The 72,089-nt window shown below is 34.8% G+C and overlaps 1 protein-coding gene, 1 long non-coding RNA gene, 2 other non-coding genes and 1 pseudogene across 5 annotated transcripts; 2 read left to right on the forward strand and 3 right to left on the reverse strand.

Moving 5' to 3' along the window:
• Positions 1–15,937: 15,937 nt before the first annotated feature.
• On the reverse strand, positions 15,938–17,733 carry LOC130965951 (uncharacterized). Its single transcript, XM_057890708.1, has 3 exons — positions 17,668–17,733; positions 16,890–16,985; positions 15,938–16,345 (listed from the first exon to the last, which is right to left on the reverse strand). Exons 1-3 carry the CDS (start codon positions 17,731–17,733, stop codon positions 15,938–15,940), a joined length of 570 nt encoding a protein of 189 aa, XP_057746691.1.
• Positions 17,734–19,633: 1,900 nt separating this feature from the next.
• On the reverse strand, positions 19,634–33,087 carry LOC130965952 (ubiquitin receptor RAD23c-like; annotated as a pseudogene).
• Positions 25,127–25,234, forward strand: LOC130971198 (small nucleolar RNA R71). The gene has a single exon (XR_009082431.1). It is a non-coding gene; the product is annotated as a small nucleolar RNA R71 (small nucleolar RNA).
• Positions 33,088–35,546: 2,459 nt separating the features above from the next.
• On the forward strand, positions 35,547–36,135 carry LOC130970164 (uncharacterized). Of its 2 annotated transcripts, none has more exons than XR_009082021.1 (2): positions 35,547–35,806; positions 35,911–36,135. It is a non-coding gene; the product is annotated as an uncharacterized LOC130970164 (long non-coding RNA). The 2 variants fall into 2 exon arrangements; XR_009082020.1 differs by having other exon boundaries at positions 35,914–36,135.
• Positions 36,136–45,910: 9,775 nt separating this feature from the next.
• LOC130971079 (small nucleolar RNA R71) lies at positions 45,911–46,014 on the reverse strand. The gene has a single exon (XR_009082313.1). It is a non-coding gene; the product is annotated as a small nucleolar RNA R71 (small nucleolar RNA).
• Between the last annotated feature and the right edge of the window lie 26,075 nt (positions 46,015–72,089).

Genomic DNA, 72,089 nt, shown 5'->3' on the forward strand with positions numbered 1-72,089 from the left:
TATTTCTGTGATTATGTTTGTCTTGTAGATGTGTATGTTTGATGTTTGAGTGAAGTACGATTGTTGATAAGAAATGAGTTTGAAAAGATATTTACTTGGTTATTATGGAAAGTGATTTTTTTTGGTTTGGAGTTAAAGAGGTTTGATTTCTAGTTAGTCTGATTTTATAAATGATTTAATACTTGAGCTGGTTTGATTTTAAGAAGAGTTTTGTTATTGGAATTGGTCTGATTTGAAAATAATTTGATATTGGAACTGGTTGAATTATGAAAAGTGATTGAGATATGGAAATGGTTGAGAAAGGATTTGAGGAATGTCTGTATGGGATCCGAAAAGGATGGCAGAGTCCAAGTTTTAGAGGAGATGTTGCCGAAATTTTTATAAAATTGGAAGTTTTATTCGAAATAATTAATTGAAAATACTTATTTTTAAATATTATATGTTTTAAGATTGACTTATTTATCAAAGAAAGAATTATGTTTTGAAGTGGAATTGTTAATGAACAGAATGGAAAGAAGGATGATGAGGATTTTCTTTGAAATATGATTTTTGAATGAATTTGGAAATGAGATTTAGATTGATGAATGATGATGATGTTGAGAATGATGAGAATGTTGAGATATGGATTGAGAATGTTGAAATATGATCTCTGAATTATTCATTTGTCTTATGAATTTGAAATATCTGAGATACGAGGTTCACTGGATTAAGTGTCGTGGCTTGCCACCACGTGTACCAAGTTGAAAACTCGATATTCTGTTGACCCTACGATGTAAGTGTGACCGGGCACTATATAAATTCCCGGGAATGTTACCCCCATTGAGCAATATTGATTATTTGAGAAAAATCTATGCATAGACTCTTGGGGATGCACGTCGGGGGACAGTCTAAGGACAATTCAGACTTGTCGGGTTGGCTGGATAACCGATAGATGAGCCTCATCAGCCATAGGACATGCATGCATCATATGCATCTGTATGCTTTGCTTGGGTTTAAACTTGTTTTGGTTTGTCTAATTGCTAAACTGTTCTTAATTGCTACTTGAACTATTTGTTGTAACTGCTACATACTTGTGCTTTCCTTGTTTGTTTTGCATGTGTTTGTCCTAGCGTGCTACATTTAAGAATGAACTTTGGTGCTGAATCAATGATTGTGTTGTTTGATTGCGTAGTTAGTTTTTGATTGAGATTTTCTTATAAGAAAGACAAGGTTTCGGATTTCTGAAAGATTAAACATTGTTTCTTTGAAAAGGTTTTGAACGATTTCCTATTGGTTTTTAAAAGATTCTTAAGGCATTGATAATCACTGAGCTTGAAAACAGTTTTCTTATTAATTATCTTCTTATGACAACTTTGAAACTCCGTGGTGAGACCGTGTGGTTAGGTTCTCACCCCCTACAACTTTACCTTTTCAGGAACCGGATGAAGAAGCATTAAGAAGAGTTATACTGCGTTTGGTTTATAAGTTGTTGTATTAATTAGATTGTTTTCTTCCCTCGTCTTTGATATTACAAGTTTGTAAGAGGGATAGGAATTGTATGTTTTATATGTATGCTATATTATGAGTTATTATGTAAGGAGTCTTGTATATAAATCTATGCCTGTTTGTATTTTTCTTAAGATAAAGTGTTGATTTCCGGTTTTCAAAGAAATCAGCGATACAGTGGCGAGTCACAGACTCCTATTTTAGTATTTAGTATGTAAAGTAGTCGTAATACTTTCTGCTATCAGAGTGGCGCAGCCGGAAGCGTGACCTTTGATAGTGAGGTTGTTACAAATTTGGTGCATCTACAATGATGACATATTGGACGACACGTAGACAAATATTATTGCGACACGTGGCACAACCATCTATGTCAGCATGCCACGTGTCACTGGTCACCACAACCTCATACCATTACACGTGGCCAAATCATGAAGTGACACGTGTCACTTACAGTCCACATCATCAAGCCATGTCATCACGTCGTTAATGAAAAATGGGTTAGGGACTAATATGGTGCACTTTTTTCAATCTCAGGGACGTAATTGGTGCAATTGGAATCTCAGGGACGATTTTAGTGCACGACACCAATCTCAAGGACCATTTTAGGGTTTAACTCCAGATTCTACATATTCAATCTCGGCAAATTATTTTCATCAGTTATCTTTACAAAAATGATTCTAATGTATATGCATCTAATATCTAGAATTGAATAACTTATATATTATTTAAATTGTTTATTTTTTTTTGTTTCCTACGGCATCCTCCAACTCCCTTTAGGTGAATGACTAATCTGTTGCAGATCTGAGCTCCATTTAAAGGTCTGCCACTAGCCAATGAGTTGCTGCATGTACAAGGCTGAATTCAAACTTCTGATATTTATTTCAGCGGACGAGTGAGCTGACTACTCAACCAACCCAAGTTGGTTATTTAAATTGTTTAATTATAACATTAGAATTTGATTAGTTTAGCTTTAAAAAATTTTGAAAGTTGATCTTACTTTGTTAGTTAAGTCTATTTAATTTAGATATATATTTTTTACTTTTAATTTTATTTTTTTTGCCGTTTATGAGTTTATTTTATCAGTAAGTAATTAAGTGATAAGATGCTCCTAATATGATAGTATGTCATATAATTTTAATATACTTTCAATCCATTAATAATTAAAAATTGAATCATTTAAAATAATAATAGTATTTCTTTGTCAATAGTACCAAACATGTATAAAAAAATGCTTTAAATATATGTTTTACATAATAATTTAAGTATATTAATATATTATTATAAAAAGATCATATTTATATGTTATTAAAATTAAAATATGTGTATTAATATTTTAAATCAATTAATGATAGGAATATATATGATTATAAAAAAAGAATATTCTAATTTAATACTAATTATACTAAACATAAATGATACAAATTATACTAAAATTGTACATAACTATTTTTTCTTAAATTAGAGAATTTAATTATTATATTATTAATTAATAATTTATAATTTATATTTTAATTTTAAAATATTATTATTAAATATATATACTCTAGTTAAAGGGTAAACATGTTAATCTATTAAATATAATTTTTAAATTAAATTTTGAGAATAAAATAATATTTTAAAATTTTCATCAATCCATGATTAATTTGTTTTAAGTAGTTACTTTGAGATTTTATTTCTTGATGTATTAGATATGATTTTATTTTGATGCTCTTTATTATATTATTAATTCATAATTGGGTAAAGCATTAAAAATGCACTTGAATTATCTTGGCAGTGACAAAAAGGTTTCCAAATTTTGTTATCGACAAAAATGCTCTCAAATAATTTTAAAACATGCCAAAAAATATCAAATCATGATTAAAACTTGATCTGTTAATAGAAAAGCATGACGTGACTCACTTACAAAAATTAGAGTCTTACTTTTCATATAAAAAATTCTCTTTGCCACATAATTCTTTTGTATTAATATAGAACATTTTAATTCATAGAAGTGATTTTTGTTACGTTTTTAAATAATTTAAAAATATTTTCGTTGATAATAAAATTTGGAATATTTTTGTCAGCAAACAATAATTCGAGTGCTTTTTTATAATTTACCCATAATAATTTATTTCCTAATCTTAAAAGCACTTTACTTATGGAAGAAATGTATGTGTATATTAGTATTTGATTATGAAAAGTTGTAATGATATTTTAAATCAATTAATGATATAAATATATATAATTATATTAATAGAAAAATATAATATTCTAATTTATTATTAATTATATTAAATATAAATTATACTACCAATATAAATAATTATTTGTTATTAAATTAGAGAATCAAATTATTATATTATTAATTAATAACTTTTTTTTTATCTTAAAAGTATTATAATTAAATGTGTAGACCTAGATTAAGGAGTAAATATGTTAATCTCTTAAACATAATTTTTATATTAAAATTTGATAATAAAATAATATTTTCTATTTTTTGTTGTTAAAAATCCTGTAATTAGTCTGTTTTAAATAGTTGTTTTGAAATTTTATTTTTTAATATATTGGATATGATTTTATTTTGAGGTTTTTTATTTTTTTCTACATACGTATGAATAATGTTCTGGGAGTATACAACTATTAGAAAAAAAATATTTTAATAATATTAAATATTTTTAAAATTTATTTTATATTAAATTACATAAAAAAATAATTTTTTATTATGACTATAAATAATGAAAGAATATATATATAACAGCATAATCATTGAATAGAATGTATATTAGTTGAATTATTATAATTAATAATATATATATATATATATATATATATATATATATATATATATATAAAGAAACAATTATGTTATTAGTGTAACTAAATGCATATTTAATATATATAATTTTGAGATAAATAATATTCTAATTAATGTCAATTAAACTAATTAGTAGGTTTATTATTGTTACGAATGGATGCAAAAAGAATTAACTAAATATTTTTATATTTTCACAATTTGTATGTTACTTTTAAACCATTAATACATAATAATTAAGCATTTAAAATTTTTAAAGTATAATATTTGGAACCTAATCAATTCGTATTTACCTGTGCGATACTAAATATAATTGTAATCTAATCAATTGAATCCTAAAATTTTCTGTCCAAAAAAAAATCCTGAAAATTATAATTATAATCTCTTAAATATAATTTTTTATTTAAATTTTGAGAGTAAAAGAATGTTTTAAATAATACTAAATATATAATCATATATTATATAAATTTATTATATAATAAAATTAAAAGAACATGTATATTAATATATTAGTGTACGAGAGCGCTAGGATTTATATTTGATTAAAGTTATGATGCATATATTAATATTTTAAGTTAATGAAAGAAAATATATGATTATATTATTAAAAAATAATATTATAGTTTAAATAATTAAATCATTGCATCGTTAATTGGATAATGTATTATTTTGAGGTCATATATTTATATAGAAACACTGTTAAATTTGATGGCAAAAATATTAAAAATTGACGGTAAAATGGACGGCGTGACTCACTTTTAAATGTATTAATTTTTTAAAAATCTAATAAAATTAACGGTTTGTCAAACCGTCGATAAATTTTAAATAAATTCAACAACTTTTTCATCGATAAAATGAGTTTAAAATGTTTACCTATTTAGTAAAAGCGATAAATTTGTCGTTGATAATATTATATAAAATTGACATACCATCTGCCGATATTTGATTCATTAAAATTGACATAGCTGCTGTCGATTTAATTCTTAAAATATCTACAAGTTCTCCATCTATTTTTTATTTTTTTTTGTCTATTTTAAATTTAAAAAGCAACAACGATGCTGTCAATTTTAATAGCCATATTTTTTTTATTATTTTTTTATTTAAAAAATAATAGACAATTAATACAAATAAACTTTTAAATGTAGAAATAAAATTTATACTAAATATTAGATAACGAGGCAAATAAACTTTTAAATACAAAAATAAAATTTATACTAAATATTAGATAATGAGTTTACAAACTTATCAAAATAATAATAAATAATCCTCTAACTTTTAGATTTAAGACAAGATAAATAACTACACTCAAACTTATATTCGTCTAAATATGAGATACACATAGGCATAGAAATATGCACATTACTATAAGTTTGTTGATACTTTATACGGGGTTAGTAGCATCATTACCACAAATTAACAAATTGAGAAAACAAAATGTACATTCAAGCAATAACCAATACCACTGGATTGAACTGTTGTAGACCAATATCAACAAGTGCCTTCTTACTCAAGACACTCAATTCTTTGAACTAAAGCTCGAAATTAACAAAAAGCCGGTGATGACAGCGAATGGATGAGTCATCGACACAAAATTGTAGGATACCATCTCAATATTTCGACGCTAAGAGTTTTATTGAGCCAAAGTTACTCCTTCCTCAATTAGTTAAACCTCTTTCAACATCTTTAGTCAGGGTTATTAAAGAACTAGGTTCAATTCTAATGCAGACTTGGCTAATGCACCACGCCTCCTGCAGCAAAATACAAGGCCAAAGGAACCTCTTTATGGTTTTCACTATCTTGCAAGAAGAGAAAACCGTCAAAATTCTAACAAACTCTGCCAAGACACTTATTTTTATACAAATAGTACATATATGTATGTGACATAAATATTGGAATAATCATTTGTATCTTCTGCAGTTCCTTGAAGCACTAGTTGTAGCATTCTAGCCTGTTCTCAACATTTTAAGAGTAATACTCAATTACTTTCCACATAAACTACACAGATAATTAAAAAAATATCAAGTGAAAATTGATAGTACCTTTGCTTTCGATGAAAATCAACACCAAGTCACCAACTGACGGAGGTGCTGAAACAATTACACGAATTGTTGGACCAAAAACCGCTACAAGCTTCAATAACATATCCAGCGACAACTTTACATGCCTGCACTTTAACACCAAAAAAATAATATATGAATTTACAAAAGCATCCATCGGTCTATAGATAAGATTTCAATCTCCAGTCTTGATTATTCAGATCATGGCTGGCGTGTTAAAGCCCAGGCAAATATAATGTAAATTTACCTTTCTTTCTGTTTTACCATCCAATAATCTTGAGAGCACAGGAAGCAAGCAAGCAAATAAATCTATGGTGAAGACATCCATCTTCTCCACAAAGACACTAATAACGAACTTGCATCATATTGAAGTTATTTTCAGAACTATATATTCAATAAGAAAAACAGGAATCTCTGGTTAGAAGAATTAGACATAAAACAAGCAGCAAGTCAACATAAGTGCAAAAGGCACTTCAAAAAGTACTCAGATTCATCTTGCAACTTTCTCAAAGCATTAATGGCCCTTTCAACATGGTTGCGCTCCCAAAAAGTCCAGTTTTCAGTTTTTCTCATGTTTCTTTCTTTTGATGCTATGAAGCATACCAGAAAAACCAAATGTATAAGTTCCATGGCAATGAATAACACATAATCAACAAATGATACAGTAACTAGTAGAGACCTAGTAGGAAAACAAATAAAATTAAAAGAAACAACTAGTTAAAGTTACTTGTAACTTTGTCAAGTGTGAACGAAGATTACTCGAAGTTACATCATGATTTTTCATTAGACCTTCAATGATTTTCTCTTCATTTGTAGATTTTGAATTCCCTCTGCACAACTGAAACTCAACCTTCTAAGAAACATACAAGGGTAAACATGATTCACAGATTCAGTTTAACTACATATAGGTGGTTCAACTTTTTAATTGGGATAAGTACTTTTTTCATTCCTAAGGTTTGGGGTCAAAATCAAATTTGTCCCTAATATTTTTTTGTTACTAAAATCATCCTCAATCTTTACAAACACATTAAAATCATCCTCCCCCCCCTCTATAAAAATTTTCAGACACATTTACCCCTGAGGTTGTTACTAGTAGTTAAACCATTTAATGATTAAAAAAATTAAGTTTTTTTTAGTTAATTGAAGTCTAATTAAAAACCTGACCCCCAAACCAGAATCATAAAGTGTGTGCTAGGGTTCCAGTGCAGTCATGGCCTCAGAGAGCTCGAGGTCATCTCAGACCAGGGGGTCTGGGCAGAAGAGGGGGCTTCTTTGTGAGCATGAAGAGAGACCAGTGTTGTGAGTTTCAGGAATGAAAGAAAACACAGGTCAACGATTTTGGGGCTACGTCTACTATGAGGTGCGTTCATGTATTTTTGTTCTCAGCTGACCCCAAGGTTTTGTTTCTGGGCACTAACTATGGTGGGATCATGTAGGTTAAAAATGAGTGTCAGTTTTTTCGTTGGGCAGACCCAGAAGTTGAAACCGAAGATCCGCAGGTTGCAAGATTGAAGAGGAAAGTTGTAGCCCTGAAAGCAAACGTGAAGGCATCTGAGTGGAAGTTGAAGGTTGCTGCAGTGTTGGGCATGGTTGGATGGGTAGGTTGTTTATTTTTGTGGCTGCCAGTTTCGTTGAATCACAAGCAGGGTTTACCTTGTTTGCTGCCTCTGAAAATGGGTTGATAAAAGTAGGGTAGAAAATAGGGCAATTTTAGTTAGGATGTACTTAGGCTATGAAATCTACTTTATGTAATTAAAATCTACTGCTGTGACTGGATATAATTTGTGTTAATGAAATTGGTTTTTGTAGGTTAGTCTATGTGTATGTAAGTGATGGTGTGTGTCTGTAATTGCACAAGAAATTGGTAATGAAACTGGATCTGGTTACCTGGAATTATGACTGAAGAATTGTGTCAACATAAATGGTAAACTATGACCTGGTTTAATAATACATAATATGTAGTATGCAATACTTTCTCAACATCAGAATGAAACCAGAAGCAGATACATCAAAACACAACTATGTGACCTGATTCATTAACAAACCAAGAGTAATAAGTTTAAAGCATTCATTAAACCAGATGATAGTTGGACCAAGAACAAACCAACAGTAACTTTGTTCAATTTTACACAATATTAAGCATAAAGAGTATGTAATAAGTTGCAACCAAAATAAAATCTCACAAACAGAGAGTATGATCAACTTAGCTCTACATTAAGAAGCTAACAACTTAATTAGTATCTAAAAATTCTTAAAGTTTTCCCAAGCTCTTGAAGGCAGTTTTGCCATCAGCCTCAACTTTCTTGGAGAAATATATAGTGCAATGTTGTGACTAAAGGAGACTTTGTTCATAACTGGTTGGCTTGAGCTGGATGTACCCTTCTCCTTAGCAGCCGGTGGTGGTGGTGGTTGTTCATAACGCCGTTGAGAGCGCGCCATTTGGAGTTCTGTAGCTCCAGAAAATCCATTTCGAGTGCAGGGAGGTCAGATTCCAACAGCATCAGCAGTCCTTTTGTCAGCCTTTTTCAGAGTTTTGCTCAAGTCCCTCAATTTCAGCCAGAAATTACCTGAAATCATAGAAAAACACACAAACTCATAGTAAAGTCCAGAAATGTGAATTTAACATAAAAACTAGTGAAAACATCCCTAAAAGTAGCTTGAACTTACTAAAAACTACCTAAAAATAATGCCAAAAAGCGTATAAATTATCCGCTCATCACAACACCAAACTTAAATTGTTGCTTGTCCCCAAGCAACTGAAAATCAAATAGGATAAAAAGAAGAGAATATACTATAAATTTCAGAATATCAATGAATATTAATTATAATTAGATGAGCGGGACTTGTAGCTTTTTGCTTCTGAACAGTTTTGGCATCTCACTTTTTCCTTTGAAGTTCAGAATGATTTGGCTTCTCTAGGAACTTAGAATTTTGGATAGTGTTATTGACTTTCCTAGTTAAGCATGTTGATTCTTGAACACAGCTACTTATGAGTCTTGGCCGTGGCCCTAAGCACTTTGTTTTCCAGTATTACCACCGGATACATAAATGCCACAGACACATGACTGGGTGAACCTTTTCAGATTGTGACTCAGCTTTGCTAGAGTCCCCAGTTAGAGGTGTCCAAAGCTCTTAAGCACACTCTTTTCGCTTTGGATCACGACTTTAACCACTCAGTCTCAAGCTTTTCACTTTGGACCTTCATGACACAAGCACATGGTTAGGGACAGCTTGATTTAGCCGCTTAGGCCTGGATTTTATTTCCTTGGGCCCTCCTATCCATTGATGCTCAAAGCCTTGGATCCTTTTTACCCTTGCCTTTTGGTTTTAAGGGCTATTGGCTTTTTCTTCTTGCTTTTTCTTTTTCTTTCTATTTTTTTTTCAAATTTTTTTTTTCGCAAGCTTTCTTTTTCACTGCTTTTTCTTGCTTCAAGAATCAATTTCATGATTTTTCATATCCTCAATAATATTTCTCTTTGTTCATCATTCTTTCAAGAGCCAACAATTTTAACATTCATAAACAACAAGATCAAAAATATGCACTGTTCAAGCATTCATTCAGAAAACAAAAAGTATTATCACCACATCAATATAATTAAACTAAATTCAAGGATAAATTCGAAATTCATGTACTTCTTGTTCTTTTGAATTAAAACATTTTTCTTTTAAGAGAGGTGAAGGATTAATGGAATTTATTCATAGCTTTAAGACATAGTTACTACATACTAATGATCATGAAGTAGAGACACAAAACATAAATAGACATATAACATAAAAAACCGAAAAACAAAGAAATAAGAACAAGGAATGAGTCCACCTTAGTGGCGTCTTCTTCTTGAAGGACCAATGATGTTCTTTAAGCTCTTCTATGTCCCTTCCTTGCCTTTGTTGCTCCTCCCTCATTGCTTTTTGATCTTCTCTTATTTCATGGAGAATGATGGAGTGCTTTTGTCCTTATTCCTGCTCATATGAAAGAGAAAAAAACAAGAAAAGAAAGAGGAATCATCTATGTCACAGTATAGAGATTCCTTTATGTTAGTAGAAGAAGAAAGGGGAGGAGAGTGAAGAAGAATGGGTTCAGATATTTAGATGAAGAGAGGTGAAGAGAAGTGTTAGTAAATAATTAAATAAATAGAAGAGGAGAAGGGATAGTGAATTTCGAAAATAATTTTTTTTTTTAAAAAAAAGGAGTTAGTAATTTCGAAAATTGGATAAGAAATAAGATTAAATTTAAATTAAAAATAATTAAATTAATTAAAAAGAATTTTGAAAAAGGATGAGATATTTTCGAAATCGGAGAGGGAGAAGTAGTTAGTTGGTTTTGAAAAAGATAAGAAGCAAACAAAAAGTTAGTTAGTTGATTGAAAAAGATTTGAAATTTTAATTTTAAAAAGATAAGAAGATAAGAAGATAGATAAGATATTTTTTTGAAATCAAATTTTTGAAAAAGATAAAATTTTGAAAAAGATAAGATAAAAAGATAAGATTTTTAAGAAAAAGATATTTTGAAAAAGATTTAATTTTTAAAATGACTTAACTAACAAGAAACTACAAGATAAGATTCTAGAATTTAAAGATTGAACCTTTCTTATCAAGAAAGTAACAAACTTCAAATTTTTGAACCAATCACATTAATTGTTAGCTAATTTTCAAAAATTAGATATAAAAGATAAGAAAAAGATTTTTGAAAAATAATTTTTAAAATTTTCGAAAAATAGAAAAAAAATGAAAAAGATATGATTTTTGAAAAAGATTTTGAAAAGATAAGATTTTTAAAATTGAAAATTTGACTTGACTTGTAAGAAACAACTAATTTTTAAAATTTTTTGACCAAGTCAACCCAAAATTTCAAAAATTTGGAGAAAATTAAGGAAAAGATATTTTTTTGAATTTTTTGAATTTTTAATGATGAGAGAGAAAAACATAAAAATGACCCAAAACATGAAAATTTTGGATCAAAACACATGATGCATGCAAGAATAATATGAATGTCAAGATGAACACCAAGAACACTTTGAAGATCATGATGAACATCAAGAACATAATTTTGAAAAATTTTTGATGCAAAGAAAACATGCAAGACACCAAACTTAGAAATCTTTAATGCATGGACTCTAACAAACGAAAAATGCACATGAAAAACAACAAACGATACAAAACAAGAAAACATCAAGATCAAACAAGAAGACTTACCAAGAACAACTTGAAGATCATGAAGAACACCATGAATGCATGAATTTTCAAAAAATGCAAGAAAAAAATTTTAAAGCATGCAGTTGACACCAAACTTAAAAATTGACTCAAGACTCAAACAAGAAACATAAAATATTTTTTATTTTTATGATTTTCTGATTTTTTTGTATTTTCTTTTGATTTTTTCGAAAAATATATGGAAAAAGAAAATAAGAAATTCAAAATCTTTAAGAAGAATTCCAGGAATCTTTCAATGTTAGTCTAAAGCTCCAATTCAGGGGTTAGACATGGCTTAATAGCCAGTCAGCTTTAGGAGATACAAATTAGGCATGCAACAGATGATAAGTCATCCACACCATATACATACCCAATTTGTTCATTTGTTGAAGACCAATCCCAAAGGAGTTTGGATATGGCTTTACAGCCAGCTAGAATTCAACATATTACCACGAAACTCTAGAATTCATTCTTGAAAGTTTTGAAGCCATAGAATAATTTAAAAAAAAATTTCGAAAATAATTTTTTTGAAAACCGAAAACAAAGAAAATTTTTGAAAAATTTTTTTGAAAACTTTTTGAAAAGAAAATTACCTAATCTGAGCAACAAGATGAACCGTTAGTTGTCCAAACTCGAACAATCCCCGACAACGGCGCCAAAAACTTGGTGGACGAAATTGTGATCACATCAATGTAGTATTCTTTGTTGTTGTATGGAATCATTATTATGGCACTTATGTGTGGACACAACTCCGTTCAACTAACCAGCAAGTGTACTGGGTCGTCCAAGTAATACCTTACGTGAGTAAGGGTCGATCCCACAGAGATTGTTGGTATGAAGCAAGCTATGGTCATCTTGTAAATCCCAGTCAGGAGGATAAAATTATGGAATTTAGAAAATCAAATATGATTAATAAAAATAAACAGAAAATAAAATAGGATAGAGATACTTATGTAAATTAATAGTGGGAATTTCAGATAAGTGTATGGAGATGCTGTGCTCCTCTTGAATCTCTACTTTTCTATTACATTCATCCAATCCTTCTTACTCCTTTCCATGGCAAGCTGTATGTAGGGCATCACCGTTGTCAATGGCTACATCCCATCCTCTCAGTGAAAATGGTCCTATGCTCTGTTACGACACGGCTAATCATCTGTCGGTTCTCAATCAGGTTGGAATAGAATCCCTTGATTCTTTTGCGTTTGTCATCACGCCCAGCCTTCAGGAGTTTGAAGCTCGTCACAGTCATTCAATCCCAAAATCCTACTCGGAATACCATAGACAAGGTTTAGACTTTCCGGATCCTCATGAATGCCGCCATCTATCTAACTTATACCACGAAGACTCTGTTGGGGAATCTAAGAGATATGCGCCTGGCCTAAAGTAGAACGGAAGTGGTTGTCAATCACGCGCGTTCATAGGTGAGAATGATGATGAGTGTCACAGATCATCACATTCATCAAAGTTAAGTGTAACGTATATCTTGGAATAAGAATAAAAGAGAATTGAATAGAAAGTAATAGTAATTGTATTGAAACTTGAGGTACAGCAGAGCTCCACACCCTTAATCTATGGTATGCAGAAACTCCACCGTTGAAAATACATAAGTAAAAGGTTCAGGCATGGCCGAATGGCCAGCCCCTGTGATCTGAGAACTAATCGTCCCAAGATGTCTAATACACTAGTAAAAAGTTCTATTTATAATAAACTAGCTCCTAGGGTTTACATGAGTAAGTAATTGATGCATAAATCCACTTCCGGGGCCCACTTGATGTATGTTTGGGCTGAGCTTGATCTATCCACGAGCTGAGGCTTTTCTTGGAGTTGAACTCCAAGTTATGACGTGTTTTGGGCGTTCAACTCCGGATCATGACGTTTTTCTGGCGTTTAACTCCAGACAGCAGCATGTACTTGGCGTTCAACGCCAAGTTACATCGTCAATTTCCGAATAAAGTATGGACTATTATATATTGATGGAAAGCTCTAGATATCTACTTTTCAACGCCGTTGAGAGCGCGCCATTTGGAGTTCTGTAGCTCCAGAAAATCCATTTCGAGTGTAGGGAGGTCAGATTCCAACAGCATCAGCAGTCCTTTTGTCAGCCTTTTTCAGAGTTTTGCTCAAGTCCCTCAATTTCAGCTAGAAATTACCTGAAATCATAGAAAAACACACAAACTCATAGTAAAGTCCAGAAATGTGAATTTAACATAAAAACTAGTGAAAACATCCCTAAAAGTAGCTTGAACTTACTAAAAACTACCTAAAAACAATGCCAAAAAGCGTATAAATTATCCGCTCATCAGATAACTTGGACCTGGTTATGGGTGTTGTGTTGTGGCTGGTTGGGGCTGTGATGATGATTTTCCTTGCAGATTGGATATTTTCCTCCCTCTGGTAGCAGATTGCACAGCAGGTTGTGAAATTAATCTCTTCCTTCCTCCATTAGTTTTCTTTACAGCAGATTGTTTAGGTGGTTGGGCCTGCAATACAGCAAAAATGAGAATGTAGCAAAAATATTGCAATAAAACCCTAACATACATATGGCGAAATGAACTTACAGGGAGGGGTGAATTGCTGCATCTTCCTCTCTTGTGACCTGATGCACCACAGTTTGAGCACCTCTGTATCTGCCCCCTCCTAGACAAGTGAGTCTGGCTTTTAGCCTCTGATTCATCAGGTCCTCTCTTCCTTTTCTTTACTGGTCTGTGGCTAGGCTTCCGATAGGATAGTGGCATGACATCATCGAAGTTAGTGTGCTCCCACAGATCTGAGCCATTGAGAGGGTTGATTATCGAATCATAGCACTTGACATAGGCCTCTCTCTTATAGCAGTCATCCACATATGAATCCATATCAAGACCCTTGAAGTTGATGCAGCTGATAGCATGTGTGCATGGAATTCCACTTAGTTGTCATTTCCTACAAGAACACTCATGAAGAGACAAATCAACAGCATATTTGCTCAACCCATTTACAACCTCATATGTCTGTGCAGCAGACTAGTAAGGCCTCCACTCACCAGCTGACCTACCTCTTCTCTCTATCTTCTTCCTAATTCAAGGTAAAATTGTTCCATTCCACTTTTGAATTCTTTCTCTATTAACATCTCATCTACTCATCAAGCACATCTTAATTTCTTCTAGCATAGTAATAATGGGCTTTTTCCTAGACTCTAATATTACACCATTAAAGCTTTCACACATATTGTTTACAAGAGTATCACATTTGGAGTGGAAGTTAACCCTGGACCTGCTCCAAAATCTAGGAGGAATAGAATTGAGATGCCTGTGAGAATCCACCTTGACCGCTCGGACCACTACCATTTCTCTCTCGCAATCCTTCTAGTGTGTAGCCTTTGCACATCTCCACATCAATTGCTTCAAGTGCAGTCCCGAAAACCTTTTTCTAAACTTGCTGTAGAGATGGCGCTCGCATAACCTATGTTCTACACCTGGGATTACTTCATCAAAGGCAGGCAGTAAACCTAGCAAAGGAGGTAAAATTGTTCATGCATAAGTATGTTAGTCAGAATTAATTGAGACAAATAATTCAATTTAACACAATTATTATTTACCTTCTGCTGATTAGACATGAAGGTTCCCCTGCCAATTTGTCTCAGACCCGAAATCATCAATTAGCAGCTTCAGAAACCAAGTCTATGTATCTTTCGTCTCTGACTCCACATTGTCATAGGCGATAGGGAGCATTTGATCATTAGGGTCCCAACCTATAGCAGTCAATAGCTGCCCCCCTTGAGGTGTCTTGAAAAAGCATCCATCTAGCCCAATGAACTTCCTACAGTGCACAAAGCTTTTTTTGCAAGCATCTAGGCATACATAACCTCTTTGAAAGATGCAGAAGTTGTTCAAGGATGAGTGTTGCTACTCAATCTCAAAATTAGGGGACTTCTGTACCTTGAGCGTCACTGATGATCCTGGATTAGCACGTAGCAACTCCAAGCAGTAATCAGCAATCCTCTTGTACTGCTTTCTGTACTCTCCCTGTATGTCATCCAACGCAGCTTGCCTTGACCTATCTGCCATTGAGGTTGTAACTGTCAGATTCCACTTCCTTTGTGGCTTGTTCACCAATTCCTTGATCTTAACCTTTGGATTATGTTCCACCTTCTTCTTAAAAGCTCTACTCAACCACGAAGTATGCATTATCCCAACCCTATGCGACTGACCACAGGTATGCTTAAGGTTCATGGACCGAAGCTGCCAAGTTGCTTCCTCTCTCATCTTAGCAGCATATAACCAAAAAGGACAACCAGGCTGACGTACAGCCCTCACTCTAACCAAGTCAAGCTTGACATATCTGAGTCCTCTTCTTGTTTGTATTGCATACGACGTTACAGTGTCTTTAAATTCCTCTCTTGAAGCAAAAACTGTTCCCACCTCCCACTTGTAACTAGTCATGTCTTTAACATCCTTATGAATTGGATAGCTATCGCCTCATAGTTATCTTCCCTTTGTCCATCCTCATCATCTGAACCACCACCAACCTCATACTCCAAATTCACTTCATCGCTATTGAAGCCTTCCTCATCACTAAAATCACCATTTATAACCCTTTTGCCTTTATCAACCCTCTCACTATCCTTGGCACTTGTCAATTCCTCAAACCCACTCGCATCATCATATTCCTCTTCACTATTTATAAAATGAACGTCGTCTGCACTATCAACCTCAATATCAGACGGAATAAACTCCTCATCATCGCTGTCATTATCACTATTTGTCTCATCTTGTTCATTTTCAGCAGCCACATCTGTTTCTATGTTATCTCCTTCCTTAACTTGTTGCACATAATCATTTTTCACCTGTTAACCTTGTTCACCCTCATAAACCACCAACTGATTACTGGGGTTTTCCTCTGTTTGGCCTCCAACATCAATAAACCCAACTTCAGGAAATTTTTCTGCATCCTCAACCATATACACCACAAACACCTCAACATGACCCCCGCAACTTTGCTATTCTACACATCTTAAGTGCATCTTTATCTGTAGAAAATAATTTCAGAGCGTTCTCTAACCATTCACCTGCTGGATCTTTATACCACAGAGCTGAAATGTTCTCCTTTGTGTACCCAAACTTCCTTAGCTCTGCATATGCCTCAAATACAGACTAGCAATCACTCTCAACATCTTCAATGAGTGTCTTTTGTCCCTCAATATACCACAACATCCCATCATCATATCCGAATCGACCCACATGGTAGACAGTCAAAGTAAAGCTTTCCATTTTTTAAAGAGACAAAAAAATGTAAATCAAACCCTCGCAGTTTTAGGAAACTAAAAGAATCTGTTCAAACATTATTACGTTCAACCTCGACCAAAACCGTAACAAATGCTTCATACATACCTGAATAGCGATGACAATGGCAGACCAACCTCCTTCCTCACCCTTGCTAACGACGTCCAAATGCAGTTCAGATACTCTTCCGGTGACGACAAACCACTGCTAGGGCATCATTGAACATGAAACATCAACTTTGAAGTGTGTAATGACAAATGAGATAGTGAATGCCTTTCGCGGGAATAAAAACGAAGCGTTTGGGACCCTCAAGGGTAAATGTGTCTGAAAATTTTTGTAGATGAGGGGAGGATGAATTTAATGTGTTTGTAAAGATTGAGGATGATTTTAATAACAAAAAAAGATTAGGGACAAATTTGATTTTGACCCCAGACCATAGGGACGAAAAAAGTACTTATCCCTTTTTAATAAATATCATATATGAGGATAAAAATAATTTGGTGGAACTACACTTAACCAAAATTTTGTAAGAGTAAGGGCTTCATGACTAAGTTTGAACTTTCACATGCTTTCTTGACATATGGTTCATCAGTGATGCTACTGGACCTTATCTTTTGACATGTAAACATCAATAAAAAATAAAGCAAGCAAACTAACCTTTTGCTGCATCATACCTAAGATTAGAATTGTTCTGTTCCAATAGTTAGCCAACAATAGCACCCTCAACTCTCACATTGGTTGCAATTGTGTGCACATGAGTTTGGGATGTTTTTCGATACAGTGTACTTGCTTCATTTATTTATTTGATGTTAAATTAAATTGAATCTGACAACATCTATAACAATTTTGATTAGGTTAGATTGGGATATGGATCAGGATTGAGTACCTTGTCGTACTTTTGAGAGAGGGCACACACTTCCTCCGCGATCTCAGATATGATATTTTGCGCCATCGCCTTGCCGTCGATGACGGAGCGACAGCGGCGCGAGTGTGACGGAGCGACGACATGCACAAGAGCAGCAAAGCAATAAGCGGGGGGCAGCGGAGTGACGACTGACGCTACGACAGCAGAGCGACGACGTCGCGAAGGTAGTGGAACCACGATAGTTCAGTGGCAGCGGAGCGAAGATGGCGCAGTGCCAGCGGAGAGGGAAGATTGGTGAAATGGTGGATATGAAATAAAAAAGGCACAAATTGGAGTTAGCTAATTTTTGAGGTAAAATGTATGTAACAAGGGACGCGGAAAGTAAAAGCGGTTGTAATTTTTTGTTGATAAAAATCGACGGCCATATCGTTAATTTTAGTTAAATAAAAAATAAATACTTTAACCATCTATTTTATATAATAAATCTACATCATTCGTTTAATTTTAAAAAGAGATCTCCATCATCTATATTTATCGACGACAAAAGCTGTCGATATTATAGTTATTAAATACGACTTGTTTGTGCGATTTTTTTTAAATTTAACCCACTATTCTGTCGACAGTGTGACGATAAAAAGAAATGTATTAGAAGGTTGCAAAAATAATAGACAACATGATTGTCGATTTTAATATTTTATTTTTAATAATTTCTTTTTTATTTTATCGATGACAAACAGTCTAAAAATATCGAAAAAAAATCTAACCATCGATTTTTGGCATCGATAATTATTTCTTGGAGTGTTAAAAGATAATTTTAATAGGATAAATTTCGTAACATGTTTAAGATATTAGATTTATAATCAGTATAGTTTACAAACACAACTAGAAAATGGATTAATACAGACAGATTTACAGACGGATTTAGTCTTTATTACAGACAGATTTTTGGTTACCGACGAAATTACCGACGGATTTTGTCCCTCTGTAAAAGCCCCGTCGGAAATTATTTACCGACGGATTTTTTTTTCCGTCGGAAAATTATAGACGAATTTTTAGCAGTTACCGACGGATTTTTCCTCTGTAAATTTTCTATCCATTTCCCAAAGGCGACAAACTTTCCGACGGATTTTCCGTCTGTAATTACAAACGGATTTTTCGACGGATTTTTTGTCTGTAATTACAGACGGATTTTCTGACAGATTTTTCGTCTGTAATTTGAACTTTGGAAAATCATCCCATTCTGATTACAGACAGAAAATCCGTCTGTAAATCCGTCAGTAAGATAAAGTAGAATTTTTTTTAGATTTTTCCATTGCAAAATGAATACTTTATATTTGTTTTCTAAATTTACTCCATCAAACACTAAATTAAAAAAAGAAAGCCAAAAATCACATAAATAAACATAATATTCATTACATGATACCTATAAAATTGGATGTTATTTTTCAACATCATTGGCCAATATCTCATTATCTTAATAAAAAAATACCCAAAAAAAAAAGATGACCAACCCAATATTACATGAATGTCATAAATTACACTTAGCACTTAAAGATAGAATAATCTAAAATATTAATAGATAACTAAGTTTCATTAGCAGCATCAAGCTCCACATTGATAGTCCCACCGGTAACAGCTGCACCTGCGAGGAAGTAGCTGGCACTAGAAGCATCGCCTTCAACAAAAGCATTCCCAGGAGACCTGGTAGGAAACTTCCAATTATAGTCACAATAATTTAATTCTAAAATCTTTACAACTCAATAATAGAAACTTACTTGTACTTTTGACCTCCGTGGACCAAGAACCTATCCCAGTTACCACTGTGCTCCAAGTCAATAATAGAACTGATCACCAAGTTTGATGAGATAAAAGATAATTACAACATAATAATAAATGGTTAGGTGGCTTACCAGCTGAGCAACGACGACAGCAACCACCAGCAATAAACCCGGAGACTGAAATGCCAAACATTAATAACAAATATTACCTACAAAATCTGGGGATTTGCTTGCACCATCGCTCTCAGGGCTTGGAACTGAAATGCCAAACAATCTCAGAAGTCAGAACAACATCAACAATGGTGCACGAAATTGTGATCACTACAACTCGAAATAATCCCTAGTAATGGCTCCAAAGACTTGGTGCTCAATACCATGGCATAAACACAACTTCGCACAACTAACCAGCAAGTGCACTGGGTCGTCCAAGTAATACCTTACGTGAGTAAGGGTCGATCCCACGGAGATTGGTGGTATGAAGCAAGCTATGGTCACCTTGTAAATCTCAGTCAGGCAGACTCAAATGGGTATAGTGATAAACGAATAAAGCATAAAGATAAAGATAGAGATACTTATGTATATCATTGGTGAGAGCTTCAGATAAGCGAATGAAGATGCCTTCCCTTCCGTCTCTCTGCTTTCCTACTGTCTTCATCCAATCCTTCTTACTCCTTTCCATGGCAAGCTCATGTAGGGTTTCACCGTTGTCAGTGGCTACCTCCCATCCTCTCAGTGAAAACGTTGCCTATGCTCTGTCACAGCATGGATAATCATCTGTCGGTTCTCGGTCAGGCCGGAATAAAATCCATCGATTCTTTTGCGTCTGTCACTAACGCCCCGCCTGCTAGGAGTTTGAAGCACGTCACAGTCATTCAATCATTGAATCCTACTCAGAATACCACAGACAAGGTTAGACCTTCCGGATTCTCTTGAATGCCGCCATCAGTTCTCGCCTATACCACGAAGATTCCGGTTAAAGAATCCAAGAGATAAACACTAGAGCCTTGATTGCTTGTAGAACACGAGTGGTTGTCAGTCACTTTGTTCATAAGTGAGAATGATGATGAGTGTCACGGATCATCACATTCATCAAGTTGAAGAACAAGTGATATCTTGGACAAAGAACAAGCGGAATTGAATAGAAGAACAATAGTAATTGCATTAATACTCAAGGTACAGCAGAGCTCCACACCTTAATCTATGGTGTGTAGAAACTCCACCGTTGAAAATACATAAGAACAAGGTCTAGGCATGGCCGTGAGGCCAGCCCCCAATGATCTAAGAACTAAATGTCCGAAGATGATCAAAGGATCTAAAAATAATCCAAAGATGAAAATACAATAGTAAAATGTCCTACTTATAGAAAACTAGTAGCCTAAGGTGTACAGAGGTGAGTAAATGACATAAAAATCCACTTCCGGGCCCACTTGGTGTGTGCTTGGGCTGAGCAAATGAAGCATTTTTGTGTAGAGACTCCTCTTGGAGTTAAACGCCAGCTTTGGTGCCAGTTTGGGCGTTTAACTCCCATTTAGGTGCCAGTTCCGGCGTTTAACGCTGGAATTTCTGTAGGTGACTTTGAACGCCGGTTTGGGCCATCAAATCTTGGGCAAAGTATGGACTATCATATATTGCTGGAAAGCCCAGGATGTCTACTTTCCAATGCCGTTGAGAGCGCGCCAATTGGGCTTCTGTAGCTCCAGAAAATTCACTTCGAATGCAGGGAGGTCAGAATCCAACTGCATCTGCAGTCCTTTTCAGTCTCTGAATCAGATTTTTGCTCAGATCCCTCAATTTCAGCCAGAAAATACCTGAAATCACAGAAAAACACACAAACTCATAGTAAAGTCCAGAAAAGTGAATTTTAACTAAAAACTAATAAAAATATACTAAGAACTCAACTAAAATTACTAAAAACATACTAAAAACAATGCCAAAAAGCGTACAAATTATCCGCTCATCACAACACCAAACTTAAATTGTTGCTTGTCCTCAAGCAACTGAAGGTCAAATAAAATAAAAAGAAGAGAATATACTATAGACTCCAAATTATCAATGAAACTTAGCTCCAAATTAGATGAGCGGGACTAGTAGCTTTTTGCCTCTAAACAGTTTTGGCATCTCACTTTATCCTCTGAGGTTCAGAATGATTGGCTTCTTTAGGAACTCAGAATCCAGATAGTGTTATTGATTCTCTTAGTTAAGTATGATGATTCTTGAACACAGCTACTTATTGAGTCTTGGCCGTGGCCCAAAGCATTCTGTCTTCCAGTATTACCACCGGATACATACATGCCACAGACACATAATTGGGTGAACCTTCTCAGATTGTGACTCAGCTTTGCTAGAGTCCCCAATTAGAGGTGTCCAGGGTTCTTAAGCACACTCTTTTTGCCTTGGATCACAACTTTATTTCTTTATTTTTCTTTCTTTTTCTCTTTCTCTCTCTTTTTTTTTCGTTTTCTTTTCTCCCCTTTTTTTTTTGTATTCACTGCTTTTTCTTGCTTCAAGAATCATTTTTATGATTTTTCAGATCCTCAGTAACATGTCTCCTTTTTCATCATTCTTTCAAGAGCCAACAATTTTAACATTCATGAACAACAAATTCAAAAGACATATGCACTGTTCAAGCATACATTCAGAAAACAAAAAGTATTGTCACCACATCAAACTAATTAAGCTAGTTTTAAAGATGAATTTGAAATCCTGTACTTCTTGTTCTTTTGTGATAAAAACAGTTTTCTTTTTAAGAAAGGTGATGGATTCATAGGACATTCATAACTTTAAGGCATAGACACTAAGACACTAATGATCATAAGACACAAACATGGATAAACATAAAGCATAATTTTCGAAAAACAAAAAAATAAAGAACAAGGAGATTAAAGAACGGGTCCACCTTAGTGATGGCGGCTTGTTCTTCCTCTTGAAGATCCTATGGAGTGCTTGAGCTCCTCAATGTCTCTTCCTTGTCTTTGTTGCTCCTCTCTCATGATTCTTTGAGGAGGAGGATCTCTTGTTTGCTCCATTCTTTTCTTAGTGATGGGCTTGAGGTCATGCCTTCTCAGTTGAACCGGCTTCCCTCTTGAATTTCTCTTCCATTGGGCGTCCTCTTCACAGATATCTATGAGGACTTGGTCCAACCTTTTGATCAAAGTTGACCCTTCTTCATGGCCACAACTTCATAGAAGTGGTCTTGATGCACCCTTGAGATGAATCTCTCCATCTCCCATGACTCGGAGGTGGAAGCTTTTGCCTTCCCTTTCCTCTTTCTAGAGGTTTCTCCGGCCTTGGATGCCATAAATGGTTATGGAAAAACAAAAAGCAATGCTTTTACCACACCAAACTTAAAAGGTTTGCTCGTCCTCGAGCAAAAGAAGAAAGAAGAGAGTAGAAGAAGAAGAAATGAGGAAGAAGGGAATGGCTTTGTGTTCGGCCATGTATGGATGGGTTTGGGAGGAAAAGTGGTTTGAATTTGAATGGTGAGGTAGGTGGGGTTTTATGAAGGATGGATGTGAGTGGTGAAGAGAAAGATGGGTGGTGGGGTTGGTGGGGATCCTGTGGGGTCCACAGATCCTGAGGTGTCAAGGAAAAGTCATCCCTGCACCAAATGGCTTTCAAAATCACGTTTTGAGCCAATTCTGGCGTTAAACGCCGGGCTGGTGCCCATTTCTGGCGTTTAACGCCAGGTTCTTGCCCTTTCCTGGCGTTTAACGCCAGTCTGGTGCCCCTTTCTGGCGTTAAACGCCCAGAAGGGTGCCAGACTGGGCGTTAAACGCCCAGCTGCTAGCCTCACTGGCGTTTAAACGCCAGTGAGTTCTTCCTCCAGGGTGTGCTATTTTTCTTCCTGTTTTTCATTCTGTTTTTGCTTTTTCAATTGATTTTGTGACTTCTTATGATCATCAACCTACAAAAAACATAAAATAACAAGGAAAAATAGATAAAATATAATCATTGGGTTGCCTCCCAACAAGCGCTTCTTTAATGTCAGTAGCTTGACAGAGGGCTCTCATGGAGCCTCACAGATACTCAGAGCAATGTTGGAACCTCCCAACACCAAACTTAGAGTTTGAATGTGGGGGTTCAACACCAAACTTAGAGTTTGGTTGTGGCCTCCCAACACCAAACTTAGAGTTTGACTGTGGGGGCTCTGTTTGACTCTAAATTGAGAGAAGCTCTTCATGCTTCCTCTCCATGGTGACAGAGGGATGTCCTTGAGCCTTAAACACAAAGGATTCTTCATTCACTTGAATGATCAGTTCACCTCCATCAACATCAATCACAGCCTTTGCTGTGGCTAGAAAGGGTCTGCCAAGGATGATGGATTCATCCATGCACTTCCCAGTCTCTAGGACTATGAAATTAGTAGGGATGTAATGGTCTTCAACTTTCACCAAAACATTCTCTACAAGTCCATGAGCTTGTTTTCTTGAGTTGTCTGCCATCTCCAGTGAGATTCTTGCAGCTTGTACCTCAAAGATCCCTAGCTTCTCCATTACAGAGAGAGGCATGAGGTTTACACTTGACCCTAAGTCACACAGAGCCTTTTTGAAGGTCATGGTGCCTATGGTACAAGGTATGGAAAACTTCCCAGGATCTTCTTTCTTATGAGGTAATTTCTGCCTAGACAAGTCATCCAGTTCTTTGGTGAGCAAAGGGGGTTCATCCTCCCAAGTCTCATTTCCAAATAACTTGTCATTTAGCTTCATGATTGCTCCAAGGTATTTAGCAACTTGCTCTTCAGTGACATACTCATCCTCTTCAGAAGAAGAATACTCATCAGAGCTCATGAATGGCAGAAGTAAATCCAATGGAATCTCTATGGTCTCATTTTGAGCCTCAGATTCCCATGGTTCCTCTTTGAGGAACTCAGAGGAGGTCAGTGCACGCCCACTGAGGTCTTCCTCAGTGGCGTTCACCTCCTCTCTTTCCTCTCCAGATTCGGCCATAGTTATGGCTTTGCACTCTCCTTTTGGATTTTCTTCTGTATTGCTTGGAAGAGTACTTGGAGGGAGTTCAGTAATTTTCTTACTCAGCTGTCCCACTTGTGCCTCCAAATTCCTAATGGAGGACCTTGTTTCAGTCATGAAACTTTGAGTGGTTTTGATTAGATCAGAGACCATGGTTGCTAAGTCAGAGGGGTTCTGCTTAGAATTCTCTGTCTGTTGCTGAGAAGATGATGGAAAAGGCTTGCCATTGCTAAACCTGTTTCTTCCACTATTATTGTTGAAACCTTGTTGAGGTCTCTCTTGATTCTTCCATGAGAAATTTGGGTGATTTCTCCATGAAGAATTATAGGTGTTTCCATAGGGTTCTCCTAGGTAATTCACCTCTTCCATTGAAGGGTTCTCAGGATCATAAGCTTCTTCTTCAGATGAAGCATCCTTAGTACTGCTTGGTGCATTTTGCATTCCAGACAGACTTTGAGAAATCAAATTGACTTGTTGAGTCAATATTTTGTTCTGAGCCAGAATGGCATTCAGAGTATCAATCTCAAGAACTCCTTTCTTCTGATTAGTCCCATTGTTCACAGGATTCCTTTCAGAAGTGTACATGAATTGGTTATTTGCAACCATTTCAATTAGCTCTTGAGCTTCTGTAGGCGTCTTCTTTAGATGAAGAGATCCTCCAGCAGAGCTATCCAAGGACATCTTGGATACTTTAGAGAGACCATCATAGAAAATACCTATGATGCTCCATTCAGAAAGCATGTCAGAAGGACACTTTCTGATTAATTGTTTGTATCTTTCCCAAGCTTCATAGAGGGATTCTCCATCCTTCTGTCTGAAGGTTTGGACTTCCACTCTAAGCTTACTCAATTTTTGAGGTGGAAAGAACTTTGCCAAGAAGGCATTGACTAGCTTTTCCCATGAGTCCAGGCTCTCTTTAGGTTGTGAGTCCAACCATGTCCTAGCTCTGTCTCTTACAGCAAAAGGGAATAGCATAAGTCTGTAGACCTCAGGGTCAACCCCATTAGTCTTGACAGTGTCACAGATTTGCAAGAATTCAGCTAAGAACTGATGAGGATCTTCCAATGGAAGTCCATGGAACTTGCAATTCTGTTGCATTAGAGAAACTAATTGAGGCTTAAGCTCAAAGTTGTTTGCTCCAATGGCAGGGATAGAGATGCTTCTCCCATAGAAGTCGGGAGTAGGTGCAGTAAAGTCACCAAGCACCTTCCTTGCATTGTTGGCATTGTTGTTATTTTCGGCTGCCATGGGTTCTTCTTCTTTGAAGATTTCTGTTAGGTCCTCTACAGAGAGTTGTGCCTTAGCTTCTCTTAGCTTTCGCTTCAAGGTCCTTTCAGGTTCAGGGTCAGCTTCAACAAGAATGCCTTTGTCTTTGTTCCTGCTCATATGAAAGAGAAGAAAACAAAAAAATATGGAATCCTCTATATCACAGTATAGAGATTCCTTGAGGTGTCAGAGGAAAAGAAAAGTAGAAGACAGAAGTAGAAAATTCAAACTTATCAAAGAAGATGGAGTTCGAATTTTGCATTAAGGAATAGAGTTAGTTCATAAATAGAAGGATGTGAGAAGAAGGGAAGTAATTTTCGAAAATTGAGTGAAAGATTTTGAAAACATTTTGAAAAACACTACTTGATTTTCGAAAATCAAGAGTAGAAAAGAAATCAAGTAATTTTTGAAAAAGATTTTTGAAATTAGAAATCAACAAGATATGATTTGAAAACTATTTTGAAAAAGATGTGATTAAAGAGATATGATTGAAAAGTTATGGTTTTAAAAAAGATATGATTGAAAAGATATGATTTTGAAAACAATTTTAAAAAGATTTGATTTTAAAAATTAATGACTTGCCTAACAAGAAAAGATATGATTCAAACATTAAACCTTTCTCAACAGAAAAGGCAACATACTTAAAATGTTCAATCAAATCATTAATTGTTAGTAAGTATCTTTGAAAAAGGAAAGAAATTGATTTTGAAAACATTTGATTGAAAATATATGATTTGAAAAAGATTTGATTTTGAAAAACTTTGAAAACTTGAAAAAAATTGATTTTGAAAACAAAATCTTCCCCCTTGTGCCATCCTGGCGTTAAACGCCCAGAATGGTGCACATTCTGGCGTTTAACGCCCAAAACTATACCCTTTTGGGCGTTAAACACCCAACCAGGTACCCTGGCTGGCGTTTAAACGCCAGTCTGTCTTCTTCACTGGGCATTTTTGAATGCCCAGCTTTTTCTGTATAATTCCTCTGCAGTATGTTCTGAATCTTCAATTCTCTGTATTATTGACTTGAAAAGACACAAATTAAAAATATTTTTGGATTTTTTATAATGAGGAAAAATCAAAATGCAACTAAAATCAAATAACAATGCATGCAAGACACCAAACTTAGCAGTTTGTATACTACTGACACTAACAACATGAGAATGCATATGAGAAACACAAAACACTCAAGTCAATAGAATTCAAAGATCAAAACAAGGAAATCATCAAGAACAACTTGAAGATAAATGAAGACACATGCATAAATTTGAAAAATGCAAGAAGAACAGAAACATGCAATTGACACCAAACTTAAAATGAGACACTAGACTTAAACAAGAAATATTTTTTTTTGTTTTTATGATTTTGTAATTTTTTTGGATTTTTCGAAAATTAAGTGGAAGAAGAAAATAAAGGTATCAAAATTCTTAATGAGAATTCCAGGAATCATGCAATGTTAGTCTAAAGCTTTAGTCTAAAGGAATTAGACATAGCTAGCTAAGCTTCAGCAGGACATTGCATTCAAGAGCTAAATTGATGATGATCAATCAGCTTTGGTGATGATAAGAGCATCACCTTGAAACACTAGAATTCATTCTTAAGAACTCTGAAGAAAAATAATACCTAATCTAAGCAACAAGATGAACCGTCAGTTGTCCATACACAAACAATCCCCGGCAACGGCGCCAAAAACTTGGTGCACGAAATTGTGATCACTACAACTCGAAATAATCCCTAGTAATGGCTCCAAAGACTTGGTGCTCAATACCATGGCATAAACACAACTTCGCACAACTAACCAGCAAGTGCACTGGGTCGTCCAAGTAATACCTTACGTGAGTAAGGGTCGATCCCACGGAGATTGGTGGTATGAAGCAAGCTATGGTCACCTTGTAAATCTCAGTCAGGCAGACTCAAATGGGTATAGTGATAAACGAATAAAGCATAAAGATAAAGATAGAGATACTTATGTATATCATTGGTGAGAGCTTCAGATAAGCGAATGAAGATGCCTTCCCTTCCGTCTCTCTGCTTTCCTACTGTCTTCATCCAATCCTTCTTACTCCTTTCCATGGCAAGCTCATGTAGGGTTTCACCGTTGTCAGTGGCTACCTCCCATCCTCTCAGTGAAAACGTTGCCTATGCTCTGTCACAGCATGGATAATCATCTGTTGGTTCTCGGTCAGGCCGGAATAAAATCCATCGATTCTTTTGCGTCTGTCACTAACGCCCCGCCTGCTAGGAGTTTGAAGCACGTCATAGTCATTCAATCATTGAATCCTACTCAGAATACCACAGACAAGGTTAGACCTTCCGGATTCTCTTGAATGCCGCCATCAGTTCTCGCCTATACCACGAAGATTCCGGTTAAAGAATCCAAGAGATAAACACTAGAGCCTTGATTGCTTGTAGAACACGAGTGGTTGTCAGTCACTTTGTTCATAAGTGAGAATGATGATGAGTGTCACGGATCATCACATTCATCAAGTTGAAGAACAAGTGATATCTTGGACAAAGAACAAGCGGAATTGAATAGAAGAACAATAGTAATTGCATTAATACTCAAGGTACAGCAGAGCTCCACACCTTAATCTATGGTGTGTAGAAACTCCACCGTTGAAAATACATAAGAACAAGGTCTAGGCATGGCCGTGAGGCCAGCCCCCAATGATCTAAGAACTAAATGTCCGAAGATGATCAAAGGATCTAAAAATAATCCAAAGATGAAAATACAATAGTAAAAGGTCCTACTTATAGAAAACTAGTAGCCTAAGGTGTACATAGGTGAGTAAATGACATAAAAATCCACTTCCGGGCCCACTTGGTGTGTGCTTGGGCTGAGCAAATGAAGCATTTTCGTGTAGAGACTCCTCTTGGAGTTAAACGCCAGCTTTGGTGCCAGTTTGGGCGTTTAACTCCCATTTAGGTGCCAGTTCCGGCGTTTAACGCTGGAATTTCTGTAGGTGACTTTGAACGCCGGTTTGGGCCATCAAATCTTGGGCAAAGTATGGACTATCATATATTGCTGGAAAGCCCAGGATGTCTACTTTCCAATGCCGTTGAGAGCGCGCCAATTGGGCTTCTGTAGCTCCAGAAAATCCACTTCGAATGCAGGGAGGTCAGAATCCAACAGCATCTGCAGTCCTTTTCAGTCTCTGAATCAGATTTTTGCTCAGATCCCTCAATTTCAGCCAGAAAATACCTGAAATCACAGAAAAATACACAAACTCATAGTAAAGTCCAGAAAAGTGAATTTTAACTAAAAACTAATAAAAATATACTAAGAACTCAACTAAAACTACTAAAAACATACTAAAAACAATGCCAAAAAGCGTACAAATTATCCGCTCATCAAACAACAACAAATAATAAATACATAAATTTAAGATGTGACATAACACCCATATCTGAACAATGAAAGTAAAAATACCTGTTGACTGTTTCGCAGGAAATCCAAGTCGCCCGCATTTTCATTTGCACCCATATCGGGAATACCCTGTTCAAAATATTGCCAATTTACCACCCAATATTCATATTGTTTAAGTTATACTCAATGGCTACTATATACCTGGGGAAAGAGGTTGAGTGGGTTGGTGTTGGGCCCACTAGAAGGTGCAACCTGAGCTTAACCCTGAGCCTCACCTGAAGGGTTTGCTGCCTGCCCAATAGCGGGGGTTCTGGCAACTGTTGGTACTTCAGCTTGTTCAGGAATGCCCTAACAGATAAATGTTGTATCAATTATCCATATTTAACATGAACAAATAAAAAAACCCACAATTTGAGAAATACTTACTGAATAGAGATACTCAACAGCTCTTTTAGGATTGTTAAATACTGCACGAAGAGCACGGATAACAGTATCTCGATCCCAACTACCTCCCCCCATGTCTAGAATCTGTTGAATAGTCGATTTTAAATTGCTTCCTGAAATGAGGTTTGATGCTGCTTGGCCATAAATGCCGGCCACATCACTGCAACAACCAGAATATACAAAATCTTTATTTAAGTACCCACATTTGATGATGACTAAGCTAAATATTCATCTTATGCAGTGTCAAAGACACAGAAGACCAAGATAAGATATTTGTCTACAAGAGGATAGCTGATAAGCTTCAAGGTTGGCACAAATGGTCAACTATCTTTAAGTACAAAACAGCTGTTCATGATAGAGAAAATGGTAGGTACTCACCTGGCAGGAGTTGTAACAGGATTTTGCTCAGAATTGGATACTCCCCTGCAAAGAGAAGTGCAAGAGATAGAGAATTTTACATAAAGACTTGAAAAAAGAATATTCAATTGCATTGAAACTTGGAGACGAGTAGATATGAACTCACTGTCCTACAGTTGAAGCAGGAGGTTGAGATGTTGAGGATGGCAATGAAGTGGGAGGCAAAGAACTCGTCGGTTCAGCTGCCTAAACGTGCAAGTCACATCCAAATGAAACAACACAAGAAGCTAAGAACAATGGGAATTTTGAAACTATAAAAATATAATATATAAATGAGAAACCAAACTACAGAATATTATTATTACGTCTGGTGATATTAAAAAAAATGGCATCGACGTTCAGTATCTGTTTGACCAAACATATCAGCATAAACTCTTCCACAGAGAGCACGACAGAAGCATTTATACATGTCGCCTACGTGCATTGAGAGGACTAGACAAAACATGAATGAACATATATACATCAACTCACCATGTGTTATAGTTAACAAGAGTCAATACGTTTGAAGAGTCCACTTATATATAAGTAGGTAAAAAGGTGCGTTAGAGAACACTGAAAGTAGTTGCAAAGACAAATCATAAGCTGAAAATGTAATAGCCGTATTCACCTGTTTTGCGGATGCAGGTGATGCAGTTGAGGCTTCACCTGATGATACCTTACTCTACAATGACATCATTACAAATATTTAATCTATAAGCTAAATGTAAATAAATACTAATAAAACATAAAAGGTTTCTCTTGTTCCCTTTCCTCAACCACAAGCAAAAGCATCAAGTTTTCTATCACACATCACTGCAACAAATCCATTGTTTTCCTATTAATATTCTTTCTCCCCAATAAATTCAAATAATTAAAACCAAGATTTCTAAGAAGGGGTACTCTTTCGTCCACCTTTCGGAAACACATAAAGAAAACAAATCAACAATTCAATCCAAAAGTAGAATAACACCAATCAGTAATCACCTTGGATAGCATGATTACCACAAAACTATTCTCAGCAACTTTATTGTCTTCAAGGGTTGTGTCATCCTTAAGCACTTTCCCCTGATGAATAAGCATTTGTTGTGCAGCTGGATAAACTTCAGCACCTTGTTCTTTCTCTATATTTCTCTTCACATCAGCAACCTAACATTAACAATCCAAATATCCATTAATTCAATATATATATATATATAAATTCCAATATATTGAATCCCACACCTTTGCTTTCGGAGCGAGACGAGCCATGAGAGCTGCAGCAGCATTACCAGCATTGTTCTCCTCTATGAAACTGATGGTTGAATTGATGACAAGCAAAGTGATAATACCAACAAAGTTTTGCCAATCAGGAGGCCTACCCTGTACAATAATAATAAGAGCAAGTACAAAATAATCAAACTCAGATTGAGTTCACCTAAACTTAGCAAAAAGTTGAGTTAATTCAAGAGTTTGATACACCTCCATTGCTAATAGCAAGTTTTAGAAGCTAGTAAGCACACTTACCCCTCCATTGAATGCAACAAAATTATTAACTTGACATGTTCTGCCGATTCTGTTTGTACAGAAAGAACCCTGGAGTGCTGTTGTTATTCTTGACAGAACTACATGTTTGTTTCTTGTAAATATAGAAAAGTATTCCATGTAACACTTCCTACGATGCTGATCCAATTTTGATAAAGCAAAGGCACTAGAGCAAAGTTAGCCCCCAAGAATTTCACCTGTTCCTTTCCTCTAGTGTACAATGTTTTGGAAGAGATTCACAAATCGCAAGCTGATATAAATAGAACCAGAGATCCCAAATATTGTGCTAAGTGGAGCTTATATCATGTAATTATTTCACTTTTTTCAATGCCTCAAAATTTAAAATAGTCAAATGCAATGTTCATGTGTAGATAGGTCCTTGTTCTCTCAATTTGTCAAATTTTATAGTTAGAAAAAGGGGGGAAAAAGTTAAAGAAGATAAATGAAAGAACCTAGTTTAATCTCATATCTTAAAAACTACAACTGTGGACCTCAGAATCAATGGCAAATTTATGAGAGAGGGGTTTCTATAAACTTGCTCTGCAAATCCCAGAACACTTAAGAATTAAATAATCCTAAAATATTTCAGCTTCTTGTTTTTTAACTGGTACCTCTATTTTCAAATGAATATAATATATCAAACACTGAATTTTAAAAAGAAAAAAGAAAATGAATAAATATAAAAATTATTAAGAGGAGAAAGGGATATAGAGATATACCCTCCAACGCTTGAGTCATTGAACGGAAGCATCTTTTGTTCTGGCAATATCAAAGGGACTGGAGGAGGAGCCTCCGTCGTCGATGTCACCGGAGCTCCGAGGAGCTTCTATGTCGTCCTTTCCATAACTCATGCTTCTTCCAATAACTGTCGCAGGAGAGATCACACTGTAAATGTTACTCTCTATCATATTCGTTCATAGTGGCATTATCATTATCATTATTCTCCATCAACCATCATTTCAATTGCAATTAGCAAATTAAATCAATTTAACGGTGAGTAATGAAATAACGAACAGTAGTGAGCATTGACAATTAAATTAACTAGTCTTCGTTGACTTACCAATAAAATTAGAGAAGAGTAGGTTTTAACAGTGATAGTGATAGCAGCGTTGTCTTAATCTGTGGTACGATCTTCTTCCTTATCTTCGTCGATTGCTCTTCAACCATTCAAACAAACAAGAAACGACGAGCTTAATTAACAAAGCGTTTAAATCTCGCATTTAATTTTAAAAGAGAGATACTTTTCTAATGTAATTGGTTTTCTGAGGAATCACGGGTGGAAGTTGTAGATTCAAGGAAAGTATCCACCACGCTAAGAATATATTCCACTCTTTCTTTATTATTGTAATAGCAGTTATCATGCAAACGGAAAATTAGGATTAAAATCGATCCACATAACATAATTCTAAACCAGAGAAAACAAACGGAAAATCAGGGTTAAGGGACGAGAATTAGGGTTAAGAAAAACAGGGAAGGGACAGGGTTAGGGCTAGGGATAATGAAATCGGAACAGAATCACAATGGAAGGGTTAGGGCTAGGGACAAGAAGGAGGCGGAGGCCTACCTGAACTAACAGCGATGAGAGAAGACGATGACAAACCTCCGGCGAGGAGAGAAGAAGCAGCGTGAGAGCGGCGGCGGAGGGAGCTCGTAAGACAAGAGCACGGCTGAGAGAGCTCGTCTGACAACGAAAGGAGCAAACGCATTGAGAGCGGCAGTGGAAGGAGCTCGTGCGACGCGAGCCGCGGCGGCGGCGGTGACGGCAACGGCAGAGGACGTCACATCTTCAATGGAGCTTCAACAAAGAGAAAGAGAAGGCATGGGAGTAATTCGCGTGAAAAAAAAGTGAACTGAAGTATTCGGGAGTAAAGTGACTCATCTCCTTATTCTAATATATTTCCGACGGAAAATTTAAATTACAGACGAATTTTCCGTCTGTAATAATTTAATAAAACACAACGTTTTGTCTATTTAAGTACAGACAAATTTTCCGTCTATAATTATTTTTTATTGAAAAAATTTAATTTTTCCGACAGAATTATCGACGGATTCTCTTTTTTGTCTGTAATTTATGCTAATCCATTTTTTTTTTATTTTCCGACAAAAAATCTCTCTGAAATTCCCTCTGTATTTCAGTGGGATAAAATCCGTCGGAAATATCCGTCTGTAATAACTAGTTTTCTAGTAGTGAAATTTTTTATACAATATATATATATATATATATATATATATATATATATATATGATGTTTCGATATATTTTTTTATTTTTGTCTATTAAATTTATCTCAATAATTAAATAATTATTTGTTACAATTTTTAATAATGTATCATTAATTTTTATCTAGTACTCATATTATTATTATTATTATTATTATTATTATTATTATTATTATTATTATTATATATAAATTTTATGTTTTTATATCATTATTTGGTATTTGTATATAGATAACAAACAATATAAAATTATTTTATATAAATTAAATATATTCGTGATAATTTTTTTAAAAATATATTTAAAACATAAATAAAAAATAAATATTTTTCGTGATACATATACAGTTATACACTAGTTCACAGTAAAGCATAATTTATTCATCTCAACTTATGATGCCTTACAACCAATAAATATGAATGATTAATATATTTTTTTAGGATGGAGAGGAATGAAGAGAAATTAATATTCAATTTGATTCTTGAAATTTAAAGTTAGATTCGATTAATCTTTAAAATTGTAATTAACTCAAATTAAATTTTTAAATTTATAATTATAATTTGTGTTAGCCTTTGAATTTATATCTGGCATGCTAGTTTTAATAAATTAACTTGTAATGTTAGATAAAATAAAACAATATCGTTTTATATATTGGCGTTCAATTTTTAACGAGACAGACGACTTTCATATGAATGGAGTTAAAATACATATTTTTTTTTTGTAATTATTAGTGATTATAAAATAAGATTTTTTTAACTTTTATTTTTGGGAAATGACATTATTTAGTTAAAGATTGAATGTGAATATAATACGAAATTATTTTATTTTATTGAAAATCATAAATTAACATGTTAAATCAATATGTCGTTAACGGAAATAAACTAAAAGATTAACTCAAATCATGATTATAAATTTAAAAATATAAATAAACTAAAATTTTAGAGATCATTAAATGAGACTTTAAATTTTATAAATTAAATTGAGTATTAACTCAAATCTAGAGCCACAAAAATGGGAAATAATATTCCCCCAAGGAAACCGGCATTCATAAAAAAAAAACGTATCATCTATGACATTTTGACATTAAATGACAATGAATGGGAAATAATTAATAATTAATTCAAAAATGTCAATGGATATGAGAAATTGTGGACCATAATTTTTTTTCGGACGTTAGTATTTACTATTTAGACTAACATTGAATTAAGTTCTTCTATCACATAATAAAAATGATTAATTTCCCATAATCATGTTTACCTTAAAATCCTTTATAGCTTTATGTGCATGAATATGAATATGACAATAATACTTAATACATACATATATATATATATTAATGTAAATTTTATTTGGATAAAAACAAAAAAATGAATAAAGATTATTTTTACGTCATATTTGTAAATTTTTAATAAAATTTATTAATATAATTGTCTTAATCATTATATTTAATTAAAAAAGACAATTAAAGTGAAATAAAAAAATAATAAATTTTACACATACAAATGGTACTAAATAAAAATTAAAGAAAACAAGTTTAAGAATGGAGGCTTTTTTTATGAATATGTAGTCAATTTAATTCTTCTTACTCTTCTCTCTTTTTCTTTTCTTTTTGACCGCAAACAAATTTTGTTTAAATTTTTAAGTATGTTATGTATATATTAAAATTAATTATTAAAATTATTTATTAATATAAAATATATATTAAAATATAAATATACATTAAAAATAAATTTAATCAAATATATTTATATATAAATATATATATTAGTTAGTAATTTTAATATACGAATAATAATTTTATTAAATTTTTTATTAGCTGTATTAAAAATATTGGTTCCTTACTTAGACAGAAAATGAAACACTTTATAAATATGGGAAACGATGGGGTGTTTGAGAGTTGAAGAAGTATCCCGCGTGGAATCAGAGTCCAGTCGATATAGGTGGCGGGTCTTCAAACCCACTCATTCATTTTCCTTTTTTCCTTGAAATTTCTTATTACAATATATAACATACCGTTCTAGTTCTCTCTCTATCTCTTTCAACTAACAACTCCTAATTCTCAATTCTCTCTTTGTTTGTTGAAGATGAAGCCTTTTACGCTTTTCTCCTTCTCGCTTCTGAGTTTGGTGCTTTCCGTAGTCGCTGGTTTGGGCCAAGCCCAGCAACTCACTCCTTCCTCTTCTCCTGCTCCTGCTCCTTCAAGTGATGGTAAATTACTCCAATCATGTCTTCTTTTTTATTCAATCATTCTTTAATTCTTTTCTTTTATCCTACTAAACTTTTCTTTTTCTTCTTCTATTTCTAAATTAAAGCAGGCACTTCCCTTGATCAAGGAATTGCTTATCTTCTTATGCTGGTGGCGCTGGCAATCACATACATGTTCCATTGATCTATAGCTAATTACTTACTTCTAATGCAATTATTTTGGGGGATGTTTCCCCTGAAGATTCTTCAGTTGAGAAAAATTTTGTATTTTCTTTTTTCCAGAGCACTGTAATTATGATTTATGAATGAATTCTTCATTGCTCTTCCGTTTACTTTTACTTTTACCCTTTATTTTTTCCGCTTTTCGCATGCAGTTATGCTTTTTCAATTCTTTTCGGCAAAGCTAAGACTAGGTATTAGAATTTTAGAGACCCTCTCACCCAAGTTTTATCGCAATATAGTTCACGAATTTCAAGGATCAAAAGCTTCCATATAACTCGCGCATACAAAACTTAAAAAGAAAGAAAAAAGAAAAATCGATGCCATAGCCATAGTAGCTAGAATCTCGATTTAACTCTTAAAATCTTCCGATATTACGATTTTAAATGAGTCAATCGATTTTACGAAATTTATACTAGGTCTGACGATTTTACGATTTAAATCTTATTAAGATTTTACGTTTTACGTACTTAATTTACTTTTTCGATTTCACGTAAAATCTCGATTTTCTCTACCTTGGCCATGGCCACAATTATGTACGTGTTAATATATATATATATATATATATATATATATATATATACATGGGTGACACAAATTTTAAAATCTTACATGACAAAGGGACATGTACATATATAAAATATAGAGTATTTTTTAGATGAATTATAATGATATTTTGATATTTTATTGATATTAAAATATAAATATAATTTTTTAATTATTTTTAATGACTTATTTTAATTATATCAAATATTTAAAATATTTTTTTTGTTTTAATAAATAATAATATACTATATCTAAATTTATTTTAAAAAATATATGTTTAGAATAAGATTGGATACGCTGACACGTGATGATATTTAAATGTGTCTAGGTATGTCCGAAATTTTTTTTTTATTTTTTATTAAAATACGATTGAATACAACCGAATATTGATAATTATCGTATCTAAAATATATCCAATATGCGTAATTCAACGAAGAGATGAGTGATGAATTTTTTTTAATTCTTCAACGTAGAAACTACAATAAGTGGTGACAGAAGTTGGTCACAGGTCCTTTATGAGTGGCGATGATTAAGAGAGAATTTAAATATGAGAAACTCAAATTCTAGAAAACTAACTATGGCATAAGCTAACTTAATTAATTTTTCTTTGTTTTTAATTTTAAAATTTCAGAAAATAAAGATAATGAGGAATTGTGTTATTATTTATATGTAATTAGTATATTTTTTAACTAATTGGTTATAATTAATTATATTCAAGTTAGTTCTCTAACGGAATTCTTTGAATATTACAGACGAGCTAATATTGTATAAAGTAAGTGGGCTGAATATTTTAGTTTATTCTTTATTTATGTTAAGTACTTTAATTTATTCTTTAGTTTTTCGGTTTTTCTTAATTTGTTCTAACTTTTGGTGCTGAGCTCATTCTTAAAAAAACAAACACATGTTATGCTCTTATCGAACGGTCAACAAACTTGCAATGGCTAATGTTGCTCACTATTGCCGCCTATCTAACCGAATGAGTGCAACTGCAAATGGCAGATGCTGCATCCTAAGCATGATTAGGATATATAATAATAATATCACGTCAATGCTGCACCAAAACAGAGTTCCACATGGCAAATTGCCCAGAAAGCAGTTTCCACGTGCAGTCAGTCACGTGCATCACGTGCCTGAGTTATTACTATACAGGTTGGTGTGAATGTGTGATCCACATAATCAGTTTAACTAAGTTTTTGTGGCGCAGGTCTTGGACTCTTCACTCTTGGCCTTTACCTTTGCTGTACTTTAATTTTATAATAATGAAAGAGATAATATTATTTTTTGTTCAGCTGGGGTTACATGATTAGGCTTTACTTTGGGCGAGTGAGTGAAGTGTGAAGCCAAAAAAAGAAAGTTCCTATAAAGAATAAACAAGACAATCCACTTTTGCTTGAAAAACCGAAATCCCCATGTCATGTGCTTATATTCAAAGCCCTTTTCTCACTTCTCTCATTCACTGTGCTTAGCTTGTTTACAGTTACAACACTCTTTGGCTTTGTCTGAGTGCAGCCATGGATGCCAAGTGTTGGCGCAATTCTTCTAGCCGGAGATCAATCCAATTGGGAAGGAGCAGTTACAGTGAGATTGAAGACATAAGGTCGTTATCAGGGACAAGATCAAGTAAGTTGAGGTGGAAGATTCTGTGGATGAAGCTCAAGAAAGAGAAGAAGAAGCTTTTTGAGTGTGCAAGTGCAACAACACCCTTTCAGGTTCCTTATGATTCATACACTTACTCTCAGAATTTTGATCAGGGGACTGCTGCACTTGATGAACCTGATATTCTCTCTAGATCTTTCTCTGTTCGCTTTGCTGATCCTTCTAGACTAGTCCTTGTAAAGAAAGGTCTAGTTTCAGCCCAACTCTAAGGAAATTTCTGTTTCTATCACTTATTTTTGGATCATTTTCTTTTAATCCTTGGTTAGGCTTCTTCCCTTTCTATTATTAGACTATGAGCAATTGTAATAATCACTTGTACATGCATTTATGCATTGCTTATTTATGGTAACATTTGTCACTTCAACATATACATTTACATTGTTCACCTGTACTTCTTTTCTCTTGTGACTATAATCATATATGTTGCACTTTCATCGGATGCAGAGTGAAAGAGAGTAATTCTAGTGGGAAAAGAGACACAGAATAAAAAAAAATTTCCCCCTCAAACAAGTAACGAATAGAATAACTAAAAGATTTTTTGGTTCTTAGCATAGAACAAAGTCCTAATTTAGTAACTAAGGTTTTAAATATTTTATTTTAATCTTAAAAATTTTCAAGTTTTTTATTTCAATTTTAAAAATTTTTAAATGTATTTAATATTGTCTCATAATTAAATTTGACAGGAACAATTAACATATTTAAGAGCTAATAACGTTTAATTTTAATACATAAGTAAAATCAAATTACCAACTATTACTAATATAAAAAAATTTTCTTTCATTCCGACGCGTTAATAATTGATTAATAAGATTTGGAAACTTTTTTACAAACAAAAAAACGATAAAAAAATGTGTTTCAAAAAGAATTTTATTATATTTTTTTAATAGATATGATTTAACAATAATATTATTAATATTTATGGTAGTCGTTCTATTATTTATTCGTGTGAAAATCATTAAATTTATTTAAAATTTTTTAAAACAAAAATAAAACGTTTAAAACGAATTAAATTAAAATTTAATTCAAACATCAAACACTAGTACTTTACCCTGAAAAATTATGTGCCTTCCCCTGTTGCAGTTTTGGTTTATTAGGTCCTCTATGAGCTCAAGCATTAAGTTTGAGGAAATTGAAGGAAGAAACATTAATTAAGAAATGAGAAAAAAAAAGTAAAAGTATCTGCTTTCGTATAATGCTTAGGTAAGGACTTTTGAGTGTTCATACTCTAGTTTGTCCTCGATTATTAGAAGTTTGATCAAAGAAGAAAAGGAGTGTTCACGAAATTAATAAATTAATGTATAGTCGTACATGGCAAGATGATAAAACCATAAAATAATTCAATAATAATGAATTGCACTGGTGTAAGCCAAGAAGTCAAATAAGAATGAGTTGCTTGAAGTAGCAGAAGAGCAAGAAAATAAGTCGTTATCGATTATTATATAGAGAGATTATATTGGTCATATCTTTGAAGAAGATAGAAGACACGCACCCACTCAACAGCTGTAGGAGGTACACGGCATGAGACAATAATAACGGGGCGAAATCTCTTCCTTTTGTTTATTTTCTTAACAAATTAAGGTAACAAAACAGAGAACCCAGCCTCTAACAAAATAACACCACTTATTCATCTCTGTATATATCTCTATATATGCAGACAAAATTGAAATGGTGTTTTGTTTTTATGACTTCAGTCCACGAATATGAATCACCCAGTTAAGAAATATTCCAAATTCTTTTTTCTTGCTGATTATATTGGGTTGTAGAATGATTTTCTATATTCTAAGCATGAGAGCTTTAACAAATTTGATAGTGCACTTTAGACATATTCGAAAAGGTTGGGTTTTATTTTTTTTATTTTTTAAGTATTGAATATAAAAATAGAAAAATGTTATATGCAATTATGCATCATATTTTTATATAGAAAACAAAATCAAAGATCAACAAAATTTATTGTTTTTGACAAATACTTTTAGTTATCAATCTAATTTTTTTAATCTAATAAACAAACAACATATTTTTAATCCACACTTTTAAATATCGATGATTAATTATTAACCAAAAATAATAAATTTTGTTAGTTTTTTAATATTTTTTTATATATTCTTATATACTACATTTTGCCTTTCGTTATTAAAATTGATAAAAAAAATAAGAAAAGATAAAAAAAAATTACTTTTTATACTATAAAAATAAGAATTGATATATAAAAAATGGAACAAACAATATTTCTTATTAAAATAACTTGATTAAATTAGCACATAAATTAAAATTAGTCAAATAATAATAAAATATTTTTTTCATCTTAAATATCTTTTTTTTTATTTCTTTTTTGGAGAGATCCTTTTTCTCTCTCTTCTTGATGTTGCTATTGCATTTTTTTTATTTTGTCTTCTTCTTTATTTGTATTTTTTCTTTTTTTTTCTTGATATTGTTGCTATATTTTTTAATTTTTTTCTTTGTTTGTATTTTTTTTCTTTATCTTTTTTAAGGGTGTAAAAAACCAAATAAGACATTAAAACTTTTGCTAACAAACACAACAAAATTAGTTATAAAATGCAGAAATTTTAGTTACATACACATAAATTATTTTGAATTATGAAATTTTTAATTGAATGACTCGAATAAAACAAAAGTTTTAGTTGAATAATAAAAAAAACTTGAACTTTGCAATTCTTTTAGCTGAATAATATAGAAAAAATAAAAGAATTTTAATTAAAAATATAAAATTAATTTTACATTCTACATCTTTTTGAAAAGAGGTAGAAGAAGAATAAAAGGAGAAAAGAGTAATCCTACAAAAAAAATGTTAAATATCGTCGAATTTATTGGCCGAAAAATGAAAAATAATCTGCCGATAATAAGATTACCATTAAATTTTTAATCGGATTAAATCTGACAACCTCGCCGGTAATTGTTTACTATCAAATTTGGCTGTCCGCCGGTAATTTGCGGCGAATTTAGTGGCGGAATTTGATTTTTTTCGATAGTAACTTTGATGCCAAACTATTTTTTCTCTGCAAATTTGCTGTTAGATTTTTTTCTGGTAAATCTGACAGCAAGTTCAATTTTTTTTGTTAAATTTTTTGATGCAATTAGTGGTCAAATTCTAAATTTTTTATTCAAATTTATTTTTTGCATAAATCTGTAGTTAAATTCTAAATAATAGAAATCAAATATGTTAAATTAAATACCAAGCGTACAAATAAAATGAAAAGTTAAATAATAGAGGATATAATACAACCAATCAGTCTAAAACAAAAACCTTAATCACTAAAGATCCTGATAGTTGTCGTCGTCGTTGTCATCGTCCCGCTGGTCTTGTTGAGGCGGTGGTCCAAGCGGTTATGTCTGTGCCCTGCCACCAGCGCGCCGTTGCCACCGGCGCACATCTAATCTTGGTACACCGTCATATGTTGCTCCGTCCGCTGAAGCCACTCCAGCTCCTGCATTCACTCCAGCCTAAGGTCATCTGTGTCTGTCATGCGTGAGAGGATCACCTGATACCTCTTCTTAGACTCCTGCAGCTGCTGAGTCTGTTGGTGAAAGCTCTGGGTGAGGAGCAGCACTTGCTCCCTCAAATCGACACCGTCCTCGGGATCGATAGGCCGACTGGTGGCAGAGGTGGATGATTGTCTCAATCTGGATATGCAGAGGTTGTCGGCGAAGAACGATCCTAACCTGTACACGCAATTCTTGTATGGCTCAGATGCGGCCTCATGCCAAACCCTATTAGGATTGACAACTGATGCAGCGGAGTTATTGTCGTCGTCTCCAGTATGCTGAGATTGCTGGGCTTGGCCTCTAATCTCTACGTGTAGGACTCCTTGATGAGCGGATAATTTGTACACTTTTTGGCATTATTTTTAGTATGTTTTTAGTATCTTTTAGTTAGTTTTTATTATATTTTTATTAGTTTTTTGTTAAAATTCACTTTTCTGGACTTTACTATGAGTTTGTGTGATTTTCTGTGATTTCAGGTATTTTCTGGCTGAAATTGAGGGATCTGAGCAAAAATCTGATCCAGAGACTCAAAAGGACTGCAGATGCTGTTGGATTCTGACCTCCCTGCACTCGAAGTGGATTTTCTGGAGCTACAGAAGCCCAATTGGCGCGCTTTTAACGGCGTTGGAAAGTAGACATCCTGGGCTTTCCAGCAATATATGATAGTCCATACTTTGCCCAAGATTTGATGGCCCAAACCGGCGTTCAAAGTCACCTCAAGAAATTCCAGCGTTAAACGCCGGAACTGGCACCTAATTGGGAGTTAAACGCCCAAACTGGCATAAAAGCTGGCGTTTAACTCCAAGGAGAGTCTCTACACGAAAATGCTTCATTGCTCAGCCCAAGCACACACCAAGTGGGCCCGGAAGTGGATTTCTATGTCATTTACTCATTTTTGTACACCTTAGGCTACTAGTTTTCTATAAGTAGGACCTTTTACTATTGTATTTAGAGAATGATCTGATCTTTGGAACCTTTTTCTTTAGATCTTTTGATCACTTTGGGAGGCTGGCCTCACGGCCATACCTAGACCTTGTTCTTATGTATTTTCAACGGTGGAGTTTCTACACACCATAGATTAAGGTGTGGAGCTCTGCTGTACCTCGAGTATTAATGCAATTACTATTGTTCTTCTATTCAATTCCGCTTGTTCTTTGTCCAAGATATCATTTGTTCTTCAACTTGATGAATGTGATGATCCGTGACACTCATAATCATTCTCACCTATGAACAAGGTGACTGACAACCATTCTTGTTCTACAAGCATTCGAGGCCCTAGTGTTTATCTCTTGGATTTCTGATTGCACGATGCATGGTTGATCGCCTGACAACCGAGTGCTCGCCTGACAAACGAGCCAGCCATTCCGTGAGATCAGAGTCTTCGTGGTATAGGCAAGAACTGATGGCGGCATTCAAGAGAATCCGGAAGGTCTAACCTTGTCTGTGGTATTCTGAGTAGGATTCAATGATTGAATGACTGTGACGTGCTTCAAACTCCTGAGGGCGGGGCGTTAGTGACAGACGCAAAAGAATCACTGGATTCTATTCCGGCCTGATTGAGAACCGACAGATGAATTCCGCTATGACCATGACAGGGCATATGCAATCGCTTTCAATGAGAGGATGGGAGGTAGCCACTGACAACGGTGAAACCCTACACAAGCTTGCCATGGAAAGGAGTAAGAAGGATTGGATGAAGACTGTAGAAAAGCAGAGAGACGGAAGGGAAGGCATCTTCATACGCTTATCTGAAGCTCTCACCAATGATATGCATAAGTATCTCTATCTTTATCTTACTGCTTTATTCGTTCACCACTATAACCATTTGAGTCTGCCTGACTGAGATTTACAAGGTGACCATAGCTTGCTTCGTACCACCAATCTCCGTGGGATCGACCCTTACTCGCGTAAGGTTTATTACTTGGACGACCCAGTGCACTTGCTGGTTAGTTGTGCGAAGTTGTGTTTATGCCATGGTATTGAGCACCAAGTCTTTGGAGCCATTACTAGGGATTGTTTTGAGTTGTAGTGATCACAATTTCGTGCACCAAGTTTTTGGTGCCGTTGCCGGGGATTGTTCTTGTGTATGGACAACTGACGGTTCATCTTGTTGCTTAGATTAGGCATTTATTTTTTTTCGAAATTCTTGAAGATGAATTCTAGAGTTTCATGATGATTTGTTGAAATCTGGCTGGCTGTAAAGCCATGTCTAATTCCATTGGACCGAGGTTTCAACTTATCATCACAAGAGCTTGTTGATCTTGCTTTTGGAGCAGTGATCTGCTAAGGCTTGGCTGGCCTTTGGCCATGTCTAGTGTTTTGGACCGAAGCTTTCTTTGAAAGCTTGGCTGGCTGTGAAGCCATGTCTAATTCCTGGACCGGAATCTTAGACTAGCATTGCACTGATTCCTGGAATTCTCATTAAGAATTTTGATATCTTTTTTTCACTTAATTTTCGAAAAGCACAAAAAAATTTTCACAAAATCATAAAAACAAAAAATACTTTATGTTTCTTGTTTGAGTCTAGTGTCTCATCTTAAGTTTGGTGTCAATTGCATACATTCATTCATGTGTCTTAAGGACCTTCAAGTAATTCTTGATGATTTCTTACTCTGATCTTTGAATTCTTTTGACTTGAGAGTTTATGTGTCAGTAGTATACAAACTGCTAAGTTTGGTGTCTTGCATGCATTGTTATCTGATTCTTGTTGCATTTTGATTATTAAAAATCCAAAAATATTTTTAATTTGTGTCTTTTCAAGTCAATAATACAAAGAATTGAAGATTCAGAACATACTGCAGAGGAATTATACAGAAAAAGCTGAGCATTCGAAAATGCCCAGTGAAGAAGACAGACTGGCGTTTAAACGCCAGCCAGGGTACCTGGTTGGGCGTTTAACGCCCAAAAAGGGTGCATTTTGGGCGTTAAACGCCAGAATGGATACCATTCTGAGCGTTTAACGCCAGGATGGCAAAGGGGGAAGATTTTGTTTTCAAAATCAAATTTTTTTCAAGTTTTCAAAGTTTTTCAAAACCAAATCTTTTTCAAATCAAATCTTATCAATCAAATGTTTTCAAAATCAATTTCTCTCCTTTTTGAAAGATACTTACTAACAATTAATGATTTGATTGAACATCTCAAAGTTGTTACCTTTTCTGTTGAGAAAGGTTTAATGTTTGAATCATATCTTTTCTTGTTAGGCAAGTCATTAATTTTTAAAATCATATCTTTTCAAATTGTTTTCAAATCATATCTTTTCAATCAAATCTTTTCTTTTCTCAATCACATTTTTTTTTTTAAAATAAGTTTTCAATCAAATCTTTTTAACTTCTAATTTCAGATCCTTTTTCAAAAATCACTTGATTTCTTTTCCACTTTTGTTTTCGAAAATCAATTAGTGTTTTTTTCAAAAATGTTTTCAAAATATTTTAATTGATTTTCGAAAAATTACTTCCCTCCTTCTCACATCCTTCTATTTATGGAGTACCACTCCTTCTCAATGCACAATTCGAATCTTATCTAATTAAAATTCGAATTCTTCTACTCCTTCTTCTTACTATTTCTCTTTTCCTCTGACACCTCAAGGAATCTCTATACTGTGACATAGAGGATTCCACATTTTCTTGTTCTCTTCTCTTTCATATGAGCAGAAGCAGAGACAAAGGCATTCTTGTTGAAGCTGACCCTGAACCCGAAAGGACCTTGAAGAGAAAGCTAAGAGAAGCCAAAGCACAACTCTCTTTAGAGGACCTGACCGAATTCTTCAAAGAAGAAGAAGACATGGCAGCTGAAAACAACAATAATGCAAACAATGCAAGGAAGGTGCTGGGTGACTTTACTGCACCTACTCCCGACTTCTATGGGAGAAGCATCTCTATCCCTGCCATTGGAGCAAACAACTTTGAGCTTAAACCTCAATTAGTTTCTCTAATGCAACAGAATTGCAAGTTCCATGGACTTCCAATGGAAGATCCTCATCAGTTCTTAGCTGAATTCTTGCAAATCTGTGACACAGTCAAGACTAATGGGGTAGACCCTGAGGTCTATAGACTGATGCTATTCCCTTTTGCTGTAAGAGACAGAGCTAGAATATGGTTGGACTCTCAACCTAAAGAAAGCCTGGACTCTTGGGAAAAGCTAGTCAATGCCTTCTTGGCAAAGTTCTTTCCACCACAAAGATGGAGTAAGCTTAGAGTGGAAGTCCAAACCTTCAGACAGAAGGATGGAGAATCCCTCTATGAAGCTTGGGAAAGATACAAACAATTGATCAGAAAATGTCCTTCTGACATACTTTCTGAATGGAGCATCATAGGTATTTTCTTTGATGGTCTCTCTGAACTATCTAAGATGTCCTTGGATAGCTCTGCTGGAGGATCTCTTCATCTGAAGAAGACGCCTACAGAAGCTCAAGAGCTCATTGAAATGGTTGCAAATAACCAATTCATGTACACTTCTGAAAGAAATCCTGTGAACAATGGGACAAGTCAGAAGAAAGGAGTTCTTGAGATTGATACTCTGAACGCCATTTTGGCTCAGAATAAAATATTGACTCAACAAGTCAATTTGATTTCTCAAAGTCTGTCTAGAATGCAAAATGCACCAAGTAGTACTAAGGATGCTTCATCTGAGGAAGAAGCTTATGATCCTGAGAACCCTTCAATGGAAGAGGTGAATTACCTAGGAGAACCCTATGGTAACACCTATAATTCTTCATGGAGAAATCACCCAAATTTCTCATGGAAGAATCAAGAGAGACCTCAACAAGTTTTCAATAATAATGGTGCAAGAAACAGGTTTAACAATGGCAAACCTTTTCCATCATCTTCTCAGCAACAGACAGAGAATCCTAAGCAGAACCCCTCTGACTTAGCAACCATGGTCTCTGATCTAATTAAAACCACTCAAAGTTTCATGAATGAAATAAGGTCCTCCATTAGAAATTTGGAGGCACAAGTGGGACAGCTGAGCAAGAAAGTTACTGAACTCCCTCCAAGTACTCTCCCAAGCAACACAGAAGAAAATCCAAAAGGAGAGTGCAAAGCCATAAACATGGCCGAATTTGGAGAGGATGGAGAGGAAGTGGACGCCACTGAGGAAGGCTTCAATGGGCGAGCACTGACCTCCACTGAGTTCCCTAATGAGAAACCATGGAAATCTGAGACTCAAAATGAGACCATAGAGATTCCATTGGACTTACTTCTGCCTTTCATGAGCTCTGATGAGTATTCTTCCTCTGAAGAGGATGAGTATGTCACTGAAGAGCAAGTTGCTAAATACCTTGGAGCAATCATGAAGCTAAATGACAAGTTATTTGGAAATGAGACTTGGGAGGATGAACCTCCTTTGCTCACCAAAGAACTGGATGACTTGTCTAGGCAGAAATTACCTCAAAAGAGACAAGACCCTGGGAAGTTTTCCATACCTTGTACCATAGGCACCATGACCTTCAAGAAGGCTCTGTGTGACTTAGGGTCAAGTGTAAACCTCATGCCTCTCTCAGTAATGGAGAAGCTAAGGATCTTTGAGGTACAAGCTGCAAAAATCTCACTAGAGATGGCAGACAACTCAAGAAAACAAGCTTATGGACTTGTAGAGAATGTTTTGGTTAAGATTGAAGACCATTACATCCCTACTGATTTCATAGTCCTAGAGACTGGGAAATGCATGGATGAAACCATCATCCTTGGCAGACCTTTCCTAGCCACAGCAAAGGCTGTGATTGATGTTGATAGAGGTGAACTGATCATTCAAGTGAATGGAGAATCCTTTGTGTTTAAGGCTCAAGGATATCCCTCTGTCACCATAGAGATGAAGCATGAAGAGCTTCTCTCAAGTCAGAGTCAAGAAGAGCCCCCACAGTCAAACTCTAAGTTTGGTGTTGGGAGGCCACAACCAAACTCTAAGTTTGGTGTTGAACCCCCACATTCAAACTCTAAGTTTGGTGTTGGGAGGTTCCAACATTGCTCTGAGTATCTGTGAGGCTCCATGAGAGCCCTCTGTCAAGCTACTGACATTAAAGAAGCGCTTGTTGGGAGGCAACCCAATATTATATTTTACATATTTTCTTTTGTTATTTTATTTTATTTTGTAGGTTGATGATCATAAGAAGTCACAAAATTAATTGAAAAAGCAAAAACAGAATGAAAAACAGGAAGAAAAATAGCACACCCTGGAGGAAGATGCTGCTGGCGTTCAAACGCCAGTAAGCCTAGCAGTTGGGCGTTTAACGCCCAGTCTGGCACCATTCTGGGCGTTTAACGCCAGAAAGGGGCACCAGACTGGCGTTAAACGCCAGAAAAGGGCAAGAACCTGGCGTTAAACGCCAGGAATGGGCACCAGCCCGGGGTTTAACGCCAGAAAGGGGCACCAGACTGGCGTTAAACGCCAGAAAAGGGCAAGAACCTGGCGTTAAACGCCAGGAATGGGCACCAGCCCGGCGTTTAACGCCAGCAATGGCTCAAAACGTGAATTTTGATGCCATTTGGTGCAGGGATGACTTTTCCTTGACACCACAGGATCTGTGGACCCCACAGGACCCCACCACCACTCTCTCTCTTCTTCCCCCATTCACCAATCACCTCAACACCTCTTCCCCAAAAACCCTTCACCTATCAAATCCCATCTTTCTCTTCACCACTCACATCCATCCTTCATAAAACCCCACCAGCCTCACCCTTCAAATTCAAACCACTTCTTAACCCCTCCCAAACCCACCCATAATGGCCGAACCTCATCTCCCCTCTCTCCTATATAAACCCTTCTTAACCCCTTCATTTTCACACAACCTAAACATCACTTCTCACCCTCTTTGGCCGAATACACCACCATCTCCCTCTTCTTCATTTCTTCTTCTTCTATTCTCTTCTTTCTTCTTTTGCTCGAGGACGAGCAAGCATTTTAAGTTTGGTGTGGTAAAAGCGTTGCTTTTTCGTTTTTCCATAACCATTATGGCATCCAAGGCCGGAGAAACCTCTAGAAAGAGGAAAGGGAAGGCAAAAGCTTCCACCTCCGAGTAATGGGAGATGGATAGATTCATCTCAAGGGTGCATCAAGACCACTTCTATGAAGTTGTGGCCTTGAAGAAGGTGATCCCCGAGGTCCCCTTTTCACTCAAAAAGGGTGAATATCCGGAGATCCGCCATGAGATCCGAAGAAGAGGTTGGGAAGTGCTTACCAACCCCATTCAACAAGTCAAAATCTTGATGGTTCAAGAATTCTATGCCAATGCATGGATCACCAAGAACCATGATCAAAGTATGAACCCGGATCCAAAGAATTATCTCACAATGGTTCGGGGGAAATACTTGGATTTTAGTCCGGAAAGTGTGAGGGTGGCGTTCAACTTGCCTATGATGCAAGGAGATGAACATCCTTACACAAGAAGGGTCAACTTTGATCAAAGGTTGGACCAAGTCCTCACAATCATATGTGAAGAGGGCGCACAATGAAAGAGAGATTCAAGAGGCAAGCCGGTTCAATTGAGAAGGCATGACCTCAAACCCATGGCTAGAGGATGGTTGGAGTTTATCCAACGCTCAATCATTCCCACTAGCAACCGGTCCGAAGTTACTTTAGACCGGGCCATCATGATCCATAGCATCATGATTGGAGAAGAAGTGGAAGTTCATGAGGTCATAGCCCAAGAACTCTACAAGGTGGCGGATAAGTCCTCTACCTTAGCAAGGTTAGCCTTTCCTCACCTCATTTGTCACCTCTGTTATTCAGTTGGAGTTGACATAGAGGGAGACATCACCATTGATGAGGATAAGCCCATTACCAAGAAAAGGATGGAGCAAACAAGAAACCCCTCTCATCATGAGATCCCTGAGATGCCTCAAGGGATGCACTTTTCTCCACAAAACTATTGGGAGCAACTAAACACCTCCCTAGGAGAATTGAGTTCCAACATGGGACAACTAAGGGTGGAGCACCAAGAACACTCCATTCTCCTCCATGAAATAAGAAAAGATCAAAGAATCATGAGAGAGGAGCAACAAAGGCAAGGAAGAGACATTGAGGAGCTCAAGCACTCCATAGGACCTTCAAGAGGAAGGAAGAGCCGCCATCACTAAGGTGGACCCGTTCCTTGATTTCCTTGTTCTTTATTCTTCTGTTTTTCGAATTTTAGTGCTTATGTTTATCTATGTTTGTATCTTATGATCATTAGTGTCTTAGTGTTTATGCCTTAAAGTTATGAATGTCCTATGAATCCATCACCTTTCTTAAATAAAAACTGTTCTTAATTGAAAAAGAAAAGAATTGCATGAATTTTGAATTTTATAACAGTTTAATTACTTTGATGTGGTGGCAACACTTTTGTTCTCTGAATGTATGATTGAACAGTGCATATGTCTTTTGAATTTGTGGTTCATGAATGTTGGCTCTTGAAAGAATGATGAAAAAGGAGACATGTTACTGAGGATCTGAAAAATCATAAAAATGATTCTTGAAGCAAGAAAAAGCAGTGAATACAAAAAAAAAGAAGAGGCGAAAAAAAAAAGAAAGAAAAAAAAAAGAAAGAAAAAGAAAGAAAAAGAAAGAAAAAAAGAAAGAAATAAAGTTGTGATCCAAGGCAATAAGAGTGTGCTTAAGAACCCTGGACACCTCTAATTGGGGACTTTAGCAAAGTTGAGTCACAATCTGAAAAGGTTCACCCAATTATGTGTCTGTGGCATGTATGTATCCGGTGGTAATACTGGAAGACAGAGTGCTTTGGGCCACAGCCAAGACTCAATAAAGTAGCTGTGTTCAAGAATCATCATACTTAACTAGGAGAATCAATAACACTATCTGGATTCTGAGTTCCTAAAGAAGCCAATCATTCTGAGTTCCAAGGGATAAAGTGAGATGCCAAAACTATTCAGAGGCAAAAAGCTAAAAGCCCCGCTCATCTAATTAATACTGATCTTCATAGATGTTTTTGGAGTTCATTGCATATTCTCTTCTTTTTATCTTATTTGATCTTCAGTTGCTTGGGGACAAGCAACAATTTAAGTTTGGTGTTGTGATGAGCGGATAATTTGTACACTTTTTGGCATTGTTTTTAGTATGTTTTTAGTATCTTTTAGTTAGTTTTTATTATATTTTTATTAGTTTTTAGTTAAAATTCACTTTTCTGGACTTTACTATAAGTTTGTGTGATTTTCTGTGATTTCAGGTATTTTCTGGCTGAAATTTAGGGATCTGAGCAAAAATCTGATCCAGAGACTCAAAAGGACTGCAGATGCTGTTGGATTTTGACCTCCCTGCACTCGAAGTGGATTTTCTGGAGCTACAGAAGCCCAATTGGCGCGCTCTCAACGGCGTTGGAAAGTAGACATCCTGGGATTTCCAGCAATATATGATAGTCCATACTTTGCCCAAGATTTGATGGCCCAAACCGGCGTTCAAAGTCACCTCAAGAAATTCCAGCGTTAAACGCCGGAACTGGCACCTAATTGGGAGTTAAACGCCCAAACTGGCATAAAAGCTGGCGTTTAACTCCAAGGAGAGTCTCTACACGAAAATGCTTCATTGCTCAGCCCAAGCACACACCAAGTGGGCCCGGAAGTGGATTTCTATGTCATTTACTCATTTTTGTACACCTTAGGCTACTAGTTTTCTATAAGTAGGACCTTTTACTATTGTATTTAGAGAATGATCTGATCTTTGGAACCTTTTTCTTTAGATCTTTTGATCACTTTGGGAGGCTGGCCTCACGGCCATGCCTAGACCTTGTTCTTATGTATTTTCAACGGTGGAGTTTCTACACACCATAGATTAAGGTGTGGAGCTCTGCTGTACCTCGAGTATTAATGCAATTACTATTGTTCTTCTATTCAATTCCGCTTGTTCTTTGTCCAAGATATCATTTGTTCTTCAACTTGATGAATGTGATGATCCGTGACACTCATCATCATTCTCACCTATGAACAAGGTGACTGACAACCATTCTTGTTCTACAAGCATTCGAGGCCCTAGTGTTTATCTCTTGGATTTCTGATTGCACGATGCATGGTTGATCGCCTGACAACCGAGTGCTCGCCTGACAAACGAGCCAGCCATTCCGTGAGATCAGAGTCTTCGTGGTATAGGCAAGAACTGATGGCGGCATTCAAGAGAATCCGGAAGGTCTAACCTTGTCTGTGGTATTCTGAGTAGGATTCAATGATTGAATGACTGTGACGTGCTTCAAACTCCTGAGGGCGGGGCGTTAGTGACAGACGCAAAAGAATCACTGGATTCTATTCCGGCCTGATTGAGAACCGACAGATGAATTCCGCTATGACCGTGACAGGGCATATGCAATCGCTTTCAATGAGAGGATGGGAGGTAGCCACTGACAACGGTGAAACCCTACACAAGCTTGCCATGGAAAGGAGTAAGAAGGATTGGATGAAGACTGTAGGAAAGCAGAGAGACGGAAGGGAAGGCATCTTCATACGCTTATCTGAAGCTCTCACCAATGATATGCATAAGTATCTCTATCTTTATCTTACTGCTTTATTCGTTCACCACTATAACCATTTGAGTCTGCCTGACTGAGATTTACAAGGTGACCATAGCTTGCTTCGTACCACCAATCTCCGTGGGATCGACCCTTACTCGCGTAAGGTTTATTACTTGGACGACCCAGTGCACTTGCTGGTTAGTTGTGCGAAGTTGTGTTTATGCCATGGTATTGAGCACCAAGTCTTTGGAGCCATTACTAGGGATTGTTTTGAGTTGTAGTGATCACAATTTCGTGCACCACTCCTATGTAACACATTTTATGATTAGGGGTACAGTTAATTTAAAAATTGTATATGTTTACTCACATAATGATCCGTGGCCTGCTGATTAGCAAACCTCTCCTTGTTCTCCTTCAACGTGTGGGTATACTTGAAGGTCTCCGCCATTGTCGCCTCATGATCCAACGACTTATACTATACATTTTGAAACCACATGTTAAGTCAAGTAATAATGACATTATATTAAGACTAAACGGACTTAATAACAAAATGAAACAAATTACTTACCAACCTGGCCTTTGTCTTCATGAAAGTCGCTAACCTACCGATATATTTTGACGACCTGGCCGATGCCATGTTAGCTCTGTTTGTGAGATGATGACACTTGAACCCCTAATCAGTCTCCCAATAGAAATACAATGCCTTTTTAATGTCCGAACGAAGCCAAATGGTGAGGTGGTCATGATGCTCATGTACGTCTTCCAACATCTGCTTAAGCCACCTAGCCATTCGATAGTCGAAGATCTTGCTGATCATGAGATCGTGAGTCTTGTTTCATATAAATTTCTACTGTAGAAAGAACCTTTAGCACGTTTTAATCGAAATTAAATACATAGTTAAACAAATACAAGATATAAATGGTGCAGAATTTTATAACCCACAAACTAATCGGCAAGTGCACCGGGTCGTACCAAGTAATACCTCAGGTGAATGAGGGTCGATTCCACGAGGATTGATGAATCAAGCTACAATGGTCAAGTGATTTGCTTAGTCAGACAAACAGAAAATGATGTTTGAAGGTTCAAAAGCATTAACAGTAATTCAGAGAATCAAAAAACAAACAGTAAACAAGTTGTGAATAATATATGGAGAAAACAGTTAAGGCTTTAGAAATATTTATCTTCCGGATTGACTTTCTTACTAACTATTTTAATCATGCAAGATTCAATTCGTGGCAAACTATATGTGACTAAACCTTAATTCCTTAGACCTTTTTAGTCTCCTCTAAAATTCATCAACCGCCAATTCCTTGGTCACTTAATTCTAATTAGAGGATGAAGTTCAATTCTAGTTTATATGTCACAAAAATCCTAATTACCCAAATATAAGAGGATTATAAGTCACGTATCCCGTTAAGTCAAGATAATTAGAATTTAGGAGAATATGTTTTCAAGCTGTTATTCAAGTAAAGAGCTTTTCAAAATTATACAAAAACTCAATTAGAACCAAGGTCATACTTCCGTTCCACCCAGACTCATAAAATAAAGAACAAAAATAATTCTTGAATTATAAATCAGTACATGAATCAAAATAGAAAAGTAATAGTCTCAATCCATACAAAAGACATAGCTCCTAACCTTAACAGTGGAGGTTTTGTTGTTCATGGTTCAGAGAAAAAATTAAGATTCGTAAAAATTGTCAGTTGCGGAATGAGGTAGTAGAGAAGAGATGAGCCCGAAGGGCTGATTCTTTTCCCTTTTATATCTAATCCTAATTAATATAAAATATATTTCCTAAAATCTAAATAATATCTTTTCCTAATTTTAATAATAAAAGTTAAATCAAATTTGCAAAACCTTAACGTGTAATGCATCCTAGGGCGAGTGGGGACCATTGGACTCATTAAGGTTGACGCCGAACTTGAAGAACTTCAAGTTCGGCGAGGAGGAGGCAGCATTGCTTTCTCTTGCTTTCCTTGAGTTGACGCTGAACTTGAGAAAACTCAACTTCGGCGTGGAGATGGCAGTGCAATTTCTCTTTGGAGGCCTTGAGCTGGCGCCAAACTTGAGCTTCCTCAAGTTTGGCGTGAAGTGGCCCGTATGAAATGGAAGAAAAGGATATACTATTATATATCGTTGAAAAGCTCTAGAAGTTAGCTTTCCAATACCACTAAAATCCGGTTAATTGGACCTCTGTAGCTCAAGTTATTCTTGTTTGATTGCAAGGAGGTCGGGGTTGACAACATCATTCGCTTTCTTCCTTTTCTGCTACAAAACTCCGTCAAATCCATCCGAATGCTACCTGAAATAAACAGAAATTGCAAACAACTCAAAGTAGCATTCATAGTGGCTAAAGGTAATTAAATCTTGATTAAACTCAACAATTTGAATGCAAATTCACTAGGAAAAGATAGAAAGGATACTCACGCATCAATAAACTAACTAAGATTTGAATATGTTGATTTTTTACCGCCCACTTCTGAAACCATCTCTCTCTGGTCTCAGTTGGGATCTTCTTGTAGCTTAAGCATGGATGATCATACATCAGCTTGATGATATTAGTACACTCATGTGTACATACATTTCTATTAAGCGCAAACCTATCAATAGAAAACTTAAGATTAGTAGTTTACTAAAAATTTATTTGAAATAATCTATAAACTTCAATTATATTTAAGTTTTTTAGAAATTTTGGTAAAGTTTCATCTATAACTAGAATGCGCAAAAAATTATATTCATCAGTAATTTACTTAAACTACAATATCTATCAACAATCAATAAACAAGAATCAAGTAGCAACATCCATCAATCAACAATAAAGAGCTCAATTAATTAAGATTAGTAGTTTCATCTATATTGCATTATATGACTTAAGCAGCAACCTCCATCAACAATCAAGAATTAGCAAACACTTTTATCAGTTCAAACCTACTATTCTAAGTCGAACATATCTTAACAACCTAAATCCACTAAAACTAGAAAATTGAGTGTAATTAAATTAAACTGACTAACGAAAATAGTTTGCATATAAAAGACTTAAAATAGTACTCACGCCGTCGTCCCATCAGGCCAAATCGTCATCTGTATGATGGGAGGTCGTGGAAGAGCATTTGGCTGGGATCCGTGAGGGGATTCTGGCACCGTGGTGTCTGTCGTTGTCGAGATATTGGGTTGCTGAGTGAATAGAGGTGGCGTCGTCGAGATAGTAGGCTGCTGAGCAGATGGATGTTGCATCATCGAGGTAGAAGGAGCCCTATATTTGGAGTTAGGGACCATGATGAACGGTTGGTCTGGTGTATCTATTGCCTATGACATCACTAGGGTAGTTAGAATAGAGGGGTACCAATAGAAACCTTCCCTCTACCACGACCATAGCACTAAAAAAGTAACACCAAATAATTAAGCAAATAGCTAAAGTAGCCCTTAATCTATGTGAAACTATAGCATTAAAAAACTAACACCAAAAAGCAAGTAATCAAAGAAGCCCTATCTTTATTCCACTTGGCAATTACAAATAGTTCAAGTTGCACAGTCTTTGTTTCACTTGCTGCTCATAAAAGAAAACGTTTTCTATGGTTTAAATTGTTTCAAAATCCAAATTCATTAACATGAGAATCGAAAAAAAAAACAAAGAATAAATTGGAACAGAGGGCGGCATCTTTGACAACAACTATGTACATTATTTTCCTGACCTCAACCATCATTGCATCTGTAGCTGTACCTGATCTAGATTTTGAAATTTCATCACATATAACAAATTAATAGCCACAAAATATCTTAAAGGAGAAAAATTGAAGTTTTAACCTGTGAATTCCAAAACCATTTATGACAACACTTTCAGTTACAACTCATTGGTATATGTCTGAAGTCCTAAATAGCAAAACAAAAACAACAATAAAAAAATGAATACTTAAAGCAATCAGCAAAAGAAAAGAACACAAATGTAGAATAAATAACTTTAAATTAAATTAAATTTCCAAGTAGTGGCAATAGAAGTATAGAGAAATTGCACATTGCAGCATTCAATCGTCTTTTTTCTATCATTCACACCAAATTTGGAAGACCAGACAACACTAATTTTGCGGACGACCAAGTGTAACTTCATTGTCTCCTTATCAATATTACCTTTCTAATTGTTTTGTTCTTTTTTCTTTTAAGTCACATGAATCAAGTTATCTTATAAACTTGGCAGTCCATAAGTCCATACATCCTCATATCCTCTTATTTGCCTATGCAAAAAATGACCTAATTAATACTTTAAAATGTTAATTTCCAACATTAAACAGAGAATAGATAGAAGAATATTATTAAAATGTGACAATTAAGATTACCTGCACTAAAATTCTAGTCCCAAAATGATTTGAATTTTCCTCGGCCGTAGCTCTATGGATCCAATAGTGGTAATGGGCTCCATCACTGTCGTCGCCTCATTCCTCTTCTTTTCTTTGTCGATTTAGCCTCCTTCTCTGTGATCGTCGCTGTCATCGCCACCCTCTTCTCCATCTTCTGTCGTCTTTTCTTTTTGCACCGTCATTTTCTTCTTCTCTGCGATGCCGACCGCCTTTTTCTTTTTTCTTCATTTTTCACTGTCGTTTTCTTTTTCTGTCGTCCTTTCTTTCTTTTTCCGTCGTCCTTTCTTTCTTCGACCGTCGTTTTCTTTCTTTGTCACCATCTTCTTCTTTGTGGCCGCCATTTTCTTTCTTTCTTTTTTCACTGTCTAACTACTTCCTCTACCAAGACTTGCAGCTCTATGGCTTTTCTTGTTTTAAATTTTTGTATGACAAATTTGAACAAACTGACATATACATGAGGATAGCTGTAACAAAATAATTTTAAATTTGAATTTAAATTAAAATCTCGCCCAATTGTTTTGTCTGCAGATCTTTAGTTTTTTTATTATTTTTTTATTTTTTATTATTTTGCCATTTGTCATACAATGAAGACTAATATTTATCTATTATAGAATACACCACTTGTCAAGTAACTAACCATCTACTACATTTTTATTATATATTAACTAGAGTACCACTCACGTTACGCGCTCTTACTTAATTTATCTATATGGCTAAATAATCATACAAAAAAATTGATATTAAAGAAACAAAAAAAAAAGTCTAAATTTAAACACAATCATATGAATATATGCAATCATAAAAATCAATCTTTCAATTTAATATCGAGAAGCTTCGCTTTTTTACGAACAATTAATGCCTGGTTGATAACATTATAATGTTATTTATTTTCTCGTTTAATTTTTTTTAATTTTATTATTTTATTTATTGGTGTATGATTATATTTTTCTTATCTAAACAAAGTGGAACATAGGATAGTTGAAAATAATTTATAAAATTGCTTAATTTGTGATTTATATTTATATAAATTGTTTGATATATAATTATACTAATAAAATTTTGTTTAATTATTTATATACTTCAATTGTAAAAATACCATTTAGCATTTATTGTATTATAGTTATTCATTCTTTTTATACCAATCTTATTTAAAAATTAGGATAATGGTCCTACATGTATTTTGAACTACAAATATTCTATGGTACTAATATAGTATATAGTAAATATTTACTTTACTATGAATTTTCTTTAATATGATAATCCATAATTATATAGTAAATGTTTACTGTAGTAAAATAGTATATACTAATATAGTATATGGTAAATACTTATTACTGTACACGAATTGTTCATATAGTAATATAATATGTACTAATATATTATAGGAAGATGTTCACATATGACACTGTAGCGATGCAGAATGTGATATTTCGCTCTATTCAACCATTCAGATATAATTTTAAAAAGTAGAATGGTGAGGATTGGGGCATGCGGTATTTCGTAAAAAGAGTGTATAGTACAATGGTGGGACCTCAACGAGTTTGGAAAGTTATGCGTTGAGTAAGAAAGCAATTCGCATGCTTGCCCATAGTGAGTTTATGCTTGAAAGCTGTGGGGGAGTGATTTGATGAAGCTGAGTGGAGTCGATTTGGTTTTGGGCCAGTTGCCTTTTTGGTTACTTCTCTTTTACGATTGGGCCATGTTCCATGGTTTGGGCCAGTTTAGTTCCATGAAACAAAAATTCTGTGTTGGACCGTTGTAAATGAGTGTGTTTCAAAAAAGAGCATTGAATGGGTAAAATGTTAGGTTACCTGGTAACCTGGTTTAATTTTATTCTAATGCTATTTCATGAGTTAGAGTTATTTGTGGATTTATTTGTTATGTCTAAAAAATTTAAATAGATAAAATTATTTTTATGTTTGAAAAAATATGTTTAGAAAATTCAAAATATTAAAAGCATCCGATGTTTTTGTTGTTTTAAATAAAGTATGGTTCGCTTGTAGAGAAATTTGTGAAAGTGGTTTTGTTTTATGAAAATATTTTTGTAGAAACAAATTCATCAAAGTTAAAAGTTAGGCATTGTTTAGTAAAGTTTTGACATTTCTAAAAATTTGACTTAAGTTAATATATGTTGTTACCAATTTAAATGTTTATTTTTTGTTTTAAATATTTAAGTTCAATTGTAAAAAATTATTTGATTTGAAATATGTTATTTATTGTGGTATAATCTTTTCATTTAAAGTTATTTTCTTCAAAGTATAATTCTTCTCTTTATTGTTGTCGTTATCCTTTGTTTTGTTCTGTGACGTTCGTTATCAATTATTTACAATGACTAATACGAGCACGACAAGTATAATATTTTATTTTATGTAAAAAAAAATAATAATAACACCACACAGCGGATGCCATTTTTAATCTAAGGTAAATTTTATCAGGTACATTTAAAATGAAAAAAATGTGACTAAATTAAGTCTAAGCAAGTCTTAGTTTTGATTGATTTGTCTAGTGCATTAAAATGTTTTAAAAAAATTATTGATTTTTCTTGAAAGTGAATTATATGGTATTTGCAAAAATAGGACGAGGAAAAAGATACTTTTGTTGTTGGAATTTTTTTTGGTAATATTTATGTAAATTTAGAATATTTTTGTTTATTAAAATTTGTAGTTGATAGGTAATGAATATTTTTTTAAAGAAATTCGAAATAAGTGGTATTCATGAAATACAATTAAAATAAAATTAAAAGAAATAAAGGAGTAAATTAAAATGTTACTGAGTCATTATTTATTGGATGGGAGATGTGGCAGGAGAATTGGCTCCAGGCATAATGAGGGAGTGCTCCCAAAAAAGGGTTTAGGTAGTTATTTTGTTGTGATTAAATTTTACTATTTTGTAATTAGCACTTAAGCAGGGAGGAATCCTTAGAGTACAGAGTGATTAGTACAATTTAAGGTGTTATTTTGTCGACTTACCACCAAATTTTAAAAGATGTGAGGGGTAAGAATGAGATATGATAAAAAGCGTAAACCCATGCCAATACTCATGAAAATAAGAAAAGATTGTTACAACGTGATTATCATTGCATGAAAATAAAAGCATTAGTAGAAAGTTACAGAAGTTTAAAGACAGGAACTGGCATGAGGGAAGTAGTGAAGGTAACCATATGGAAAGGACGATGGGACTGGAAGAACGACATGTGACATAGAAGAGAGACAACTTAAGGTGTGGGAACTTATAGTTAGAGCCAGGTGGAGATGCAATTGGAGCAGGATGTGCCCAGAAAGATTAGTCCGATTCGAGTGGGATGACGGAGCTGGATGCACCCATCCTGCGATTGGTGATGGCATCAAGGTCAAAAACCTTTTTTGGGGGTTCTTCAGTGTCGTCGTCTGAGTGTACGACATTCATATTTCCCTTTCGCCCGATGTTGCGAAAGTGATCGGCGAGGTTGGCATATTTGTCCGTCAAAGCCTGGACAATATTGTAGTTGTAGTCGTCAACGACGACTTCTAGGCTGGCACAGAGTGCGCGTAGTGTCATTTTCGCGGCATCTTCTATGCTAGTATCGACATTGAACGCAATTTGGCCAGACTCGACCAAAGGTTGTTGACAGGGGGGAGGGCCAATGAGGCGAGGTGGCGGTAACATTTGTGACCATCGCGGAAGGTTTTTGTGATGACTTGGTACAGGGGTTCCAGAATTTCAAGCCTGTAACATGCATCATTAAGCAGTTTTCTCATGTTGAAGGTGAGAAGGTGAGCGTTGGTGGGTTTTCTTGGGGCAAGGTCGTCGGCTACGAAAACAAAAGAGGAGTATTAGGTGCTGCTAGCAAGGAAATGTGATTAAAGTATGCATGTAAAGCAGTTTAGGTGTGAAAGGAACTTACCTCGCAAGTAGTGAGGAAGGGGGATCTGGTCCTCGTGGCGAAACCGTTTATGCAGGGCTCGCAATGCAACATGTTATTTTTCACGATAATGGTCCAGGGTAACTGGCTCCGGCGCCAAGCCATTGTTAATGCGACTTAGACCACGATCGTAGTCCCCGTCACTGAAGAAGAGGACCGATGCTTTGTCGGCATTATTAAGAGATGAGAACTTACACCAAGATAAACCATGGAAGTCATTAATCTGTTCTTGAACCTCTTCGAAGGAAGTGTAGGTCCCAGGTACCTAACCGGCAAATACGCAATAATAGTCTGGTGTTGGTTCCATGTGGTCCGTTTGGGTGAATTCTTTTTTGTTTGTGGTTTGTGTGTGGCCTCCACGGCAATGGTGTCAAAGTGGCAATTATATAAGAGTAACTAGAATGAGTAGCAAGAATGTCTAGCATATGCGAGGGTGCAAGGATAAAATTTTTAGATTTCCAAATGGGCGTACGATGTAGATGGCATGGGTAGAGAATCAAAATATAATCTACTCTTCCTAACAAAGCATGGAAAGTTTTACTAAGACTGGACATTGTTCTGGCGAAAAAATAGTTGCCGTTTTTGGCAGTAGAAATTGATGTTGAGTAGTATGCAAATTTAAGTGTAATGGGGAAGCTTTTAGCGTGAGGAAAGTATGATAAACAAGTAATTAATCATCACTTGACTACCATCTCGTATGACCATCACGTGTGTTCAAAGGAAATTCAAAACCCATATTTCTGAAGATCTAGACCACTCATTACACGTGTCAACCTCACTAATAAAAGAAACCACGGTAAATTTAAATCACTTGCTCATTGATTAAAACAATTTTATTAAAAGATGTAAAAACATTCTGGTTAAAAAATGTGCTAGTCATAAGAAGTAACAATAATAACAGTAATAATAATTATTATAATAATAGCAATTAATGTACATCATTAATATGAATAATAATAAAATGTATTATAATTATAAAAAAATAGGCTCTTTAAAATTAAAGTTTAGAAAATTTTTTATTCTCTTAAAATGAATTTTAGGTAAATTTTAGTCATTTTATAATGAAATTTAAATATTAGTTTCTATTACAATCAAGTATCTTGAAATCTAAAAGATATTTTAGTATTTTTTAAAATTAATAAAAAAATTATTTTTATTTGAGTTACAAAAAAGGGTACATTAGTCATTTAAAATGAGTATTTTAGTCTTGTTAAAATCGAATTCAAATTTTTCAGTTCTAATACGATCAAACAATATGAATTTAATCTATAATGATATTTGAATTTTTTAAGATAAACCTTAAAATGTTATTTTGTTATTTTAAAAATTAATTACATGAATATTTTAATTGTGTCGAATGTTAAATTTACAATTTCTAATACAATTAAGCAAATTTTATTCTGAAATGGTATTTTAGTTTTTAATGTAAATGCTTAAAAAAAGTTGTTTTGGTATTTTAAAATTTAACTATAGAATGTTTTAACTTTTTTTTAAGATATAGATTATGATACCATATAAGAATAAAATCAGACATGCTGAATTCTCGAATACTATTAAGAATAACGTTATTCAGAGTACTAGAATAAGAGTACGACGTTGAAAACTAAATTTTTTTTTTAAAATAATCAAATTTTTTTCTTGTTGAAAACTAAAAAAATTGACAACTTTTAAATGTTACTGTTATTTTAGTTAACAAATTTTAAATTTATTGTTAAGTTAATTAATAACATCGAATTAAATACTCTCACTTCAATGATAGGATAATATAACAAAATTATTTAACTTGTTGCTTGCTTGGGGTACATTCTTATTCAAAAGCGATTATGAGTTGTGTACTCTAAGTAATATCATTTTTTATTTTTTACTATAATGCAGTTTCATATAAACATTGCCAAACATAAATCTGTGCTGAAGACATACTTAGCGCACAGTTGGACTAAAGTTTGCATAATGAATTGCATGCAACATCTCGTTGTAAACTGTTACTTCTGCATCGACCTGTCTCTTATAGTTAGTATCCGTGGCCCTTGTTTTGTTGATCAAAACTTTTGTATTTACACCACCCACTTATGAACGAAAATATTTAGGTTTTACACAAGATTTTAGTTCGGTAGTTGGTATTTTAAATTTTTATTTTGATGGTATTGAAATGTGTGTTATAGTTCTATTATAAAATAAATTATTGATCTTGGTAAAAAGAATAAATTAGATAAAATGGAAATCCCGTGTGGCCGTGTGAATAATTATAGTCGGTTGTGACGATATTTTTAATTTTTTCTGCATGTGGTCTTATTCATTGGGGGATTAGTTGCGGTGAACATTGTTAAGGAAGTTTGCGCTATTTTTTACTGGTCTCCTCTAAACGTGATTTTAAAATTTCAAAATGACTTTGTGGTTACTCGTTTAAAAATCAAAATGTGTTTCTACCAAGGACCCCTAAAGCATAGCTGCAGACCAAGCACGTGGGTCTGAAAAGACACGAAGGAAGAGACAGGCTACCCTCTATGACAGGTGAGAATGATTTGCCTAAGATAGGAGATGCAGAAGTTCTTCAGAAGACGTTTCCATTCTCATTCCCCCAAGGAACAGAAATGTGAAAATGAGGAACAAATAGTGGACGATTATTGTAGCATATGAACCTCAAACGTTTGGTTTTTTATTTTTTTTGAAACCTGATTTGTGAATTAAGTCCTATCTGTCACTGCCAATGGGCCCAAAGTTACGGCCCATCTTCATAATGGTGGATAATTTGAGCATTTGTTGTGTGGCTTTAGGATTAACCTTTCTAAAGAAAAGCCATGTGTGTTGGCTTCAATCAGCTACCATTCTCTAAGTATGTGACAGTGGTTAGTTTGTTGGCTTTTGTAAGAATGGTTTAGGAGTAGCGGAAAGGGTTGGACTATTGGTTGAGACGTTTAAATTTCCATGACCCTAAATGTTCACAAATTCATGCCACGCCTGGACGGATCTGTTATGGTGTTTGTTACCCTTAGGTGGTTCAGCGAGTGAGCTAGCGTAGTGAATATTTTTGTTAATGGGCGGGAAACTTGTGTCCACAAGGTTGGTAGTACAATAGCCCTGATTGATGTGTTACCTTGCACTGATAAGGAGATCAGCGGTCAAGATGGGCAAAGTGAATCAAAACCAATGCCATCAGATCCAATAATTTGGTGAATTAACGTTTCATGTGGAATTGAGTAAAAAAAAGAAGGACGAAGGCCCACAGGTGTTCCACGCATCAGAATACACCAAAGGAATAAAAAAGCGGAGTGGTTACCCTCCATTTTACCCCTTTGATGACATTGATAGGTGACAGTCACATCATCTCCCATTTATGCTCAAATCCCTATAGGTTTAATGGACACAAAGCTGTGTTTATTTTAAGTTGGAGACGGGGGTATCCAAATCATCCCTGCCAACACCACAAGTAGAGAAATGGAAACGTTCGACCTGTTTTTTTTATAGATTCTCAGGATCCTTCTGCTGGTGTCGGGCAAGCCACGTACATGGTCGATGATACTTTCTCTGTCATTATTTTGATCACGTTGATAAAATCGGATCTTTGTGAGTTAAAATTTTCTTTGTTGTTTCCCTGTAGGGCCAATGACGGGCTCTGCGTTGACACCCTTGATGCCCTTGGTACCATTCAAGATAACAGCATGAACTTGGAGCATAGTGTTGACCTGGTTTGTGTTGCTGACTTCCCTTTTCTAATTTTTTTTTGGTTGTTGGTGTTACTATAGTTGATGCTTAGAGTGTTGTCGTGGTTGGTAGCGTCTCTTTTTGTGACTTAAGATCGATTGAAAGAGTCTCTAATGCTAACCTTATGTTCATACCATAACAGTCTCTGCTGGAGCAGCTATCCCAGCCAGTCGATGGTGGTGGTGATGTTGTCACAAATGAGGAGAAAAGCTTAGTTGGTCACCTAGTTGATTTGGTTGGGCTATATGTGGAGACTCTACGTGGTTTGAACGTTGTGTAGGTGTATGTGTTTACTATACTCATGCCGAGTTAACAGCAAGCAGTGGCAGTGAGTGAAACCCCATGAAGTGTTCCGCTGTGTTGAGTTTTGGTTTCTGTTCTTCTGGACCCCGGTGACGAAGCATGTGTCGGCACCTTATTGAAAAGCAAAACCCTAAATACAAACAAGACACATGTTTCTTATGCGGGAAGGTCCCTTTGCACCCGATCATGGAAGCATCAGGCTTCACATCTGGGTCCTAATTTACGTGTTAAACTCTGAATGGTTGTGTGCTACATTCCGCAGGGCATCGTGCTAAAGATTGCCAATGTAGAGGCTCGCATAGCAAAGTTGGAGACCAAATCAGATTTGTCGGAGGGCATGCTCCTTCAGATCCTTCAAATGATTCAAACTCACTATGAGGACTACTATAAGCTTGTGATGATTCCAAGGCCTAATAGGAAAAACGAAGGGACCGACGGTGCGGATCTCATAGGCTGTTGTGGTAATAAAAAGGTGCCAAAAATGACAGCACACCTATCTGGGCATGGTGAGAAGCTTCATGAATAGGGCACGGCAACACGTGTGAAATCCTCAGCGGATAAAGGGAAGGCAATCTGCAAGGAACAATCCCTAGACAACTCACTGTTAGACATTTTTGTCCTAACTCCCCCGCATAAGATGATGTTGTTGTGATAAAAGAGTTGCCTTCGACAAAGGTGAAAATGTCCACCGCGACCCTATTGGTATCTTCAAGGCAGTCCTCCTCCCTGCACTGGGCTATTGGCACTCCAAAGACGTCCCCCAACGACGCTGCTCTCCTAGGGGAACGACCCGGTAGTCCAATAGGGAAGGTAAAAATATTTCATATTGGTATTCAATCTAAAGCCTTGTTCCTTTCCCTAATATGTGGTAACGAACTTTATGCAGGACATGTGGAGCCTTCCAATGTGGAGTCAGTTTGAACGTACGACACAGGTAGCTGGCTTGTATAGCTCCACCCTCCGACACAGAAACCAGAGACGCTCCCCCGGCTTGACCATGTGGAAATCATGCCGATGAATATGCGGCCTCTTTTGAACCTCAGCTGCCTGCCACCGAGCCCTCCACAATTGGGGTCAAACGGCGCCCAATGATCAACCAAGTTGCTAGCAGCAAGAGCCGCCGGTCAACCAGCAATGTGGATTCAAGCCTCTCGGCTATTCCACTGGTATAACTCATGTTAATGCTTCACGTCTAGCATGCATATTCCATTTCCAATGAATGAGGCTAACGACTTTTCCTTTGACCTTCATGAATGTTCCTTTGCAGAGCTTTAATATGTACTTTTGGCCGACTCTTGGGATGGGATTATCGAGCGGTGAGTGCAAGCTGGCGACATATATTTTCTAACACAAACAAGATAATCCGATTCCAAATCTTGAGTAAGCCCCTAGACACACCTCCCACAGTTACGATAAGCACTGTCACACACATTCACAATTGTTATGTCGTGCACTGAAGAGGATGCTCTCATTCATTACCAGACATTCGTTTTCTACTTACTTTCCCCAACTGAAATCCCGTTTTTATTTTTTGAATCAACCACCCAAAATGGCCAACAACAAGGGTTGGCCCAAACGAGAGCAAATAAATTTTAATTTACGTTGACATGTGGCAACCATCTTCTTTATCAAAAAGACAAGAATGAAGGAATGGGCTGAATAAGCCCACTAAACTTTTACTGGGTCAGGGTAGGCACAACAAAATTCCCAACCACATTACTAAGGAATACAAGCATGAATCTAATGTTAGTGATTAGTGGAATGCTTTTTTTTTTGGCAGATTGGGCTAATTTAAACATGTAGTTCGTATTTCTTTAGTTGGGCATGGTTTGGGCTGCTTTTACACCAGTGGAATGGGTTTGATAATAACGTCCATTGCTCATTCTGTACCCGAAAAGTTGATGCGGAAGCTCCATACAGGATTGAACCTAGCGCAAAACATTGCACAAAACACAGTTGTTTAAAAGAAACGTCTAAGGTAGGAAAACTTGAAGCTGGTTCTTAAAGGACTAGAGAAGAATATTCCAATTTAATGGTATATATTAGTACCGTACAAAAAATGTGTAAATATAGACAATTCTACTTTAAAGTAGTCCTAATTATAAAAAGGGTCTGTTAGAATAAGTAACAAATTAATGAAATAGTTGAAAACTAAGTATATCCTTTTGATTAATTTTTTTAAAAAAATGAAAGAATTTTTTTGATATTATAAAAAAGTGGTATTTTGGTGTCAGTATTAAAAGATTAAAAAGATTTTTATTTTTGATATTTTTTATTTGTATGATAACTTAAATTTTGATTTCTAGTTTAAAATATTAAAATATCTATAGAATTTATATTAGAAAACTAAAATATTTGTTAATTAGTGATGACTACACATCATGTTAGGTTTTTTTTATACTTTTTCATTCAAGAAATTAATGTTTTATGCTTAATTATTGAGTGTTTTAGTGCTTAAATAGTATATTGCTTTGATCTTTTGATTTTATAAATTTTGTAAAAAAATAAGTAAAAAAAAAACTAGTTCTTACGACAACAATCATATGGGTTTTCTCTAAACCGACTCAGCCCCAAAGCTTCGGAACTCACGCTAGCTATGCTAAATAACAAGCTCCACTCCAACTTTGCTTTCACAGCCGGTCCTTAATGTAATTTTAATAGAATGCTCGAGGTTATTTTGGACTATTTGTCCTTCACTAATGGACAAATTTAAAACAACCTACTTGGTGGTACAATGAATACCATATTTTCCGCACATTCACGTCGGTATACGGGATAACTTTCCTATACTATATAATAATTTAAAATACATTTGCACACAAAAAGAGAACAACAATGCATGAAACTCACTTAGGTGTCAACTCTTTAATTCATTATATTTTCTTTATGTCATGTGTCACCCCAATAACAAAAAGTTCAATTAGATTATAAAAAAGACATTTTGACATTTTAACAGATGTCAACCATTTATAATAAGTTTTGATAAAAGATAAGAGTAAACATATCTCCTCATTTCTTCTAGTGGATCATAGCTATATCTGTAGTATATCATATCAGCTACTAAAACTATCTTTATCTCCAATACATTTAATCAACATTAATTCCCACCTACCATGTCTACCGCGTAGGTGCCGCTAAATCGGACGAAAGAGATGAATCCGCTAAGTTTTCAGATCACCACAACGACAACGCCAACCTAACTAAACATTACTTGAACTATGAGGCACACCGGCACGACGGATTATGTGCATCAACTTACCTCGAGGAGCTGAGGTGAAACTGTTGAAGCAACAGGGTCACAAAGAATAGTCCACAAAACATGATTCTAATAAAGAGGGGATGGCACAACTTTGTCTTAGTGTTGAACTTTTCAGAAAAATATCTTTTAAATCTTTATATTGTTAGGTGTTCAGTCCCTTTTTCTTTCTTTTTTTTCTTTTCTTTTTAATTGTAAATTTAGAATTATAAAAAAAAATTAGTCCTCAAATACAATCAAGAAATGAAGCAAAATTGATCATGCAACAAGTTGGAATCAATTTACAGCTGTGATTGTATTCCTTTGCTAAAGGAATATTTACTATTTCTCCTTAACTTATTTACCAACCTACTAATAGCTACCTAAATTGATAGTTATGACACTGTAAACTTGTAATTGGCCCAACAATAATTTAAAATAAAAAATTGCATCAATTGTGAAACTGACTACCTCGAACATAATGGTAATAATATTAAAAAAATGAACTATAGAACTGTAGCAGCTCGATGCAGATTTGTATAAGCACCAAGCAGAAACAGGGGATCATGGGTCGTCATAACTCAAAGGCACAATGCAGCAGGGTCAGAAGCACAAAGAAGCTAGGGTTGAAGTGGGAATCAGAAGAGGTGCATCGACAACAGGAACCAACAATAGAAAATGTAGAGCAGAACTAGAATTGCAAGATGTTGAAAGTTGAAACAGATGGGAAGGAGAAGGCCAAGAACCCCAAAGCAGCTGGAGTAGGGGATCACAACAACACTTCACAGTTGCAACGCGGTAGAGGCAGGCAGCAGAGGAGAAGAGGGGAGATTAAATTCTAATGAATATAGATTAGCAACTCCTTAATTTAGTTGACCAATCGAGTAATTTGGAAGCTATTTCGAAGGCTAATATGGTCATTCAACACCTCACTAAAGGACAAATATAATACTGAAAATTATTTGTACGTGGTATACTGCTCTTCCAGTGTCGTACACTGGCTCACCGGAAACGCTTCCTATAAAATATAGGTGAAGATACTTGTAATTATGATAACTTTGAAGATATCCTTTTCTTCCCTTCTACATTGATATTTCAGAATCAATCATGTATTGATGAATGTGATATCACCAAAGATGTTGAAAAAAATCGCTCAAGTCTGGCTTGAACACAGTTTTTGGGTGAAGTTTGCATGCATCAGGTATGATTCAGTGATCGGCTTGAAAATCTTTTGGGATCTACATTTCCATATTACAATTGTAATAAGAGTTAACTTTTGTATGTCTATTATGGTTTGATAATATTTGATTTTAATTATGTGTTTCAAATTGATCAGATTTGCCAAGCATAAAAAGTGGTAGAGAAAAAGATCACCGAAACTTAATTGAGGTGATGTGTGATCTCCTTATTAATTTACTTTTTAGTCTTAATTATTGTTAATATATTATAGAACACAATATACTAGTCACCATTTCGACATAACTGATCCTGATATAAGTTGATGGTAACAATTTGTTGTTTGTAAAAATAACTACTGAAAAATTGTTGTGATATTAGTAGCTGCGTTGGTGAAATTGTGATCTGATTAAGCTTCAGCTATTTTAAACCTAATTTATGGTGGTGTTAGTTTTTTCTTGTGTGCATTGGTGTGTTTGTTCGGGTGAAAAATATTTTTGATAATATTGTTTTCACTATTGTTGAAGAATGCATCTTAGAAGATGAAAAGAAATTATGGTCTTATATCAGATCTGTGGAGGTCTAATGCTACTTGTATTCATGTTGGACAGGTTGTTTTCCCTTTTCTATGAATGTTTATTTTTCTTAATTTTATTTATTTCTTCTATGATGCTCATAATAGTAATTTTGATAATTTTTCTTATGACTGTTGGTATTGTTGAGCGTTAATTTGAGAATGGATGTTGCTTAGAAGACGAAAACAGATTCTGAACTTCAATAAAAAATTTTGATATCTAATGCCACTTGTGTTCGCTTCGAACATGTGTTTTTCCATTTATACACTGTTATAATCACTTTTCATTGTTTTAGGAAAATGTATACAAATGCAATGTATCCAATCTAACACCAACAAGGACATTGGTGTTTTGACCCTTTTGTTCAGCCTAGTTTCGCTTCACAAAATATGGTGTGTTAAACCTAAAATTCCAAGACTTTTTGAGTGTCCTGTGTCTGCCAACCATCTTGGGATCAGCCTTAGTTATGATCTTCCATACTAAGTTATCACCAAGATATGGTAACAAATTTTTTTTTGGAAAAATGTTACTCATTTGTGAAATGCAGTTTATAAATTTTTTAGTGAAATTTCTAAGTAGAGGAGTGTTTATATTTTGTACTTGTGTCCATTGGATTGGATGTCGTTTATATACTCAATGCTAGGAGGTGTATTTCATGCACTCCTATATTTGTTTTGAAGGGTTTAGACTACTTCATAATACATGTATTCTTTTTTTTTACATTGTAGTTGATTAGTCTATATTAATGAGTATTTGCTTGCATTTATACTTGCATAACATCTATCGGTGATCGTCAAATGCCCATGACTTTGATTTTGTTATAATCTTTTGATGCTTTGTTTATATATCTTTTAACCTAAAACATAAAACATGTTAAGTGATATGATATAACATCTGGTTTGCACATTTAACTAAGACATGATTATGTCAACATGATTTAGCTTCCAACTAAATCTTTATTGCGTATTAAGAATACGGGGTATTGTATATTTATTAACATATATTGTTATTGCTTATTAAGAATATTTTTCTGTGAGTGCCTAATTTGTGTTACACTTAACAAATTATGTCATTTGTTTTAAGTAAATACATGTGGTCTTTCCTAATACACATTGCCATTTGCTTATTCTCCCTATATGATTGTGACTTTTTTAATTAATTATTAGTTGTTACTTTTAACTTATAAAGCTGAAAAAATAATTGTTTAATAGATTGGATGTATTGTCTCCGAAAAACTACATATAGTAGTAGGTAATTGCTCATCCTTGCACACTTTTGTGCAATGTGTTTTCTGTTGACTAAAGACACAAAAGATTAATTATATGTATAAATAAAACCAGCAAAATCATCTCTCATTTTCTTATATTTGAATGCTTAGAAAAGTATAAAAGCTTTTTGACTAATGTGTGTATATATATGTATATGTCATAATGATTTTACTCCTATTTCTGTATATTCCCTTCGAAAAAACCAAAATTTGATGAACATTGACTACAAGCTCTTGGTAAAAGTAATGAGTTTCAATATATATTCCTTAATAATATTTTTGTGGGTTCGTGCTTAGATCACTAGAAATATATGATAGTGATTATTGATTTGGTTGCCGTTTTTATTGATATTATGTCTATTTAATGTTATTTATCCTATTCCATAAAACTTAATAAGATCCTTCTTTATACAGGTATAATCTTTGTATTGTATAGGTGGAGAAATTTCTATTAAGTCATATTATAGAGTGTTGTTTGACAAAAAAAAAATTAAGAATGAACTTTTTTCATTATTGTCCATTATTTTTAGTTATTTCTTACCATAAATTCTGTTGGAAATTCAATTTGCTTGTCATCCACATCATGATATCTTCCTTTAGTGTTCTGGAATGTAACCATAAAAAAATATAACTAAAATCCAATTTGATATTCCTTGAAAAATAGCCCTATCTTTCCAGGTGCTCTAAATGTAGCTGCGTTGACTGTTGAAACCACTCTATTTTCATATTAAACACTTTACGGTGTCGTCGCCCAATAAACTGTCTTCTTTGACCACACTTTCACTTTAGCATTAACGATACTTGCATTAAAAAAACATATTATATCAGAGTGGAGAAATCTTTTAATGAATCATCTCTTCATTGATAATGATCATAAACAATTAGAAACCCAATTAATGCTATTCGAAATGCATGTGAACAACATAAACAAAAATTGGGTTTATGGGTGGTAGTGTATGTTAAAGCCAATGCTTAAGTATCATCGGCTATAATACATAAAGATTTGTCTTTGTCAGCTAACCTTTTTTTCTATTTCAACTTGATCGGTTATGATCGACTGCCATTTGAAAGTTTCAAAGATTAAGGCATTAAAATGACTATCCTTATTGCAAGTGATTTACCCCTGGTTTGACCCTCCTTCTGAAACATTTGTACTTTCATTATAAAGCTTTTAGGATTTATGCGTATAATCTATGAAAACTGTATCCATAATCTACCTAAAAAATTTTTTTTTTATATTTCTTGTTACTTAGTCGAGCAATTAGTAGATATATTATTGTATTCAACTTATCCAATTTCTCTATGCCTTTAGATCCCTTGATTTTTCGTTTCTAATTATTCGTGAAACCTATTGAACTGTCTTTAAAAATCATATATGGGCTATTTCAACATTGTAATTGTCGAGAAGTTTTTTACTTAATCCG

This window comes from Arachis stenosperma, chromosome 3 (genome assembly GCF_014773155.1).
Source record: "Arachis stenosperma cultivar V10309 chromosome 3, arast.V10309.gnm1.PFL2, whole genome shotgun sequence".
NCBI lineage: Eukaryota > Viridiplantae > Streptophyta > Magnoliopsida > Fabales > Fabaceae > Arachis > Arachis stenosperma.

Bases quoted from the DNA above. Each gene is read 5' to 3' on its own strand.
- LOC130965951 (XM_057890708.1), bottom strand. From the start codon at position 17,733: ATGGCGCAAAATATCATATCTGAGATCGCGGAGGAAGTGTGTGCCCTC. The intron at 16,986-17,667 runs GTACTCAATCCT...ATGCCCTAGCAG, and splicing joins TCTCTCAAAAGTACGACAAG to TGGTTTGTCGTCACCGGAAG. The intron at 16,346-16,889 runs GTATGTATGAAG...CAAGGTTAACAG, and splicing joins CCATTGTCATCGCTATTCAG to GTGAAAAATGATTATGTGCA.